The sequence below is a fragment of the Scyliorhinus canicula genome, chromosome 9 (assembly GCF_902713615.1).
Source record: "Scyliorhinus canicula chromosome 9, sScyCan1.1, whole genome shotgun sequence".
Taxonomy (NCBI): domain Eukaryota; kingdom Metazoa; phylum Chordata; class Chondrichthyes; order Carcharhiniformes; family Scyliorhinidae; genus Scyliorhinus; species Scyliorhinus canicula.
The window spans coordinates 159,234,800-159,296,469 of NC_052154.1; the positions used below are offsets into that span (position 1 = coordinate 159,234,800).

Consider the following 61,670-nt stretch of genomic DNA (forward strand, 5'->3'; position numbering starts at 1 on the left):
TATTGGAAGGATAATACTCAACCTATTGACCACATTTTGAATGCACCACCCTTGGCCATCAAGCACTGGCTGGGACTTGAACTAAGAGCTCCTGGCTCAGAAGCAAGGACACTTCCTACTGCACCACAAGGCCTTCCAGTGGTAGCATAGGTACAATGGGCCAAATGGTTTCTGTTGTGTTTGGTATTCGATCTCTAGCAAGGAATCTACCAAACGACTTGTGACTTGTCCAAACCAGGATCTTTATTAAATCACACGTGGTAAAATAACGATCTGTTGCAGAGCAAATTATCATGGAGTTTCTTTGTCGTCCTCTGGAACTACCCCAATGCTCATCTGTCCTCTTATACGTCTCATAACCATCTGATGATACCCGGATGTGCCCCCACTTATATTGGAGTGTCTTGTCACATGACCACTGTGTTGAGACCACATGGTGTGCATGTACCGCCACCTGCTAGTTGGAGGTCACACCATCAGCCATCTATGATATTGCCTACAGGCATATCACCACAGTTACCTATTATAAAGTAAGTTTATATGAGTATATTAGCTCTCATTTGATGGCACAAAATATCCTTGTGTGTAACTAACGCAGAAAAAGCACACAGAATACATAAAGGTTCCAGCTCAGTGATCCTTTAATCCACAGGCAACAAACATAGAATTTAAATTCATTTACGGGATGTGGGTGAACGCTGGTTAGTCCAACATTTATTGCCCATCCCTAGTTGTCTTTCAGAAGATGGTTGTGAGTTGACTTCTTGAACCGCTGCAGTCCTTGAAGTGTGATGTGGAGATGCCGGCGTTGGACTGGGGTGAGCGCAGTAAGAAGTCTTACAGCACCAGGTTAAAGTCCAACAGGTTTGTTTCAAACACGAGCTTTCGGAGCGCAGCTCCTTCCTCAGGTGAATGGAGAGGTATGATGGTGAGGAGAGGTGTGAGGGACTCAGAGCAAGGTGAATTATAAGGGTTGATTATCGTTCATTTAGATGCTTGTAATATATTGAGAAAATGAGAACAGTTTAAAACTGAGTTACATCAAGATACGCCTCAGCACAGTGAACCTGGCAGCAGGTCAGCTGAAATGAATTGACCAATCTAAAAGTTATAACTAAGTTTTCTTTAATTGACAAAAATTATAAATTAAGAGTGACAAAAAAAATTTAAAAAATCATACCTCTCCATTCACCTGAGGAAGGAGCTATGCTCCGAAAGCTCATGTTTGAAACAAACCTGTTGGACTTTAACCTGGTGTCGGAAGACTTCTTACTGTCCTTGAAGTGTGGGTGGATATCCACTTTGCTGTTAGGGAGGGAGTTCCAGGATTTTTCCCCAGCGATAGTGAAGGAACGGCGGTATATTTCCAAGTCAGGGTGGTGAATGACCTGGAGGGGAATCTCCAGGTGGTGGGTTCCCAGGTATCTGCTGCTCTTGTCCTTCTAGATGGTAGTGGTCGTAGGTTTGGAAGGTGTTGCTTAAGGAACCTTGGTGAGTTACTGAAGTGAATCATGTAGATTGTACACCAGCCTGCCACTGTTCGTCGGTGGTGGAGAATTTGAATGTTTGTGGGTGGAAGGGGGAGCAATCAAGTGGGCTGCTTTGTCCTGGATGGTGTCAAGCTTCTTGAGTGTTGTTGGAGCTGCACTCATCCAGGCAAGTGGAGAATATTCCATTACACTTCTGACTTCTGCCTTGTAGATGGTGGACAGGCTTTGGGGATCGGGAGGTGAGTTACTCGCCTTAAAATTCCTAGCCATTGATCTTCCCTGGTAGCCACAGTATTAATATGGTTAGTCCAGTTCAGTTTCTGATCAATGAGAAACTGAATGTTGATTGTGGGGTATTCAGCGATGGTAATGCCTTTGAATGTCAGAGGGTGTTGGTTAGATCCTCTCTTGTAGGAGAAGTAGGGTGGCATGGTGGCAGAGTGGTTAGCACTGCTGCCTCACAGCTCCAGGGTTCTGGGTTAAATTCCAGCTTCGGGTGACTGGGTTTCCTCCGGGTGCTCCGGTTTTGACCCACAGTCCAAAGGTGTGCAGGTTAGGTGGATTGGCTTTGCTAAATTGCCCTTAGTGTAGAATGAGTTGGATTGGATTGGTTTTGTTTATTGTCATGTGTACCGAGGTACAGTGAAAAGTATTTTTCTGCGTGTAGCTCAAACAGATCATTTAGTATATGAAAATAAAATATGCAATAGGGCAACACAAGGTACACAATGTAAATACATAGACACCGTCATTGGGCGAAGCATACAGGAGTGTAGTGTTAATCAGACCAGTCCATAAGAGGGTCATTTAGGAGTCTGGTAACAGCGGGGAAGAAGCTGTTTTTGAATCCGTTAGTGCGTGTTCTCAGACTTCTGTATATCCTGCCCGAAGGCAGAAGTTGGAAGAGTGAGTAAGCCGGGTGGGAGGGGTCTTTGATTATGCTGCCCACTTCCCCAGGCAGCGGGAGGTGCAGATGGAGTCAATGGATGGGAGGCAGGTTTGTGTGATGGATTGGGTGGTGTTCACGACTCTGAAGTTTTGTGCGGTCTTGGGCCGAGCAGTTGCCATACCAGGCTGTGATGCAGCCAGATAGAATACTTTCTATGGTGCACCTGTAAAAGTTGGTAAGAATCAATGCGGACATGCTGAATTTCCTTAGTTTTCTGAGGAAGTATAGGCGCTGTTGTGGTTACAGGGAAAGGCTCCTCTGTACCCTTTCCAATGCTTCCACATCCTTCCTACAATGTGGCGACCAGAACTGCATGCAATACTCCAAATGCAGCCGCAGCAGAGTTTTGTACAACTGCAACATGACCTCATGGCTCCGAAACTCAATTCCTCTACCAATAAAAGCTAACACACCGTCGCCTTCTTAACAACCTTCTCAACCTGGGTGGCAACTTTCAGGGATCTATGGACATGGACACCGAGATCTCTCTGCTCGTCCACACTACCAAGAATCTTACCATTAGCCCAGTACTCTGCCTTTCTGTTATTCCTTCCAAAATGAATCACCTCACACTTTTCTGCATTAAACTCCATTTGCCACCTGTCAGCCCAGCTCTGCAGCTTATCTATGTCCCTCTGTAACTTGTAACATCCTTCCGCACTGTCCACAACTCCACCGACTTTAGTGTCATCTGCAAATTTACTCACCCATCCTTCTACGCCCTCCTCCAGGTCATTTATAAAAATGACAAACAGCAACGGCCCCAAAACAGATCCTTGTGACACACCACTAGTAACTGGACACCAGTCAGAGCATTTCCCATCAACTTCTATCAGCTATCAATTCTATCAATGTCTTCTATCAGCTAGCCAATTTCTAATCCAAGGGCAGTCACGCTCACCTCACCTCTGCCATTCAGCTCTTTTGTCCATTTTTGAACCAAGGCTGTAATGAGGTCAGGAGCTGAGTGACCCTGGCGGAACCCAAACAGTGTGTCTGTGAACAGGTTATTGCTGAGTTAGTGCTGCTTGATAGCACTGTTGATGACTTCTTATATCACTTTGCTGATCATGGAGAGTAGACTGATAGAGCAGTAATTGGCTGGGTTGTATTTCTCCTGTTTCTTGCGTACAGGACACACCTGGGCAATTATCCCCATTGCTGGTTAGATGCCAGTGTTGTAGCTGTGCTGGAACAGCTTGGCTAGGGGTGCGGCAAGTTCTGGAGCACAAGTCTTCAGTACTATTGCCGGATATTGTCAGGGTCCATCGTCGTTGCAGTATCCAGTGCCTTCGGCCATATCTTGATACCAAATGGAGTGAATCATATTGGTTGAAGACTGACCTCTGTGATGCTGGGTAACTCTGGAAGAGACCGAGATGGATTATCCACTCGGCACTTGTGGCTGAAGATTGTTGCGAATGCCTCAGCCTTGTTTTTTGCACGTATGTGCTGGGCTCCTCCATCATTGAGGATGGGGACATCTGTGGAGCCTCCTCCTCTCCAGTAAGTTGTTTAATTGTGCACCGCCATTCACGGCTGGATATGGCAGGACTACAGAGCTTAGATCTGATGCATTCATTGTGGAATTGCTTAGCTCTGTCTATTACTTGCTGCTCATACTCTTTGGCACACAAGTAATCCTGTGTTGTAGCTTCACCAGATTGACACCTCATTTTTCGATATGCCTGATGTTGCTCCTGGCATGCTCTCCTGCACTCTTCATTGAACCAGGGTTGATCCCTGGCTTGGTGGTAGGGGATATGCCAGGCCATGAGGTTGCAGATTGTGGTTGAGTACAATTCTGCTGCTGATGAGCCACAGCACCTCATGGCTGCCCAGTCTTGAGTTGCTAGATCTGTTCGAAGTCTATCCCATTTAGCACGGTGGTAGTGCCACACAACACAATGGAGCGTATCCTCAATGTGAAGACTGGAGTTTGTCTCCACAAGGACTGTGCGGTGGTCACTTCTACCGATATTGTCACGGACAGTTGCATCTGCAGCAGGCAGATTGGTGAGGATGAGGGGAGGCGGTTGCGTAGTGGTATTGTCACTGGACTGGTAAACCAGAGACCCAGAGTAATGCTCTGGGGACCCAGGTTCAAATCCCGCCACTGCAGATGGTGAAATTTGAATTCAACGGGCTTTGAGTGGGCGAATAAAACCCCGCGGGTGAAGAGAATGTGGTTGGAGTGTAGTCGGGGGGAGGGCGGGTTGGCGCTGCCAAACCTCTGCAACTACTACTAGGCGGCTAACATCGCCATGATTTGGAAGTGAGTAATGGGGGAGGGGTCGGACTGGAGGTGGCGTCTTGTAAAGGCACCAGTCTGGGGGCATTGGTAACGGCACCCAGTACTCCACAAGTCCGGTGGTAGTGGCGGCTCTGAGGATCTGGGGGCAATGGAGGGAGCATAAGAATGTGGAAGGTGCGTCAGTCTGGACCCCGATTTGCAACAACCACAGGTTTGTACCCAGCAGGCTGGGCGGCGGGTTCCAGAGCTGGCAGAGGGCAGGAATTATAAGGATGGGGGATCTATTTATAGATGGGAGCTTTCTCAGCTTGAAGGCGCTGGAAGATAAATTTAAACTGCCACCAGGGAATGGTTTTAGATATTTGCAAGTGCGAGATTTCCTGAGCAAACTGGTGCCGGCCTTTCCATTGCTGCCGCTGCGGGGGATACAGGATAGAGTAGTGTCCGGTACCAGGGTGGGGGAGGGGAAAGTGTCGGACATCTACCAGGAGCTGTTGGAGGCGGAGGAAAGCCCAGTGGAGGAGCTTAAGGGCAAGTGGGAGGATGAGCTAGGTGGAGTTAGAGGCAGATCTATGGGCGGACGCCCTAAGCAGGGTCGATTCCTCCTCTTCATATGCCAGGCCTAGCCTAATACAATTGAAGGTGGTCCACTGGGCACATATGACGGCGGCGAGGATGAGCAAGTTTTTCGGGGTAGAAAATAGATGTGTGAGGTATGTGGGAGCCCCAGCAAACCATGTCCACATGTTCTGGGCATGCCCGAAGCTCAGAGGTTTTGGCAGGGGTTTGCAAAGGCAATGTCCATGGTGCTAGGAACCCGGGTGGTGCCGAGTCCGGAGGTAGTGATTTTTGGAGTGTCAGAAGATCCGGGAGTTCAGGGAGTGAAAGAGGCCGATGTCCTGGCCTCTGCCTCCCGAGTAGCCCGGGGACAGATCCTTTTAATGTGGAGGGACTCGAAGCCCCCGAGTGTCGAGACCTAGGTTAGTGACATGGCGGGGTTTCTCAGGCTTGAGAAGGTAAAGTTTGCCTTAAGAGGGTCAATGTTGGGGTTTTCCCGGAGGTGGCAGCCATTCGTCGATTTTCTTGGGGAAAATTAAAATGTCAGCAGAAGCAGCAATCCAATGGGGAGAGGGGGGGGGGGGGGGGGGGGGGCGCTGGATAGGTGTTAGATGGTTGTGGTGTGTGAAGATTGGGTTGGGTGGGGAAATGTTTATTCTACCATGTCAATGATAGCAGCCTCCCCGGACAGGTGCCAGAATGTGGCGACTAGGGGCTTTTCACAGTAACTTCATTGAAGCCTACTCGTGACAATAAGTGATTTTCATTTTCATTTTTCATTACATTGTTATTGTTTTTGTTATTGTTCTAAAAATTTCCAAATACTTTAATAAATATATATTTTTTTAAATGAAATTTGAATTCAATAGAAATCTGGAATTAAAAGTCTAACGATGACCATGAAACCGTCGTCGATCGGCATAAAAACCCACCTGGTTCACTAATGTTCTTTAGGGAAGGAAATCTGCCGTCCTTCTCTGGTTTGGCCTACATGTGACTCCAGATCCATAGCATTAACTTCCCTCTCAAGGGCAATTAGAGATGGGCAATAATTGCTGGCACAGCCTGCGATGCCCACCTTCCATGAACGAATAAAAAAAAGTCTGTGTTCCCCACTTGTTGGTTCCCTCACCACCTGCTGCAGTCCCAGTCTATCAGCGGCGTCCTTTAGGACCCGGCCAGCTCGGTCTGTGGTGGTAATACCGAGCCACTCTTGGTGATGAACATTGAAGTCCCTCACCCAGGGCACATTCTGCACACTTGTCACCCTCAGTGCTTCCTCCACATGGTGCTCAACATGGAGGAGTACTGACTCATCAGCTGATGGTGGCCAGTACATGGTAATCAGCAGGAAGTTTCCTTGCCCATGTTTAACCTAGGGTTGATGGGCTCCAGAAGTGATATTGAGGACTCCCAGGGAAACTGCCTCCCAAATGTATGCCATTGTACCACGACCTCTGCTGCGTCTGTCCTGCCGGTGAGACAGGACATACCCAGGAATGGTGATAGTGGTGTCTGGGACATTGTCTGTATGGTATGAACCTGTGAGTATAATTATGTCAGGCTGTTGCTTAACCAGTCTGTGAGACAGCTTTCCCAACTTTTGCACAAACTCCCAGATATTAGTAAGGAGGACTTTGGGGCAGCATGGTGGCACAGTGGTTAGCATTGCTGCCTACGGCGCTGAGGACCTGGGTTCGAATCCCGGCCCTGGGTCATTGTCTGTGAGGAGTTTGCACATTCTCCCCATGTCTGTGTGGGTTTCGCCCCCACAACCCAAAGGTGTGCAGGTTAGGTGGATTGGCCACGTTAAATTGCCCCTTAATTGGAAAAAATAATTGGTACTCTAAATTTATTTTTTAAAAAGTAAGGAGGACTTTGAAGGGTCGGCAGGATTGAGCTTGCCGTTGTCTTTTCCGGTGCTGGTTCGATGCCGGGTGCCGTCTGGTTTCATTCCTTTTTATGTTTTCATAGCAATTGAATACAACTGTGGCTTGCTAAGCCATTTCAGAGGGAATTTAAGAGTCAACCAAATTGCTGTGGGTCTGGAGTCACATGTAGGCCAGAACAGGTAAGGATATTTCCTTAAAGTGCATGAGTGAATCAGATGGGTTTTTAAGATAAAAGACAAATGATTTCATGGTCATCATGAGACTTCTAATTTCAGATATTTTATTGAGTTTAAATTCCATCACCTGCCATGGTGGGATTCGAACTCGGATCCCCAGGTCATTATCCTGGACCTCTGGTTTATGAGTCCAGTGACAATGCCACTATTCAGCCTCCTTACAAATATGAAAATTGCTTGTGGTGGATGACCATTGCTCAACACTCCAAAAACACAGAAAAAACATTGAGAGCTCAACTCTTTATCTCAAATCAGTGATTTTACAGACAAAATTGTTAAATAATGGAAGCCAGAATGAGTGGGTGGTGATTGTAAAACGTTCTCTTCTATCCCTTATCCCCTCTCTTCGCAAAATGGGATTGGGCTTAAAGCTGGACTCAAAAGCACAGCGATACAAAACAAAGTTGAGAAATTGTGGCATTTTTGTTGCAAGCTGGCTACCCTCAAATGTGAGGCATCCAGACCACAATTGGCATCTACAGCATCTTGGGGCTTAATAGAACTCGGGGGAATTGTGTGTGGTCTTCCCCTTCTTCCCATCCCCTATGGCACTTAGCTCTGCTCTTTCGGGAAGCCTGCCAAAAGCTTTGCCAAAGCCTGGAAGAACCCCGGATGCACACCCAACCCTGTGCCCTCCACAGCCACCATGGAACCAAACCAAACCTGGCTAATGGCCACATTGGTAACCACAGGGCTCAGCACTGGGGCTGATCTGCGCAACACCAGCTGCTCTAAAGTACCCCAGAGAGATCAGGAAGACAGCCCACCTGCCCCCACTACACAACTGACTCTTCAAGGTAAGTACTGTGGATGCTGGAATTCTGAAATAAAAACAGAAAATGCTGAAAACACTGAGGTTGGCTCCACCTTCTCTTTCTCGTGTTATTTTTGGTGCTGAATTCAATTTTCACATTTCACCTCCTCTTGATATTTACTTTCTTTATTTGTTCCAAAACCAGCCCCTTTAGCCTTTAATGATAATCCCTTTAGATATTTAATCCTTCCAGCCTTTGACCTCATCACCAATCTTCCATTTTGTTTGTTCCTCCTCTCCTCTTTCATTGTCTCTATACCTATCTCATAAGCCCAGATCTTCCAGTCGCTGGATAGTCAAGAGTTCAGACAAACCCCCCAAGATGCACTATGGGACCCCTCGGAGGTCCGTTGTGGAAATTGCCTGGGAAGTTTGAATTTCGGGTGGGCTATTCCCCAGGACCCTCTGAGGAAGTCTCCCAACTCTGAGTTAGAGTCTGATGTCTGAATGCTTTCCCAGAAAAAATTAGACAGGAAAATATGATTCTAACTCCTGAGTAAATAAATAGCTGACCCCCAAACTCCCCCCTCGTTTCCTTTGCCCTCCCTAGTCACTTGGATCTGACATGACCTCACCTTTCAGCACATGCTCGACATCCCCTAACCTCACCACCCTTGCCTTCTTACACTCTTACCTTCTCTCTCGGTAGCTTTTCATAGAAACATTGGGACATTTAAATTCTTTACCTACTGGAATATGGCTGCCCGTACAGTAAACAGGGAGGGGTGTCTTCTCCAGCACTTCTCTTTGCTGCTCCCTCCAAGATTTCCTCCACCATGTCTGTTTGGATGGATACTTCATCGGAGGCATTGCACAGAAATAACTGAGGAAGGTAGTTGGCATTTCTTTTACTCAATTAGGGTTGGAAAAATAGGTTCCTATCCTGATCGGAAGATTTCGGCCCACATTGCTTTTTTAAAAATAAATTTAGAATACTCAATTATTTTTGTTTCTAATTAAGGGGCAATTTTGCATGGTCAATCCACCCGACCTGCAAATCTTTGGGTTGTGGGGGTGAAACCCATGTAGACATGGGGAGAATGTACAAACTCCACACGGACAGTGACCCAGGGCTGGGATTTGAACCCGGGTCCTCAGCGTCGTAGTCCCAGTGCTAACCACTGCGCCACATGCCACCCTTGCCCACATTTCTAACTTCTTTCTGGCCTAACCAAAGGTAGTCATTCCAGGACTCTGTTCCTTGGGATTGCTGAGTTAGATATAAGGTTAGCTGGATTAGTATTCAGGGTTAGGATTGAAGCTAAAGTTAGAGGTTAAGGATTGAGGTTATGAGTTTAGGGGATGGGGTTCAGGGTTAGTGCTTTGGGTCAAGGGTTAGGATTGGAGCTAAGGTTTGAGGTAAGGTTTTGGAATTACAGCTGAGGCTCAGGATTAAGGTTGGGTTCCTGCATTGGGGATCAGGATTTAATGTTTGGGTTCAAAGGTTTTTTGTTGGGACTTGGGGTTTGGATTAAGTGTTGGGGTTCAGATTTGGTGTTAGCATTTTGAATTCAGGGCCAAGGTTTAGGGTTGAGGTTCAGAGTTCAGTTTTAATGTTTAGAGTTCAAGATTCAGGAGACAGGTTAGGGTTCAAGTCTAGAGTTGAGTTAAGTTCCAGGTTGGGTTAGGGTCATTCGGGCTAGGGTTATGGGTACGTCTGCCTGGACTGTCTGGATAATAGTTGGGGTTAGGGTTTGCAGACAGGAGATTGTACCATCCTGTTACTGATACTCCAATGGAGTTTAATAATCTGTGCAGTATACTGTTCAATCTGGTCGCCACACTACCAGAAGGATGTGGAGGCATTGGAGAGGGTGTAGAAGAGATTTACCAGGATGTTGCCTGGTATGGATGGCATTAGCTATGAAGAGAGGTTGAATAAACTTGGTTTGTTCTCACTGGAATGACGGAGTTTGAGGGGCGACCTGATAGAGGTCTACAAAATTATGAGGGGCATAGACAGAGTGGATAGTCAGTGGCTTTTTCCCAGGGTAGAGGGGTCAATTATAGGGGGCAAAGGTTTAAGGTGCGAGGGGCAAGGTTTAGAGGAGATGTACAAGGCAAATCTTTTACACAGAGGGTAGTGGGTGCCTGGAACTCGCTGCCGGAGGAGGTGGTGGAAGCAGGGACGATAGTGACATTTAAGGGGCGTCTTGACAAATACATGAATAGGATGGGAATAGAGGGATACGGACCCCGGAAGTGTAAAAGATTTTAGTTGAGACGGGCAGCATGGTCGGTGCAGGCTTGGAGGGCCGAAGGGCCTGTTCCTGTGCTGTACTTTTCTTTGTTCTTTGGAATCTGCCAGTTGTGGTTGGCTCATGTCTTCTACTATCTTTTATCCAGGATAGTTTGCCATTATCCATCTCCAGATAAGTGTTACTAAATTCTTAGACAAGTCAAAGTATGCATTTCATCTTCTGCTGAAAGGGACAGTCTGGCCTATTACACCTTTTATCCATCTTAGAATTATACTGTCATAAAAATGCTCATGTATTTAGTCCCAAATACTTAATTCTTTTAATAGGTTTTCACTTTTATTGTTTTTCTATCTAATTGCATTTCACCACCCAGCTAGAAGGATATTTGGGTTTAGGGTTAGACAGGCGCCGTGATGTGGCAACTAGGGGATTTTCACAGTAACTTCATTGCAGTGTTAATATTAGCCTACTTATGCCATTAAAGACGATGATGAGAGTTTGGGTTAGGGACACCGCATTAGGGTTACTGTTGGCTTATGGTTAAGGTTTCTTTTATTCTTTCATGGGATGTGAACATCACCAGCTAGGCCAGTATTTGACGTTCATCCCTAGTGGCCTTTGATAATAATAATCTAAATTAGTGTCACAAGTAGGCTTACATTAACACTGCAATGAAGTTACTGTGAAAACCCCCTAGTCGCCACACTCTGGCACCTGTTCAGAGACACCAAGGAACTTGTGGAAGGAAACCGGAGGAAATCCACGCAGGCAAAGGGAGAGCGTGCAGACTCCGCACAGACCGACCCAAGCCGGGAATCGAACCTGGGCCCCTGGCGCTGTGAAACAACAGTGCTAAACCACTGTACTACTGTGGAGAAGGTGGTGGTGAGCCACCTTAAAGATTGCTGCTGTGAATCTGGTGCAACTACATCCACAATGTTGTTCGGAAGACAGTTTCTAGATTTTAACCAGATTACAGTAAGGGATCAGCTTTTTAGCTACAAGTCAAGTTTGTTGTGTGGCTTGGAGGGGAACTTGTAGGTGGTGGTGTTCCCATGCATCTGCTGCCCTTGGCTAGTTGGTAAGAGGTCACAGGTTCAGAAGGTGCTGTCAAAGGAGCCTTGTGAGTTTTTGCAGTGCATCTTGTAAATGGGACACACTGCTGCTACTGTGCGCCAGTGGTAGAGCAAGTGAATAATTAAGATGGTGGGTGGGGTGCCAATCAAGCGGGCACTTTTTGCCCTGTTGAGCATCTCGAGTGTTGTTAGAGCTGCACTCACCCAGGCAAGTGGAGTAATATTTGACCACACTCTCGACTTGTAAATGGTGAGCAGGCTTTTGGGGATCAGGTGGTGAACTGCTCCAGTAGTTACAGTATTCATGTTACTGTGAGAATTTGATTAAATATTTTTATTTTCAAACTTTCATTGATAACAAACACTTAAATAAAACTGTTTTTTTAAAATCCCATCCTTAAAGTTGCAACGCCAATGCACAGAATGGACAGGGCAAATTCTGAATCCATCTCATTGCTCGCTCCAAAAACCAATTCAAATTGAAGCCAATTCATGGTCTCCACAAGAAAGACGTACAAGATCCAAGCTGACAAGAAAAGGCATTGCACCGCATTTAATGCTTGATCTCAGCCAAAAGGTTGAGAAAGGATTGATAACAAATTAACACAACATCCAACAGCCCAGAAAGCGGCTCCAACATAGTAGTGTCATAATAACTTCTATATATTTATGTATTTAAAAACCAGTAAAAAAAAACCCAACAAATCTTACAACTTCCACCAGCCCAACAAAAATTACCCAGCCCCAACAAAATAATAACCATCACCCCTCCCTCCCCCCCACCCCTTGTAACAGATGATGGTGACTAATTCTTTAAAGTAGAAAATGAATGGCCGCCACCTCAGGACTAACCCCTCCGCTGATCTCCTCAAGGTGTACTTGACCATTTCCAAATATAGAAATTCCATAAGGCCACCCAACCGGGCCGAGACCCTAGGCAAAACGGAAGATTGGCAACCCAGCAGAACCCGTCTCCGGGCCATCAGCAAGGCAGTGGCAAGAATACCCGTCCTTACGCCTGTCCTACACCCTGAAAATTGACAAAAATGGACAAGGCTCCAGATCAATGTTAAGAATCGCTGACATGGTGCAAAAGGAGGAGACCCAAAAGCTATCCATCCTTGGACACAACCAGAAGATGTGGTTGTGATTAGCGGGCCCACGAGAGCACCGCTCACGCCTGTCCTCCACTTCACCAAAGAACCCATTCATGCTAACCTTAGTTAGGTGCAACAACTTAAGCTGAACCGTGCACAGGAGGTGGAATTCACCCGATAAAGGGCCTCATTCCACACATCCTCATCCAACATGGGTCCCAGCTCCTCCCCCCCTCCCCCTCAGCTCTCCCCCCCCCCCCCCCCACACTTCACGCTCACCCGCTCCAGCGAAGCAGCTTCCATTGACATAATCCGTCCATAAATATTTGAAATGCCCCCCCCCCCCCAAGACTATGCCAACAATAGGATTCTCGCCAACAGGGAGGGTTGCAGCGCTACGGGAAATGTAGGACATGCCTTGTGGGTAAATTAGTGGAGAATTCTCACCGCACACTCAAACCATTACATTTTAAATGTGTTATGGTCCATATGGAGGTATTGTTTATGCATTCCGCCTCCTTTTTAGACATGTAAAACTGCCATCTAGAGGGTCTGAATGGTATCTATACATTTGTAGATGTAGAAAATTAAAACCTAGAAATAAAATTAAGTTTGAATACAAGTAAAAAGCCCTTCTCCGCCTAATAACAATACTGCCGTTATGCTATTGTTAAATTTTAAATGTTAATTTATTTATTGTATAATGGGAATCAGACTAGAGTTAATATTTTTTTTTACAAACATTTTATTAAGGCATTTAGAGTTTTATAACAACAAAAGATACAAATACAAATGTAAACATAATTCAGTGCATTACACCCCCCTCCATCTCTTCTCACTATTCCCGCCTAAACTAAACTAGCCTAACTCTCCCTGCCCCCCTCAATCCCTTATGGAATCTGCTAACAGTTTAGTTTTTTCCGAAGAGGTCGATAAACGGCTGCTGTCTCCGAACGAACCCCAACATTGATCCTCTCAGGGCGAACTTAATTTTCTCAAGCCATGTCGCTAACCCATACCCCCAATTTCGGGAGCTCCGAGTCCCTCCACGCTAATAAGATCCGTCTCCGGGCTACCAGGGAGACAAAAGCCAAAATGTCAGCCTCTCTCGCCCCCTGGACTCCCGGGCCTTCAAACACTCCAAAAATCGCCACCTCTGGACTCGCCGCCACTCTCATTTTTAGCACCGTGGACATGACATCGGCAAATTCCTGCCAGAATCCCCTAAGCTTCGTACATGCCCAAAACATGTGGGTATAATTCGCGGGCACCCATGCATACCTCACACACCTGTCCTCTACCCCAAAGAACCTGCTCATCTGGGCCACCGTCATCTGTGCCTGGAGAATCACCTTGAATTGTATCAGGCTGAGCCTGGCACATGATGAGGTTGTGTGGATTCTGCTCAGGGCAACTTCCGGTTGCGGCTATGCCTAGGTAGGTCGCACGATCGGCAGCTCCCGCTGATAATGGACTTTTGGGCCCTTTTACAGAGCTCCAGCAGTACTTTGACGACGATTCCCGGTGTGGGAAGGAAACAGTGAAGGTCCCCCAGCGCTGTATGGAATGGACCAGGAGTGGGGCGGTCAAAAAAGCAGCTTTGGAGAAGAGAGAACGGGTGCAAAAAAGCAAGATGGCAGCGAGCGGAGATGAGGCAGCGTGGGCCCAGTGGTCACAGGAGCAGCAAGAGTTTTTAAGAACCTGCTTTGCTGATTTAAAGGCGGAGATGCTGGCCCCTATGAAGGCATCGATTGACAGGCTGGTGGAGACCCAGAAGATGCAGGGGACGGCGATCAAGGAGGTGCAGCAGAAGGCCTCTGATAATGAGGACGAGATCCTTGGCCCAGCGGTTAGAGTGGAGGCGCACGAGGCTGCACAAAAAAATGGCAGAAGCTGGAGGACCTGGACAATAGGTCAAGGAGGCAGAACCTGCTGATTCTGGGTCACCCTGAAGGTGTGGAGGGGTCGGATGCTGGGACCACGTATGTATGTGACCACGATGTTGGGCACGCTGATGGGCGCGGGGGCCTTCCTGCCCTCCCTGAAGCTGGATGGGGCGCACAGAGTCCTGGAAAGGAGGCCGAGGGCGAATGAGCCAACGAGAGCTATGGTGGTACGGTTCCACCGCTTCACCGACAAGGAGTGTGTCCTGCGATGGGCGAAGGAGCGGAGCAGCAGGTGGGAGAATACAGAGATCCATATTTCTCAGGACTGGAGTGCAGAGCTGGCCAAGAAGCGTGCGGGATTCAACCGGACCAAGGCGGTCCTCCACGGAAAGGAGGTGAAGTTCGGACTGTTACAACCGGCGAGGCTGTGGGTTACATATCAAGACCGGCACCACTTTCGACACGCCGGACGAGCCGTGGACTTTCATTAAGAATGAGAAGCTGAACTCGAGTTAATGGACTGCAGTATGTTATGGGGGTTGCTGGAGGGGGGGGGGGATGTTATGTTGGGGTTTTCCCCTGTGTTTTTGTGGCCCCCTTTGCCCTCAAGGCTCTGGGCGAGGTCGCAGTTGGGAAGAGCTGCGTCCCAGGAGGTGGGGCCCAGACAGAGGAGCACGGTTTACCCCCGAAATGGTGGGGGTGGCACCTGAAACTGGGGGTTTGAGTGTACGGTACATTGCTCTGTTTTTCTCTGTTCACACGGGGGGTGGGGGGATCTCTCTACCCCACTTAGGTGTGGGGGGGGGGGGGTGGAGACTTGTAAGGGGAACCTATGTATGCTCCGAACTGGGACAGTGCAGGGTTCATGAAGCGGATGTTGAGTAGGATTCCAGATCTGGAGTCATGTAGTTTGGTAATGGGGGGTGGGGGGGAGAGACTTTAACACGGTCCTGGACCCAACGCTGGATCGGTCTAGGTCGAGATCGGTAAGAGGCCGGCAGCGGCCAAGGTCCTGAGGGGGTTCATGGACCAGATGGGGGGGGTGGATCAGTGGAGATTGCCAGGACAAAGAGTTTTCCTTCTTCTCCCACGTGCACAAGGCGCACTCGCAGATTGATATTTTTCGTGGTAAGTAGGTGCTAATTCAGAGAGTGGAGGGGGTGGAGAATTCAGCCATTGCCATCTCAGACCATGCCCTGCACTGGGTGGAGTTGGGGCTGAGGGAGGAGAGAGGCCAACGCCCTCTGTGGAGAATGGATGTGGGACTACTGGTGGACGAGGCGCCCAGTAATAGTTCCTAAAGTTCGGTAGGGCCAACCCTCCCCGCCCCTCGGCTCTGCTCCAGCAGCACTTTCCTTACTTGTGGGGTTTTACCCACACAAACCCAGAGCTCACCACATTAACCCGCTTAAAAAAGGGCTTTGGTATGAAAATACGAAGACATTGGAACACAAACAAAAATCTTGTGAGAACTGTCAGCTTCACGGTCAATACCCTCCCCGCCAGTAACAACGGGCATATGTCCCACCTCCAAAGGTCCTCCTTCATTTGCTCAACTAACCGGGCCAAGTTTAATTATGCCCTTGCAACCTGGATACCCAAATATCGAAAACTCCCTCCCACCACTCTGAATGGCAACTCCCCCAGTTTCGTCTCCTGCCCCCTCGCCTGAATCACAAACACCTCGCTCTTACCCATGTTCAATTTGTACCCCGAAAACTGGCCAAATTCCCCTAATATCCGCATAATCTCTCCCATCACCCCTAATGGGTTAGAAATATACAGGAGTAGGTCGTCCGCATATAACAAGACCCGGTGCTCCATCCCACCTCCCCCGGACTAACCCCTTCCAATCCTTTAACGCTCTCAGAGCCATCGCCAATGGCTTTATAGCCAAGGCAAACAACAGTGGGGAGAGGGGACATCCCTACCTTGTCTCCCGGTGCAGTCTAAAGTAGTCCGAACTCACCGGTTCGTCCGCATACTCGCCACCGGTGTCTGGTACAGCAACCGGACCCAGTCAACAAAGCCCTGCCCAAACCCGAACCGTCCCAGGACCCCCCCACAGATAATTCCACTCCACCCGGTCAAAGGCCTTCTCCGCGTCCATAGCGACCACTACTACTACCTCCAACTCCCTTCTCTAGGTGGGTATCATGATCACATTTAGGAGCCTTCTAAAGTTGGCCATTAACTGCCTGCCTTTGACAAACCTAGTCTGGTCTTCCCCCATCACCCCCGAAACACAGTCTCTATTCTCAAGGCCAAAATCTTGGCCAGCAATTTGGCATCAACATTCTGTAGGGAGATTAGTCTGCATGAACCGCATTGCTCTGGGTCCTTCTCCAGCTTCAGGATCAATGAGATCGAAGCCTGTGACATTGTTGGGAGAAGAACATCCCACTCCCTTGCCTCATTAAATGCCCTCACCAGCAGTGGGCCCAACATCACAGAAAACCTCTTGTAAAATTCCACTGGGTATCCATCCAGTCCAGGGGCCTTGCCCGACTGCGTGGCCTCCAATCCCTCTAACTACTTCTACAATCCCGATCGGGGCTCTCAATACCTCCACCAACCCTTCTTCCACCTTCGGAAGCTCCAACCCTTCGAAAAACTCCGACTCAGACTGTAAAACTTCTTGAACACGCCGTTCACCCCCGCTGGGTCCAACCGTGCTCCCCCCTCTATCCTTCATTTTTCCTATCTCCCTGGCCGCCTCCCTTTTCCTGAGCTGGTGTGCTAGCATCCTACTGGCCTTCTCGCCATACTCATATATTCCCCCCTCACCTTCCTCAACTGCCCCACCGCCTTCTCTGTAGATATCAGACCAAACTCCATCTGCAGCTTCTGCCGCTCCTTCAACAGCCACACCTGGAGTATCTCCCTAACCAACTCATCCATCTCTGCCCTCTCCACCTTCTCCCTATGAGCCCGTATCAAAATCAGCTCCAGCTAACTACTGCCTTCAGCCCTCCCACTCCGTTGCTGCTGAAACCTCCCGTGTCATTTATCTCCAAATATTTGGCACATGGGAAAAAGAAAACTCCTTCGCTATTGGCCGTCCAGACCTCCACAAACCTCTACCCCTCCCATCTGCTCCTGTAGTCATCTGGGATGGCCACTTACAACCAGGAACAGGGAAGGTTGCAAAGCATAGCGGGAAAAATGGACAATGTGAGATTCAGGCAGGCTCAGAGCCTGAATGTATATTTGCGAGTGAGGAATCCAGACGGTATCGAAACCCCAACCAATTAGCATTTGATGGCCCATCTTCGGCAGACAAAGGACTGATACTTGAGTGGCCGGTACAGTCCCAGACACTTCGGCGCCACTCCCTGTACTAGGGAAGCGTAAACAACAGGGTCAATGACCACTTGGGACACGCCCAGCCATCAAGGCACCCGCCCATTTATTGGTTCGAATCAAACATAGTGATCAGGGATCACCCAATTAGTGGGGTCCAAACTGAAAAAACGCCCAAAAGAGTGCGAAAACCCCCAAGAATAAAAGAGAGTCCACCATGTGTTTGGTCTTTTTTGGATCTGGCGCTCCGGCAACGTCCATCTCCAATCGCAGCATCACCAGAAGCAAGTTCAAGTTCAATGCTTGCTACCAGGCGGATGAGCCTAGCTGAGCAGCAGTTACTTCTACAGACCTGATAGATCCAGAATCGAACAACGGCCACTATTCCTCTACAGGTTGTCATAGTCGATAGGTGCAGTTTAACTAGTAGTGTTTATGTTGCATGACTAATTGTGTGTAAATAAAGTACTCTTGACCTTGAACTAACTAACTGGTGTTTGGCTCTTTGATCGATAGCCGGTTGAACCTTGTGGTGGTATCATTGATACCTGGTGACCTGAGCATTAGAATATAGATATCCAAAGGAGGGCAACCTCACTGACTGCCATATTTACAGTAGGTAAAAAAGGCAACCGTCCATAAACCCTTTTAGTTCCTTCGCCGTGGCTGGCACTCTCCCTGTCCTTGAACTCGACCGATCTAACCTCGGATCGATGACCCTATTAAAGATCCCCCCATGATCAGCCTATGTGAGTCCAAGTCCGGGATCTTCCCCAACACCAGCCTCATAAACTCCACGTCGTCCCAGTTTGATGCATAGATATTCACTAATGCCACTGACATCCCCTCCAGCTTCCAACTCACCATAACGTACCTCCGCACCCCCCCTCCCCCACTATGCTCCCTACCTCAAATGACACCGCCTGTTGATCAAGATCGCCACCCCCCCTAGTTTTAGAGTCTAGCCCCAAATGAAATATCTGCCCAACCCACCCATTCCTGATTTATACACAATATTTAATACATTTTTAAAACATTACTCATTTACTTACATTACTTACACATTATTACTTATATTATTTACACATTTGCAAACAGTTCGGCTTGAGACATGACAGACACCGGAATTATTATTACTTAAAGTTGTAAAGTTAAAAAAATTTGGAACAATAACAATCACATTCAATCTGAACAAAATGGCAGATAAATAGAAAATGTCATAATTGCAAAATAGCCAAGATAAAGAAGCTTCCTCACAAAGTAAAATTGTATGTAAAATTACAAAATGCCATTCTTCCACTGTCTAAAAACATACCTCCCACTAAAGAATTATTTTCATGATATATTCAGCCATTGTTATTTACCGTTAACACATGATAAAATGATTGAACTTCATTTGAGAAAATAAACTTATTTGGCTGCTTAAAAAAATGGGTGATTCGAGGGCAACACTTTTCTAAAAGAGAAAAATCATGCAGGTTTTCAGCAACACCTTAGTGCTCAGAACTTTCAAAGTGGTTTTCTGGTCAATTCAGTGCAGATCCTCTTGACCATAAGTTGTAATAGAATAGTTTGGCTCCTTCACATCATAGTCATAATTCAGGGAAGTTATCACATACCCTGGTCAGCTAGAATAGCCCTATTTGTGTTGCAACTTTATAGAATATGGCCGATTTCCAAATAGACTGGAGCCTCCAGCTCTGATGTTTACCCACCGTGTTGCTGAGAGGCTGCCACGGAGTCACAGAGGGTCCTGGCATGATGGGTACCTCATGCATAGATTGAAAATCCGGTCGGGGTGGGGAAAAAGTGCCCTTAATTAAACCCTCAAAGAGTTGAATTGGTTACCCACCAATTGTTGGCATGTGGACGATATACAGGAGTTACTGCCTCTTCCAAAATTGTCAGGAGTTGGGACTTGGTCAAATGCCAGCATGCCTGTTGCGGGTGTGAAATTGTGGCTTTGTCCACTTCCAGCCTCGACGACACAACCAAATGAAAATTCAGCTCCTCTATTACTAAAACTTTTGTAATTTTAAATGTCTTGATTGCGTCAGCCCTCAGGCTTCACTTTCCAGGTAGAGAAAAGAGACACACCCTATTCATCCTTTCCTCGATAAAAGAAGGCAATTAAAAGAATGCATGTGGCATTTGGTGCAGGAACAATGCAGATAAGGTAATAAAAGGCACCAAACCCATCATTAGCAATGAAAACATTAATTCCATAACAGAAAATGGTCCAGGATTAAATACATTCACGGGACATTTCTGGATTTACCTGCATACGAAAGAGGAAATAATCTACCAACCCACATCTCCTTAAATAATCCGTGATGATGCTCAGAAGGCCACGTTTAATATCAATTCCTATTTTCATCAACTTGCCATGCACTTCAGAAGGTATTAAATGAACCTAGGGTGATTAGAGAGACCAAAGATCTTCTGAAACCGAGAAATAAGTCACCTAATGTGGGAATGCAGCCACATGTAGGCAAGGCTGATTCCCTGGAAATGCGGCAGCTTCCATGGTGGTGGTTCCTTTGGTGCGAAACACAAATTATTAGATTTGTTTAATTTATTTCATAGCTTGCATAGTGACATTTATAGAAACCTTGTTGACTTGGGATTTCAGGGGTGCCAATCAGCACCCATGTCAAGATATTTCAAGAAAAGAGGTCATTCTTAATATGTGCACCTCAATATAAGTGCATGCAGTCCATTTCACCATAGGGAATATCTTTCAGGCTGATGTTTGTGTCGGATAGAAAATCTGAAAAAGTAAAATTGAGATGGGTTAGTTATTTTACATATATAAAACACAAGTAACTTTTCAAGTAACAAGTAACACAAGTAACGAACAACGACAAGTCAGAATACAGGAGGGAGATAGAGAACCAAGTGGAGTGGTGCAATGACAATAATCTATCCCTCAATGCCAGCAAAACTAAAGACCTGGTCATTGACGTCAGGAAGCAAAGTACTGTACACACTCCTGTCAGCATCAACGGGGCCAAGATGGAGGTGGTTGACAGCTTCAAATTCCTAGGTATGCACATCACCAACAATCTGTCCGGGTCCACCCACATCGACGCTACCACCAAGAAAGCACAACAGCACCTATACTTCCTCAGGAAACTAAGAAAATTCGGCATGTGCACACTGACTTTTACCAACTTTACAGGGGAACCATAGAAAGCATCCTATCTGGCTGCATCACAGCCTGGTATGGCAACTGCTCAGCCCATGAAGAAACTACGGAGAGTCGTGAACACAGCCCAGCCCATCACACAAACCTGCCTCCCATCCATTGACTCCATCTACACCTCTCGCTGCCTTGGGAAAGCAGGCAGCATAATCAAAGATCCCTCCCACCCGGCTTACTCACTCTTCCAACTTCTTCCATCGGGCAGGAGATTCAAAAGTCAGAGCAGGCAGAAACAGATTCAAAAACAGCTTCTTCCCCGCTGTTACCAGACTCCTAAATGACCCTCTTATGGACTGACCCGATTAATACTACTCCTGTATGCTTCACCCGATGCCTGTGTCTATATATTTACATTGTGTACCTTGTGTTGCCCTATTATGTATTTTCTTTTTATTTTATTCTCTTTTCATGTACTAAATGATCTGTTTGAGTTGCTCGCAGAAAAATACTTTTCACTGTACCTCTGTACACGTGACAATAAACAAATCCAAATCCAACTTTCATGAATAATGTTGCAATAATCAAATTTCAAAAACATATAAAGTTATGGCAAGAGACTGTCCCATGAAATTAATCCAGGAGTTTAGATTGTAACAATCCAAAATGGTATGATCAACATCATTTCTTTTTAAGGCTTTCTTATTATCAGATTGTGCGCTTCGTAAAGAAATTTAGTGCGGCATTATTTGCGATCGGCTTCAGAAGAATGTGAACGCAGCAGCCCTTTGATAGTTCTCCCTCAAAAGTGCTTAATTTTCTGTGAAAAGCAACTTGTTTTTACACAGCTACCCAATATCAGCATCTTAGTGGAGTTGGACTCAAACAGATTTTCCATACAGCATGGGTTGTACCATAATTCTATCCTCAAACTGCAATTTTTAATATATTAAACTCCATTACACAGAAATAAAAGCTGCTGCGTCTGTCAATTATGGAGACCTATAGATTGGGTGAAGACCACAGAGACAAAATCTTATGTTTATTTAGTGCTTTTAAACTTAAAAGTGTCTCAATGAGTTTCCAAGGTAAACAGTCAGCGCTGCTCTCCTACAGATGCAAAAAGTTAACTCTGTTTCTCTCTCCACAGATGCTGTCAGACCTACTGCATTTACCCAGCATTTTCTGTGTTTACTTCTGCTCTGCACCTCTATTAGTTGGGATCTATCATGTTCAACAATGGCTGGTATTAAAAGCAAATTATTAAGGTGCACTGAAATTACAGAACGTACCTAAACATTCAGAACGAACACCTTCTCTATAATATCACTGGTTTTTGGGTGCTGAACTTCGCAGGTGTACTCTGATGAACCTTCAATTGCGACAATAGGCAACTTTGTTACTGTGGAGTAAAGTCCATTGCTATCAATTTTGGGTGTTTCGATGCTTTGTTTATCCTTGTATTCCGTCCATCCCTTGCTCCAAATGATATGTATATCCGCTGGACAAAAATGATCAATCCTGCAAGTCAGAGTTGCGTTTTCACCCTTTTTGGGATGATCAGGAGAACACTTGATTTCTGATACTTTAGGAGTCACAGCTGTGAAAAATGCAGAAACAAAATCTGATTCTCAAAAATATCAACTGCAATCAGACTCCTAAAAATAAATTAATTTTTATGTTTTTTGAAGGGTTGAAAAGCTTTCTCAGTAACTATTCAAGTTGAATATTTATTTAAAGTTCCAAAGATAGGTATAACAGGATTAAAATTAATCTAGACAAACAAATTCTGTTGTTATCAGTGATATCCTGCCCCTCCCTTTGGCTGCACTGGTAGTCCTTGCCAATGGAATCGGCACAGAAATCACCATCATGGTGCAAGCTTGAGCTAAATGCCCACTATTCTCACTTTAAAAATGAATCAAAAGTTGGCTTGCTCGGTCAAGGGTAACCAAATTTTTAACAGCCTGAAAATTAACTTTGACAAATGTGGAGTCTCATTCCTTCAGAAACAACATGAACATTTTAAAAATAGTTTTATATAAGTTTTTCTGTTTTGCACAATTTATGCATTTCCACTGATCCCATGTCTTTAAAAGCAGACAGATAGCAAAATAATGTGAATATTTTTACTTCCAACTTTGCTATCTGCATGCATCAGTGATGATTCTTCAATCTTGTCTCCATACTACTTGACCTGCTCACAGATTCCCTGCTGAGCCCATTTCAGATGACGCTGGAAAAAAGGAAATCTCTACTGACAAACCCAGTAAAGGTTTGTGAGCAGCCATACACGAGGTGAACAATGAAAATGGTTCCTTCATCATTTGGCAAAATAGAGCGACCATCTTTAATGCTGTCTTTATTTTAAAACGAATTACCAACAAAACCTGCTTTTCAAAACCTACAGAAAAGTTCAGTGTATGAGATGCACTCACCTTTAAGAGGCAGTTGAATACGTCTTTTGAATACTGGTACATCAGTGTTAGAATTGTCTTTGTACTGAAAGTGTAAATCTCTTTCAAAGTCTTCTGCAGTCACTGTAAACTTCAGGTAACTGTTTATTTTGTAAGTGTTTTCACTGTGAAGCACAGGCTTTGAATTTGTGACTCCTTCAATGCGCTCTGATGCTTTATACCATTCAACCGTAATATTGTCATGGGGAATTTCACATACTGAAGTCGACACAGATAAAGGTTGGCCATACAAAGGGCTCTCTGGCTTCAATGTGAACTCTGAAAATTTTGGTGAGCCTATAAAGAGAAAATAATATATTTAATTAACACTAAAGGCCAAACAAAGCCGCATTTCATCTGCCAAGAAGTCTTCGGAATTATTTTTTTGGATAAATTTTGCTGGCAAGGTTGTCATTTGTTACTCACTGTTATTCACCCTCAAGGTGGCAGTAGACTGCAGCATGCAGGTTCCCACAGTATTATTAGGTAGAAAATTTCACCCAGGTGTACTGAAGGAATGGCATTATATAGATATAGAACAGTACAGCACAGAACAGGCCCTTCGGCCCTCGATGTTGTGCCGAGCAATGATCACCCACGTATCCCAACAACCCCCCCCCCCCAACCTTATATGTACAAGTCATGTTGAGAACTTACTTGGAGAGAAACCAGAGTGGTGTTCAATGCGCCAGCTTTGCTAGACCTTGCTGCTGGCAAAGATCATGGGTTTGAGAGGTCCAGCTGGAGCAGCTTTGGCAACTTGTCACAGTGTTCCTTGTACATAGTACACATTGCAGCCACAGTACACCAGAGGTGGAATAAGTGGGCATTTATACTAAACAAGGCGTCAACCAATTAGTCTGTCTAATTTTAGTTAACAGTGAGATTCTTCAGTGTTGCTGCAGTTCACCAAAAGAGTTACATGGATAGTATGCTATCACAGATTTTTGCCTTGTAGGTACGGAGTCGGGTGAGCCACTCGCCACAGAATACTGAGCCTCTGACCTGCTCTAGTGGCTGAGAAATATACGTGCCAGATCCAGCAGAGTTTCTGGTCATTGGTGACTCCAGGATATTGATGGCAGGGATTCAATGATAATGCCATGGAATATCAAGAGGATGTGGTTAGATTTTCCTTCCCATTGTTATGAAGATGCGTTATATACGATATTAATCTATAATGTGATTAGCTGGGCTTTTTTCTAAGCAAAGGGTACTGGCTATAGGAGCTACTAGGCTGCATTAGTGAAGGATAGCTGCTGCTTTTGCAGAGACCCAGAATCTATGTGGCTCTCAGAGAAGGGTCCAGCTTGTGTGTGAAAAAATATGCTGGGTGTAGGATAATAAGATAGTTACCCCGTCTCTCTTCTGAAACCTCTCTCATCAAAGCTGAGCTGTTTGTAATGTGGAAAACCCACTCGAAGACTTCTCTGCAACAAACCAAGAGATCTCAAAAGGAGAATTGCAAATCAAGCAGCCATGACTGCAGTGACTGCTCCAATGCGAAAAGGGACATTTTCAGCTATTAAAAAAAAGTCCTCTGGGACCATTTGTGAATATTTATTTCTGATTTGCAACTTGGGCCAATTTTTAAAGATATGACACTAGAGTTTTATTTCAATTTGTGCATGCTGGAGGGGTGTCATTATGTGTGCTGTTTTTGCTTTAGTAGTCTGTTAAACACATTTTAAACCTTTTGTTGATATCTTTTGCACCCTTACCCGATTAAGGTTTAGCAACTAAAAGCTGTTAACTTAAGTAACCTGGCTGGCTTGTTTCGTGCACTGAGCTAATACACATTAAATATATTGAATCGGCCACATTAGCCAGCTTTAAAATTCAAACTCTGTCACAACTAACTCAGGAGTGGGATAAAGAAAGGAATCCATTCACCCCTGCTAATCATACAAATTATGCAGTAAACAGACCTTTCATTGCTGTACACGTTTCCCTTAGCCTCCATAGGCCAAGATGAAGCAGAAAATGGTACTAACATTGGCAAATATAGTACAATTAGAGTGGGCCTGAGAGGCCGAGTGGCCTACTACTGCTCTCAATTCGTATGTATATTTTTCAGTAATGTTAATTAAGCAATGAACACCCGTGGTAAATCGAGCCACTCTTATTCATATCAAAGAAAATGGAAATAAAGCTATAATTGCACAATTAAGATGTTTTAGCATTTCACAATACATTTCTATTAACATCTTTGAAAAGCTGGAACTTCACCCTCATCAAATAGAAAATTTTAACTCACCTTTAAGAAATAGCTGGTAAAATTGCTTAAAAGGTTTGGTTGAAGATTTTGAATGACAAACTTCAATCCTATACTCGGCTTGATGATCATCAGCACTTGGAGTCAAGGTTACTGTGGAGATTTTGCTGTACAGACCATTTTCACATAGCGAAGTTTCCATAATTCTTCCATATTTTACATCATCACATCTCACTTCATTTCTGAACCATTCAACTTGAATATCCTCTGGATAAAAGTCAATTATCTTACAGGTTAAAGTCAATTCTCTCTCTAGTTCAGGAGTGGCGGGATCGCAGGTAATTTCAGAGACTTTAGGGAAAGACACTGAAATAAAAAGATTAAGAAAAGCTGAATTGCATCTTTCCGATCTTTGTTACAGACATACGTCCATCATTCCAAAATGCCACAGAAAAAGTGTTACTCAGTCCTTCTTTCCAACGAACAACTGGAACATTATACAGGTCAGGAAAACTGTAGCTTCAATTGAGAGAATAGATTGATCTGTCATACGGTTGCCACTAAGATTTTGGGACATTACCTGAGCTTGCAACAGAGTAATTTATTTTATAGAATTTCAAACATTGGGAATATAGACAATGCAGTAATTGCACTGCTGATGTGTCATTCCACAGCAGAAAATAATTTACTTTTATATGTAAAATTTACTAAATGAAGAACTTACTGTCTGATCAAACATTATTTCCTGAATACTGTTCACACTTTTGAGAGATAAGACATTGTAATGTCCAATGCCATTTCATCAATGCCAGATCTACTTTTCGTATGCCTAAGAACAATGCAAACCAATTTCTTGTACCCAGTTTTGTCCCTTTTCCCCTTCCCTTCACTCGGATTAATTTAAGTATGGCATTCCAATGTTTAAAATTTAAAAACATAGAGCCTGGGGAACAAAAATATCCCAACAATGCACCGATAACTTTAAAACAGAATTTCATTTTGATGGCAGAGAACTGATTTTACCAGAGCCAAAGTAACATGGCTACCAGCATAACCTTTATCTCAACTGAAATTCCCTCTGAATAACTTCTTGTAGCAGTGAAGTTCTCTTAAAAACCTATTTGGGGTACTATGACATTCACCTAACCATTCTGTACCATCAGAACTCTTTCAAATTCCAGTAACACCACCAGAAACAGCTGGCAATTGCATTCAAGCATAAAAGGCGGAGAGCACCACCATTAATTTCACCAAATTCATTTCATGAAATTAGAATTAGTATCATAAATCAAACAGCCCCATTTTTAAATTGCAGAAATGTTTTCAAACTAAGAATAGACATACCTAAACTTTCAGGAATATATTCTGCAAACCTTGGATACATAAGAGTCTCATGTAGAACCTGGCATTTATATTTACTGTGTAGGTCTGATAACATTGCAGTAATTGTGCACAAACTGGTAAATTCATACAACTCATTTTCAGAATGAACTATTTCAGGGTTTTCTGTATTCATAATGATGTCTTCATTTTTCAACCATCGAACAGAAATATTTTTAGGGTAAAATGAATGCACTTTGCAAGTTAGAGTCAATTGTTCTCCAATCACAGGGTTCCCTGGTTCACTAATGATGGCATTAAGAGAAGGATAAGCTGCAACAGAAAAAAACGAGTAGATCATTAGAACATGCATACATAAATTTACATATTTATCTCTCTCACATTGATGATGAGCTTTCTCATCTTCAATAATGGCCAGAACACTACCTTTACAATAATAGGTTCTTTAACATCCACCTTCAGAGGAATAAGACTCAGTTTAACATCTCCTTCAAAGGATGATACTGCAGCAGTGCAGCACTCATTCATAACGGTACTGAAGAGTCAGCCTTGAATATGGTTAGAACCCACAACATTCAAATGCCAACTGAGCAAAGACATTGGAACAGGAGAGAAGAAATTTGTGTAAAGTATGGAAGTATCCACAGGCTCGTGTAGAAAAAGGATTTAAAATTGATGACTGATTAAAAGTATCTTGAGCCCACATGTTTTGGGCATGCCCGGAGCTCAGTGTGTTCTGGCAAGGGTTCCCGAGGGCAATGTCCAAGGTGCTTACCACACGGGTGGTGCCGAGTCCAGAGATAGCGATCTTTGGAGTGACAGAAGACCCGGGAGTTCAGGGGGCGAAAAAGGCTGACGTCTTGGCCTTTGCCTCCCTAGTAGCCCGGAGGGGGGGGGGGGGGGGGGGGCTCATTGGGATGGTGTGGGAAGACTGGGTCACGTGGGGTAATGTCTCTTTAATTGTTATTGTATATTCTCTTTTTGCATTATGTTAATGTTCACTCTAGTTTGTTTTGTTATTATGGTTACTACTGTTTTATTATGAAAAATTCTGCAAAACCTTAATAAAAATACTTTTTTTTAAAAAGTATCTTGAGGCAATTCACAATCTGGGATCCACCTATTGGGAAGGGGACAATGCAGGGGAGGAGATTGATTATAAATCAGAATGGGAAAGGAAATATTTTTAAAAGCTCCAAAACGCTTTCCAACCGATGACTGTAATTAGGAAATATGGCAACCAATTTGTGCACAGCACGTTCTCAGAAATGTCAATGCAATAAAGGCCTGATGGAATGTTAACGGAATAAATTATGACAAAATGAAAAAGAGATGGCATATTGGAATTCAAAGTAGAAAACACTAGAAATAAACAGCAGGTCCACTAGCTTCTGTAAAAAGAGAACATGTTAATGTTTTAGATATGGACTCTTAACGATGAAGGGAACAGATTCTGCAATAATACTATTTTCCACTGTGCCCCACAAACATTAAGCAGTCTAAGTTAAGGTATAGAATCAACTCTATGCGGGATACCTTGGCAAGGATGTCTGTTCCAGCTCAATGAACTTTCTTATTGCAACAGCTTTCTATTTTTGCACAATTACTACTCTTGTATGACAAGGATAGCTTATAATTGGGATGTTTAGTTTTACTATCGATTCTATTGCTTCTGAGTGGACAAATGAAGTGCCTCCTGCAACAGATATTAGTGGGAAGGCTGTTATGACGTGGTCAGGGATTGATGGTCACAATCACACCTTGGGTTGCTCCTCATCAACCACACAGTGCAGATTGGGTTGAATGTCACCCACTGTTGTTGGTGGAGGTTGAAGTCGGTGACCTCAGTGATGGATCAGTTGGTTCTTTATGTTCCATGTGTCCACAATCTGTCCATCTGGGTAACTCAACAACAGCTGCATGGATATTAGATGCAGCATCCCAGAAAGGTCAGCATGCTTTTAACAAAATTCCTTGTGGTTTTTCAACTCCTTAAGTATGACAGGCTGAGAAATGTGAGGCAACACCAGGTGTCAGTTAGAGTGAACCCAAGTGCCCTTGGCATTGTAGGAGTGTTTTCAGGGACTGAGTTTTGAGCTGGCTTTTACGTGGGGATCCTCCCCCTTAGTTACGGTTCAGGTAAACACAAAGACCCGCAAAGACAGCAGCTCTGGTTAAGATGGCTTTATTTTCCAAGCTTGGTCAACATTCGAGGGAGAGTGATTTGTATAAACGCCAAAACCACTCTGCTTTACATTGCCTTAGGTCGAACAGTTATACAATTTCCAAAAATCAGTAGCCCACCCCAGTTTGACTCGATCCAATCCTTGTAGCTGTCCATTTTACCTTGACCAATGAATTGTACTTTAGGCAGCATGGTGACTGCGTTATTAGCTCATGATTTAACCCCATCCTGTTCCCTGACCATCTGCTGTCTTTCAGGATCCTTGCATCTGTTGCTCTCTTGCCCTCTCCTACTCCCATTTCTCTTATCTTGGTTGGTTCGTGCTTGTACCATTACCTATAGATCCTCAGACAGACAATGTAAAGGGCTGGAATAGGCTCCTGAAGCTACTGATCAGAACTGCTTATTAAGCTGGCTGTGTTATTGCTGACCACATTATTTCTGTTTGTCTTAGGAATGTGGTCAAGTTAGCTAGCTGAAATCCCATCCTACATTGCAGTCACAACTACTAGCAAGAGTTTAAATACTTGTTACTGCTTTGTTCTAAGAATACATGGTTAATGGTTAATAATGATTGGTAGGTATACTTCATACGATTAGTTTCAATCCTCAATAAACAAACTTATGTAGAGCTATTCTAGTGTTATCCTAGCTATCTAGTTTTGAGGGGTCTCATCTCAGAAACACCTCCCCCCCCTTCAGGCATGTCAAAGATCAACACGTGCAACTGCAGGCCTGTGTGGCAGAGCAGTATTCTGCAGCACTATCTTTTTCACATTCATACAGCAAAAGGCCTGCACCAAATTCTGCGATGTTCATCTATGTCCATGACTTTTCACTGACACAGACATCAGTACTGAAGGAAGCAAATAGGATGCACACCAAGACCTAGACATGTTGGAATGTCACTTTTGACCTTCACCCAAAATACTTGGGTGTCACCCTGGACAGAACTCTCACTTATTGGCTTCATTTTGTCAACATTATCCATCAAATAAAAACCTGGCTGCACCTGTTGTAATATCTCATGGGGAAACACTTCACACCACAAGAGTAACATTAGTCCGTTTCTTCAGATAATGTGCAAAAGTACTCTGGATGTTATATAGACAAGGGTAGTTCTTTATGGAATTTAGTTCATCATGTTTAATAAACTTTCTAGAAATTTATGGAAGATATAGGCAATCTGAAGGGTTGGAATAGGGTGGTACCATGACGTAGCATAAATATATTCAAATATAAATAAGATGACCATCACTCCCTTTTAATGGCCTATAAGAAGTTTAAAGGTGAAGTCAGCTCCAGCTTAATGGTCTCAGGTCATAGAATGAGTGCAGGAGGAGGCCATTTGGCCCATCGAGCCTGCACCGGAAAGAGCACTTAAGCCCACACCTCCAACCTATCCCAGTAACCCCATGTAACCTTTTTTGGACACTAAGGGCAATTTAGAATGGCCAATCCACCTAACCTGCAGATCTTTGGGCTGTGGGAGGAAGCTGGAGCACCCGGAGGAAACCCATGCAGACACAGAGAGAACGTGCAGACTCCACACAGACAGTGACCCAAGCCGGGAATCGAACCTGGGACCCTGGAGCTGTGAAGCAACAGTGCTAACCACTGTGCTACCCAGCCGCCCACCATGGAATAGTCTCACCCAGACAGGCCACAGAAAGAAATACCTTTACAAATGTTCAGATTTGCAATAGTTGGTCACATCCATACAATTAAACATTTGGAAATGCTTAATCTGACAACAGATGCCCGGAGTGGATGTCTGTTCTATTCCCTCATATTGAAATTCTTAACAGCAATGTCAGAGAAAAGAAGGCACCAACGCATTTTAAAAGAGATTGATCAAAAACTGTGTTCGTGTTACCTTTTACGTTCAGTTGAACATGCTTCACTGCTGGATTTCTCAAACTAACATGTCCAACTTCACACGAATATTGACTGTTTTCATCTTCTTGGATGGTTGCACGGAAGAGCAGCATGCTGCAGACACTGAGAGTGTGGTCGGAATAACTAAATGAAACCAGATAATGGGAATATTTGTCGGGATAGAAATTCTCTTCAGCTCCATTGTTGTGCTCCACCAAATCGAATTTCTCTCCATCTATTATTTTATACCATGTGATCTTCAGAGGATGTGGCTTAAAGAAATTTATCGGACAAGTCAGCGTAACAGAATTGTTATGATGCACAACTGGAGGTTGAATTATATTAGCCAATTTAGGAGGAACTGAAGAGGAGAAAAAAACAAAGCATTAGTTTTAATGACACACAACTTCAAGATAAATATTCTTGGTTTATCTTTTTTATAATAGAATAGAATCCCTACAATTCAGAAGGAGGCCATTCGGCCCATCGAGTCTACACCAGCTCTCTGAAAGAGCACCCTACCTAGATCCAATTCCCCACCCTAGCCACATAACCCTGCCTAGGGGCAATTTAGCATGGCCAATCCATGCACATCTTTGGACTGTGGGAGGAAACTAGAGCACCCAGAGGAAACCCACGCAGAGATGGGGAGAAAGTGCAAACTTAACAGTCACCAGAGATTGATAACCATTGTGCCGCACCTTTTTTTTTCCCTCAGATGATAACCTCACACTTACCCACGTTAAACTCCATCTGCAAACTTTGGCCCAATCTCCTAGCCGATCTACGTTTCATAAATCCTACAATGCAGAGGGAGGCCATTCGGCTCAGCAATGTCTGCACCGGCCCTCTGAAAGAGACATTATCAATATATAGAACATAGAACAGTACAGCACAGAACAGGCCCTTCGGCCCTCGATGTTGTGCCGAGCAATGATCATCCTACTGAAACCCACGTATCCACCCTATACCCGTAACCCAACAACCCCCCCCCCCCCCCCCCCCCCCCCCCAACCCTACTTTTTAGGACACTACGGGCAATTTAGCATGGCCAATCCACCTAACCCGCACATCTTTGGACTGTGGGAGGAAACCGGAGCACCCGGAGGAAACCCACGCACACACGGGGAGGACGTGCAGACTCCGCACAGACAGTGACTTTGTATTAAGTGAACAATGCTGTGTCCATTATCTTGGCCCTTTTCAGTTTTCTGTAAATCATGCAAGTGGTCTGCTCCCTGTTGAATTCGCTGCATCCTATCCCACGCTGCAGGTCTTGTCTTTCTTTCACTTGTAACAATTTCCCAACACAATATCGACAACAATACCATTCCAAATTCAGGACAAGTATAACAAAAAGATAACGTCACTCAGGGTGGAGTTGGGAACATGAGAACGGCAGTAAAAGCCCGTTCCACAATTCCATTAAGATATTGGCTTATCTCTATCTTAACTCCACATGAAATAGGAGAAGTAGACCATTCGGCCCCTCAGCCATCTATGCCGAATAACCTTCATTCGATTCCCTTGCCAGAATCTATCAGCCTCCACCTTAAAAATATTCAGTGACTCCACCCCCACTGTCGTCTGAGACAGAGAGTTCCAAAGTCGCACAACTCTTCGAGAAACAACATTTTTTAAATGTCTGTCCTAAAAAGGGGCTCATTTTAAAACAGTGCCCCTTAGTTCTGTACTCGCCCACAAGAGCAAACATCCTTTACACGTCCATCTTGTCAATACCGTTCAGGATCTTATGAACTTCAATCAGGTCACTGCTCAATCTTCTAAACACCAGTGGGAACAAGCTCAGTTGTCAAATCTTTCCTCATAAGACAACTCACTAATTTCAACAAATCGCGTAAACCTCTTTTGAACCGGATCCAATGTATTTGCATCCATGGATAAATATTTGAGATTTGGTATGCCCTCTCATAATAAAGGATATAATTCCGCCAACCTTTTTAATTTCTTGCTATACCTGCATATTAACTTTTTGTGACTCATGTGGCAGAACAGCTAGATCCCGTTGTACCTTGGGGCTCTACAGCCATTTAAAATAATACTCTGCCAAAGTGAACTTCACCTTTTCACACATTATAGTCCATCGACTTGTCTTGACTCCACAACTACAACAGGGACCATATATTTCAATTGTACTTTATTGGTTGTAAAGAGCCACTGCATGTCCTGAGATTGTAAAAGGCACTATTTAAAAATGCTTTCTTCGATACCCCTGCCCAGCAAGTATCTATCAATGTCAACTTTGAAGGGGGGGGAGAAAAAGAGAAGAAGAATTCTACAGAGTTACTTCCCAACCCGATTGCTCCAAAATTCCAGTCTCTCTCCTTCGTAAATCAAGGGGAAAAGATTGCTGCTTTTCAGTCAGAATCCCACCCCTGGCTCTATGGACGTGACAGAAAGAGACAATTGCAAGTGTGGAGAGGCAGACAAAAAAGGGGTCACTTACAATAACTCAGTTGCATTATATACAGCAGATTACAACACCCCCAGGAATCACCGTGAGCAGATTAAAACACTACAACAATCCATTTATTTCCTAGTCTACCAATGAAAAAAGCTTTTTATTTATGGTTAAAACTAAAGCCGATAATGGACAGGGAATCCAATTTGAGAAGCAGAGCCACAGAAGGAGGGCAACCTGAAGCCAAGTCTTCCAATCGCAAGTGACACCAACATCCTCGTGAAGGAGGTGAATAGGTCAGCGAGAAGAATATAATAAGTATGTTGGGGAAGAGAGAAGGAAATTAGGCTTGAGATTAGACAGGGGCAGCAGAATTAATGGGAAAATGTTAGACAAGAAGGGGGCTTTGGGATAATGAGAAGCAAAAAGATGTGTAAACGAATAAAGATACTAGGAAAAACAAAAATGGTCAATAAACCAAAAAGAAAATTGGACTCAAGATAGAACAGTATGTAGGTGAATGGACAAACCATTCAAACCAAATTTGATGCACTAGCAGCTACTGAAGATGTGATGTAGCAACTATGATCCAGAAACAATTTAAGATTCGGACAAACTGAGAAATCAACATTCCTGGTTTAACTTCTTCAGTAGAGATGCAGAAGGAACAAAGTGAGATAGAGGATGCATTAAGTATTCCATCCCAGTGTTAAAATGTAAGGATGCTTTAATGTCTCAGGTTAGAACAGAGTTCAGAAAGACAAATGGTATATTGTATTAATGTAGGACACCAAATAGTAAACATAAGAAAACAGGTGAAGTATGTCAATATCTCAGAGAGATACAAGAATAACTAGGCAATACTATGGTGTGATTTTAAGTCAATAAACTGGGCCATGGATCAGCTGAAGATTTTTTCAATGCGAGATGTATAAAATATATTTTTATTTGGCTCAAAACAATGCACCAATGGAGCAGAGGTGAAAGTGGAGATACTATCACCATTCCTGGGTATGTCCTGTCTCACTGGCAGCACAGACCCAGCAGAGGTGGCGGCACAATGGTATACAGTTGGGAGGGAGTTGCCCTGGGAGCCCTCAACATCGACTCTGGACCCCATGAATTCCCATGGCTTCAGGTTAAACATGGGCAAAGAGACCTGCTGTCTACCACGTACCGGTCACCATCTGCTGATGAATCAGCACTCCTACATGTTGAATACTACTTGAAGGAAGTATTGAGGGTGGAAAGGGTGCAGAATATTCTCTGGGTGGGGGATTTCAATACCACCACAGACCAAGCTGGCCAGGTCCTAAAGGACGTAGTTGCTAGACTGGGACTGCAGCAGGTGGTGAGGGAACCAACAAGAGGGAAAAACATACTTGACCTCATCCATCTGCCTGCTGCAGATACATCTGTCCATGACAGCATTGGTAGAAGTGACCATGCCACAGTCCTTGTGGAGACAAAGTCTCGTCTTCACATTGAGGACACTCTCCATCGTGTTGTGTGGCATGACCACCGTGCTAAATGGGATAGACTTCGAACAGACCTGTCAACTAAAGACTGGGTAACCATGAGGTACCCTGGGCCATCAGCAGCAGCAGAATTGTACTCATTGACAATCTGCAACCTCATGGCCAGGGATATACCCCACTCTACCATAGCCACCAAATCAACTCTGCTTCAATGAATAGTGCAGGAGAGCATGCCAGAAGCAACACCAGGCATACCTAAAAATAAGATGTCAACCTGCTGAAGCTACAACACAGGACTACTTGTGTGCCAAACAGCATAAGAAGCAAGTAATAGACAGAGCTATGTGATTCCACAGCAAACGCATCAGATCTTAGCTCCGCAGTCCTGCCCACATCCAGCCCTGAATGATGGTGCACAACTAAACAACTCACTGGAGGAGGAGGCTCCACAAATATCCCCATCCTCAAATGGTGGGAAGCCCAGCACATATGTGCTGAAGACAAAGCAGAGGCATTCGCAACAATCATCAACCAGAAGTACCGAGTGGATGATCCATCTCGGTCTTCTCCTCCAGTGGTCCCCAGCATCACAGATGTCAGTCTTCAGGCAATACGATTCACTCCACGTGATATCAAGAAACATCTGAAGGCACTGGATACTGCAAAGGCTATGGGCCCTGACAATATCCCAGCAATGGTACTGAAGACTTGTGCTCCAGAACTGGTCGTACCCCTAGCCAAGTTGTTCCAGTACAGCTACAACCCTGGCATCTACCCAGTAATGTGGAAAATTGAGCAGGTGCGTCTTGTACACACGAATCAGGACAAATCCAACCTAGCCAATTACCACCCTATCAGTCGATTCTCCATCATAGCAAAGTAATGGAAGGGGTGATCAACAGTGCTATAAAGCAACACTTACTCAGCAATAACCTGCTCAAGTATGCTTGGTTAGGATTCCACCAGGGTCATTCAGCTCCTGACCTCATTACAGTCTTGATTGAAACATGGACAGAGATGAATGCCAGAGGTGAAGTGAGAGTAACTGCCCTTGACATCAAAGCAGCATTTGACCGAGTACGACATTAAGGAGCCCCAGCAAAACTCGAGTCAATGGGAATCAAGGGGAAAGTCTCACTGCTGGCTGGAGGCATACCTGGCAAAAGGAAGATGGTTGTGTTGGTTGGAGGTCAATCACCACAGCTCCAGACGTCACTGCAGGAGTTCCTCAGGGTAGCGTCCTCAGCTACAGAACTGTGTTTCGGCAGGCCAAAAGGAAAAACACTGAACTATGAAGGAACCGTATTTTATATGTTGTATGTGGCAACTGTTGCCAAAAAGCTTTCCTTGAGGCTCCATTCCGTTCTCTGCCGGTTTGTTGCAATCTTCTCCCACTCTTCAATTTTCTTTCACAGCCTACAGTTTGGTTTCCAGATGTATTCTCATCTATTGATACTATATTAAACATTTCGGTGCCACTGTGCCATCCATTGTACCATCCATTGTACAACGATCTTCAGCTGCTTCATCAATGACCTCCCTTCCATTGTAAGGTCAGAAGTGGGGATATTTGCAGATGACTGCAATGTTCAGCACTATTTGTGACTCCTTAGATAATGAAGCAGTCCAAATCCAAATGCAGCAAGATCTGGACAATATCCAGGCTTGGGCTGACAAGTGGCAAGTTACATTTGTGCCACAAAAGTGCGAGGAAATGACCATCTCCAACAACAGAGGATCTGACCATCGCCCCATGACATTCAATGGCATTACCATCACTGAATCCTCCACAATCAACATCCTGGGGAGTTACCTTTGATCAGAAACTGAACTGGACTAGCCATATTAATACTGTGGCTACCAGAGCAGGTCAAAGGCTGGAAATCCTACAGCAAGTAACTCATCTCCTGAACCTACCAAAGCTTGTCCACCATCTACAAGGCACAAGTCAGGAGTGTAATGGAATACTCTCCATTTGCCTGGATGAGTGCAGCTCCAACAACACTCAAGAAGCTCGACACCATCCAGGACAAAGCAGCCTGCTTGATTGCTCCCCCTTCCTCAAATATTCACTACCACCACCACCGACGAACAGTGGCAACCATGTGCACCATCTACAAGATGCACTGCAGGAACTCGCCACAGTTCCTTAGGCAGCAACTTCCAAACCCAACGACCACTACCATCAAGAAGGACAAGAGCTGCAGACACCCGAGAACCCCACCAACTGGAGGTTTCCATCCAATTCACTCACCACCCCAACTTGGAAATATATCGCCGTTCCTTCACTGTCGATAGGTCAAATTCCTGGAACACCCTCCCTAACAGCACTGTGGGTGTACCTACACCGTAGGAACTGCAGTGATTTAAGAAGGCATCTCACCACCACCTACTGAAGGACAACTCGGGATGGACAGTAAATGCTGGCCTAACCAGCAAAGCCCACATCTCGGAAATGAATTTTAAAAATGTTCAACTAAAAATGTTCAACTTTTAAGTGAGTAGGTGAAAAGGGTGCAAGGGCCAGAAAAGCTGCAAAATGGTTACGATATAATATTGTCATCAATAGATTTCTTTTTAATAAATATTATTACAACGGTAGAACACTTCTTTCCTCATTTCTGTCATTCACAAAGAAACAATTCATAACGAAATGAAATGAAAAATGAAATGAAAATCGCTTATTGTCACGAGTAGGCTTCAATGAAGTTACTGTGAAAAGCCCCTAGTCGCCACATTCCGGCGCCTCTCCGGGGAGGCTGGCACGGGAATCGAACCGCAATTGATGGGAAAAGTTCTACAGAACTGTGTTTCGGCAGGCCAAAAGGAAAAACACTGAACTATGAAGGAACCGTATTTTATACGTTGTATGTGGCAACTGTTGCCAAAAAGCTTTCCTTGAGGCTCCATTCCGTTCACTGCTGGTTTGCTGCAATCTTCTCCCACTCTCACAATCTTCTTTCACAGCCTACATTTTTGGTTCCAAATGTATTCTCATCTATTGATACTATACTGAACATTTCAGTGCCACTGTGCCATCCATTGTACCTTTCAATTTCGCACAGCTTTGTTTCCCACTTCAGTAATCATACAATTTAACAGCACCCGGCAGAATTCTAGATGGGGGATTTTACTATAACACATGTACTTTTAACCTAGTCATCTATGACAGGAGGGCAAACTTTGCCAAGGGGCCGACTCTGACGTAACTCACTGATACGTCGTGGCAATATTCAACCAGGGAAGTGGGCATCCATAACAGGTTACTGCAATTGCCATGAAGCATTCATTTGAAAATTCAAGAGTGGCAGTTCTAGGAAACATGTCTTAGGCTTGCAACATTTAATGCGATCACAGAACAGTAGGAGACGGGAACCGTGTTCAATCTGAACACAAAGGGTCTAGATGTTCGGCCGAACGGAATAGTGGCTTTTGATTAAAAGCTTACCTCCATCGATTTGTAAGCGGATCGTCCTGCAGATGCCTTCACGTTCGGCTGGATGCATCACTTTACATGTGATTTGTGCATTACTGTCCACATCAAAGTCAGGATAGACCTCAAGAACGCTGGAAACGCTGAACGTTCCATCATTGTTTGTCTGGAAATTGGCTGCCTTGACTTTCCATTTCATGCCAGTTTCACTCATAGTTACATTCCTTTCTGTTTTATTATACATGATGAATGGGAAATGGAATCGGTTGTCTACTTGCCAGGCAGCAATCAACTTCTCTTTAGTTTCATTGCACCTCTTCCAATACCAGCTGACAGTAATAACATCAGGTCGATAACCAGACACTTGGCATACAAACTCTGCAAGTTCCTGGTGTATAACTTTTGCAGGTCTTTGAATTTCTGACACTTTTGGTGCAACTAGGAATAAAAAAAAATCAATTTCAAGTTAGATCAATCGGCCAGGCCTGCTGAGTTTTTCCAGCTTTTTTGTGTTTATTGCAAATTTCCAGCATCCATCCACGGTATTTAATAATAATCTTAATAATTGTCACAAGTAGGCTTACATTAACACTGCAATGAAGTTACTGTGAAAATCCCCTAGTCGCCACACTCGACTGTGAAGGCTTTTCATCTTGCACTCATCAAGTCTTGCACAATCTTTATGAAGGTGAAGGATTCACCATGAATGCAGGAAATTCGCTCTAGATTGGTTGGAGCAACTCACTTAGCCATTTGGCCAATTCATGTTGTGCAAAACCAATCAAGATAAGACATAAATTGACATCATCGCCATTGTTGAATACCCTGCTAACATTCTGGTGGTTACAAATGACCGGAAACTGAACTGGACTATATAAATAAGGTGCCTACAAGGGCAGGTCAGAGGCTAGGAATCCTGCGGTGAGTAACTCACCTCCTGACTCCTCAAAGCCTGTTCATCATCTACAAGGCACTGGTTAGGAATGTGATGGATTACACTCTGGATGTCTGGATGAGTGCAGCTGAAGAGGCTTGACATCGTCCAGGGCCATGATTGGTGCCTCTTCCATAAACATTCATTCCTGCCACCACCTGCAAACAGTGGCAGCTGTATGGACCATCTACAAGATGCACTGCAGGAACTTACCCAAGGTTCCTTAGGCAGCATCTTCCAAAACCTCAACTGCTACCATCTAGAAGGACAAGCCAGATGACATTTCTTTGTTAATTTACAAGATGTGTGCGGCGCTGGTTAGGCCAGGATTTACTGCCCATCCCTTGTTGCCCTTCAGAAGGTGGTGGTGAGCTCCCTTCTTAAACCGCTGCAGTACCTGATGTGTAGACACACCCACAATGCTGTTAGGGAGAGTGTTTCAGGATTTTGACCCATTGACAGTGAAGGAACGCCGATATATTTCCAAGTCTGGGAGGTGAATGACTTGGAGGGGAACCTCCAGGTGGTGGGGTTCCCAGGTATCTGCTGTTCTTGTCCTTCTAGATGGTAGTGGCCATAGGTTTGGAAGGTGCTGCCTAAGGAACCTTGGTGAGTTACAGCAGTGCATCGTGTAGATGGTACACCGCCTGGAAGTCCCCCTCCTAGTCACTCCCCATCCTTACTTGGAAATATTGCCATTCCTTCACTGTCATTTGGTCAAAATCCTGGAATTTCCTCCCTAACAGACCACAGGGGACTGCAGAAGTTGAAGAAGAGGTCATCATCATCTTCTAAAGAATATTTAGGGGTGGACAATAAATGCTAGCCTAACCAGGGAAGCCCACATCCTGTAAAGGAATAAGAGAAACTTTTTGTGCCTCTCGGGCAACCCAGATATACACACACATCGATGCAGCAAACCATGGGGATGAATCGCACCAGAAACACCATCAGGCAGCTTGTTACTCTTGCGTAACTCCAACAAGCGTTTTGTAACTTGCTTTCGAGCAGACCTGCATATTGATAGCAATGCCATATCCTTGTGCTCGTTCGACATTGCTAGCCTATTTACTAAGGTGCCACTCAAGGGAGCCATAGACATAATATAATAATCTGTATTCTCACAAGTAGGCTTACATTAACAGAGCAATTAAGTTATTGTGAAAAGGCCCTTGTCGCACTTTCCAGCGTCTGTTCGGGTACACGGAGGGAGAATTCAGAATGTCCAATTCATCTTTCAGGACTTGTGGGAGGAAACCGGAACACCCAGAGGAAACCCACAGACACAGGGAGACCATGCAGACTCCACACGGACAGTGACCCAAGCCAGGAATCGAACCTGGGACCCTGGAGCTGTGGAGCAACTGTGCTGAACACTGTGCTACCACACCACCATTTGTGACATTTGTGTCATGTCACTATATCATGGCAATCTAGACATGCTGTCATCTATATTCATTGAACTTAAGGATCTAGAACATTGCGCAGTTGAGTTCAACTTTAATAACAGCATGTATGAGTAAATAGGTGATGTTGCATGGGATCACGTCTAGGCCAAGCTCTTGCTAATATTGTCAGTTTTCAACAGAAATTAGTCTTTGACAGAATGACCCCTAACTGCACACCCATTCATATTTTTGAAATGTAGATTATGAGCGCGATCTACCAGCCCGCTGTGCCTGAAAAGCAGCTCGCCGCAGCGCAACTTTGCCAATAACTGCCAAGGGACCCGCTTCCGGGATCTACCCATTCACAAGAATTTCACAAAATGTCCCATGAAGCCCGGACATTATGGGTGGGATCACTTTTTGGCAAATCTGTATATTAGAGCGAGACAGCTAGCTTCACTCTAATATGTGGTTCCCCGAGGTAACCAAGGCGTTGGGATTTATCACCTGCGCCATAAAGACCTCAGGTGAACGCTGTTCAGAACTGGCCTACATAAACAGTGACCAGATGGAATGATATCCGTGTGGGTCCCCCAAGGGATTGGAGGCCCCAAGGTGTATGCCCTCTGGGCGGGGTGGCACCCTGACACTGATGCCACCTGGGCAGTCTGGCACTGCCATCCCACCACCCTGGCAGTGTCACCTGGGTGCCAGGCTCGCACTGCCAAGGTGCCCAGGTGGCACTGGCAGCTGGCAGGACACTGCCAGTGTGCTAGGATGGCAGTGCCAAACTGGCATCTTTGACATGGTGGTGACTGGACGGGGAGGGGCGGTGGCTGCAGAGCGGCCCTGGGATCCCCGTATAATGAGTTGGGGCTTGGGCAGAATTCGGGAGTCGTGTTGGGAGCTCGAGAGATCAGGATGCCATTTAAAAATGGAGCCCTGATCATTTGCTGCCCTGTGGAGTTCCGGCGAGTGGAGCTCCAATAGGGCTGAGTGCGGTTTCAAGCTACGTTCCCCACTGAGGCCCCATATCTGACTGGGTGGGTGTTATATAGCAGGGTAACACGTGGCTAACTGCGCTCGCAATGGGACTCTGTTCCCATTTGGTTAGATCGGGCCCTATACCCGCAGTTTCAGGTAACAATTTCCTTACCCACCTTATTGGGCTCGATCCCACACTCAAATTCACCTTTAAAATAGAACAATCTAATGAGCTCCCTTCCCTCGATTTACTAATTGAGAAATCTGCCAGGGGGTTCTCTACTACTATCCACTGCAAGCTTACCTTCACTAGTGAATATGTGCGTTGAGACTCCTATAACTGTGCACCCTATAAGGTTTGCCTTAAAGGCAACCTCATAAATAGGCCCCGAGCCATGTGCTCATGAAATCTTGGTGCCAGAATAGATCACATCAAAGCTTTCCTGCAGGAAATTGGCTGTCCCAATCAGGTCTTTATTTGCTGAACATCACACAACTCATGAATGTGCCCAAGACTAACAGTTCTGGTGCCAAAAAGTGCAGAGACTACCTCGGACTACCCTGGAAGGGCAAGATATTGCAAAAATTGGAGCAACTGGTGAAGCTAGCTGTTTCACACTGCTATCATTCAGTAGCAACACAAGTGGTATTCTCCACTAACAGGATGCTGCTGTCAAGCCAAAAAGACCTTGTGCCTACTCTATGAATGAACAACTCATGTGGTATATGAGTTTCTATGCTAGTGTGATACCAGGAATGTCGGCCTTATATTCCAATGACTGGTGGATCATATCAAACTGCACATCATTTTGGCTGTTCGCAACGGGGCAGAATGTGAACTGTACTCAACCAGCCAGTGCTTGCACAACTCAGAACACAGGATACAACATTAGCTGTGATTCCGTGATTGGTCAGCTGTTACTTAACAATCCAGAATGTGCCAAGAACTACAATAACAACCAATTCAAGGTCATAAATTGGATTGCAATGGAGTTCATTTATGCTTACTAGAAACAACACCTATTTATACACAGGGTCCTGCCCTCTGTAAACACAAATGACATGTACTGACGTTTCAACAAAAGAGAAGCTTGGGTGTGGGGATGGCAACAATTCCCTAAGGTACTCCCATGGAAACACCGCAACCAAAGTTGACTTGGCTAGTTTGAATTTAGCCAAAAGCTTGTGAACAACTGTTGCCTGGTGCATTGGCCATGGCAACAGTTGTCAACCATCAGCACTCTTTCTTCATGATAATTTGTTTACTTTGAAATGTGGTATTCTTGAGATTCTATCCTGATGAGTGCAAGACGAAAAGCTTCAACAGTTTTTTCTTCTTACAACAATACTACAATAATTATGTATTTGCATTCCAAGCCTATGGAGTAGGCCACTGTCTAGCCCACTGAGCTAAACCAGCTCAGTTGATTGAACCATTTGCTGCAATAACAGCAACGATGAAGCAATAAAAGTTTTCAATGCGCAGCCTTCCTCCCAGTTATTAACCCAAATTTCCGTTGGTGTCATCTTACTCTCAAGATTATTCCCTAAACTGTGACTTGACTTCCGGGCGGCGAGCGAGGAGGTCGCAGGGAGAGGGGCTCCCGCAAGCGGTGGACAGCAGGAGGAACAGCCCCCCCCCCCGACAGGCCGGACGGCGGAGGAGGAGCGCCGGCGGAGGAGCCGGAGCGGGAGCCGAGGAGCCGGAGCGGAGGAGCCGAGGAGCCGGAGCGGAGGAGCCGAGGAGCCGGAGCGGAGGAGCCGAGGAGCCGGAGCGGAGGAGCCGAGGAGCCGGGGCGGAGGAGCCGAGGAGCCGGAGCGGAGGAGCCGGAGCGGAGGAGCCGAGGAGCCGGAGCGGGAGCGGAGGAGCCGGAGCGGAGGAGCCGGAGCGGCGACAGGGGGGCCCAACAGCAGCAGGTCCATCCCCTCTCCCTCCCCCCCCCCCCCACGCGGGCCAGGAGCGGTGCGGCGGCGGCGGCCCCTCTTCTCTCCCCCCCCCCCCCACGCGGGCCAGGAGCGGTGCGGCGGCGGCGGCCCCTCTTCTCTCCCCCCCCCCCCCCCCCCCGCGGGCCAGGGGCGGTGCGGCGGCCCCTCTTCTCCTCCCCCCCCCCCCCCCCAGCCAGCAGCGGGGACCCCCCCCCCAGCCAGCAGCGGGGACCCCCCCCCCCCCCAGCCAGCAGCGGGGACCCCCCCCCCCCAGCCAGCAGCGGGGACCCCCCCCCCCCCAGCCAGCAGCGGGGACACAACCCCCCCCCCAGCCAGCAGCGGGGACACAACCCCCCCCCCCCCCCCCAGCCAGCAGCGGGGACACAACCCCCCCCCCCCCCAGCCAGCAGCGGGGACACAACCCCCCCCCCCCCCCCAGCCAGGACACAACCCCCCCCCCAGCCAGCAGCGGGGACACACCCCCCCCCCCCAGCCAGCAGCGGGGACACAACCCCCCCCCCCCCCCCCCAGCCAGCAGCGGGGACACAACCCCCCCCCCCCAACCAGCAGCGACCACCGGCCCACTCGCCCCTCCCCCCCCCCCCCCCCCAACTGCTGTGACCACCACGTGGCAAAGACAAAGGGACTCTCTCTCCTGGTTGAGTGGGGAAAAAAGAAAAAGAGACTTGTATTTCTGTTCTTCCCAAAAGAAAACTGGTAAAGAGAAAAGGGTAGGGGAAATAAATTTAAAAAAAAAAATATATATATATATATATATATATATATATACATATATAGATATATAATAATAAATAAAATAAAAATTGGGTGCGGAAAAGGGGGAAAAAGAAGAACAAGGAGAGAAGAAAAGATGAAGGGGAAGGGGGAGAAAAAAGTGCCAGAAAGGAGCCAAGAGAAAGGGGGCACCGGAAGTAGACTGGGCAAAGGGAAAGCCAGCTCGGGCGAACGAGTCAACACGCGAAGCGGCGGGAAGGATGCTTCGCCGCATCCAGAAGAGCTGGACGGGCGGGCAACCTCTCCCCTGGGGTTAGAGGGGGGCGTGAATTGGAAGGAAGCCTTTGCCGAGGTGGTGAGGGAGCAGCTGCAGGCATTCAAGGCAGAGTTAAAAGCAGACGCAGAGGCCGCAGCACAGGCAGCAGTGACCAGGGCCATGTCAGGGGTGCAGCAGGTTCTGACCAGATTGGAGAAGAAAGTGGATGCCCAAGGGAAGATACTGGAAGCCCAAGGGAAGATACTGGAAGCCCAGGGGGCAACCATTAAAGAGCTGGAGAAGGCAGCGACTGACGCGAGCGACCGGGTCATATCCCTGGAGAGGGGAATGGTGAAACTGAGTGCAACACAGGGGAGCCTGAAGGGCAGGGTAGACGACCAGGAGATCAGCTCGAGAAGGCAAAATATCAAGATAGTGGGCCTGCCAGAGGGGATAGAGGGTAGAAATCCCACAACATTCGTGGCTGCGATGCTGGGCTCCTTAGTGGGGCGGGAAACTTTTCCCACCCCACCGGAAATGGACAGAGCTCATCGGTCACTGCGCCCGAAGCCCAAGGAAGGGGAAAAACCGAGAGCAGTTATAGCCAGACTGCACCGGTACCGGGATAGGGAGACAATCCTGCGCTGGGCCAAGGAGAATAGAGCCTGCAATTGGGACGGGCACGCCATCCGAATCTACGAGGATTTTGGAGCGGACATAGCTAAGAGACGGGCGGAGTTCAACAGAGCGAAAGCAGCTCTCTATAAGAACAAAGTACGATTTGGTATGCTGTACCCAGCAAAACTCTGGGTCACATACCAACACAAGGAATATTTCTTTACAGCCCCTGCCGAGGCGAATAGATTCGTCGAGGAGCACGGGCTGGAAAAACGCCATGGGAAGTAGGGACGAGGGGCCCATGGCAAGGAGACACGTCATGCCGACGGGGGGGTGGGGAGGGGCAAGGCAAAGCCAGCCCCCTCCCCCCTGGCAGAAACACCCAGAACGGAAAACAACCCAATGCCCTAGGGCCCGCTCCAGGTGGGAGGACAGGCCCCGGCACGAGGGAACGGGAGTACTGGAGAGGGGAGAGGGGAAGCGGGACAGCAACCTCCGAGAGGGGAGCCACCGTGCTAGCAGGAAAGCTAGCGAAGGGGGCGCGCAACAGAGCAGGGCCGCAGCGCACCCCCAACAGGGGGGAAGGCGCCAGGCAGGGGAGGGGGGGGATCACCCATCAAAGGTGGGAGAGCAAATGGGGACAGGAATGGGGGAGAGAGGGGCAATGGAGGGGTACACAGGGGTATCCCCGAAAGGGATAGAGCGGGGGGGGGGGGCACCCGGGGGGCGAGAGACCAGGGAGGGGAAACGCAGGGACGAAGGGACAAAAGAGGCCAGTAAGGGAATAGGGCCACAAAGTGCCACAGACAAGGGCTCGAAACAGGGAACTGCTGCAAGCACCCACCCAGTACGGTCTTGTGGGTGAAGGGGCCCCCCGGAGTGCAGGGGACTACCCGCGTGGCGGACACAAAGTGGACGGCCATGGCGGGTGTCCCCGGGACAAGGGGGAACCCCGGAGCGCAGGGACCCGACCGCATGGGGAGAGCAGTGATAGTGGACATCCTGGACGGCCCCCTAACATAGGGAAACCCCAGAGGGCAGGGGCGCGTCCACCGGACAAATATGGTTAACCCCACAGGAGCAAGGGGGCAGAAGCCCCCCACCAGAATAGTCACCTGGAACGTAAGGGGACTTAACGGCCCAGTGAAGAGATCTAGAGTCCTCACCCACCTTAGAAACATGAGGGCCGACTTAGTCTTCCTCCAAGAGACGCACTTGAGGGAGCAGGACCAACTGCGGGTAAGAAAGGGCTGGGTGGGACAAACCTATCATTCCTGTTATGGGGCAAGGGCCAGGGGGGTGGCGATCCTGATTGGCAAGAGGACAATGTTTAGGGCGACAAAGACGGTTACGGACCCAGGGGGACGGTATGTCATGGTCAGCGGGGCCCTGGATGGGGCGCCGGTAGTTCTAGTTAACGTGTACGCGCCCAACTGGGACGACACGAGCTTCATCCAAAAGACCATGGCAGAAATCCCGGACATAGCGACGCACCGACTAATCATGGGGGGGGGACTTCAACTGTGTACAGGACCCAACGACGGACAGATCAAACCCCAGAACGGGGAAAACCTCAAACATGGCAAGGGAACTCAGCCACTATATGGAGCAGATGGGAGCAGTAGACCCCTGGAGATTCGCCCACCCGGGGTAGAAAGAATTCTCTTTCTTCTCCCCAGTACACAACGTGTACACCAGAATTGACTTCTTTGTGGTGGGGAAAACGGTGCTTCCAGAGATAGACAAGGTGGAATACTCCGCAATTGTGATATCAGACCACGCTCCACACTACATGGATGTGCGGCTAGAGACGGGAAGGGCCCAGCGCCCCAAATGGAGGTTGGACGGTGCCTTACTAGCTGACAAGGCCTTCAGCGAAAGGATAGCGCAGGCCATAGCGGAGTACACTGAGATCAACCAAAACGGGGAGGTCTCACCCTCCACGTTCTGGGAAGCGCTTAAGGCCGTACTAAGAGGGGAAATCATAGCCTACAAAGCGCAAAGAGATAGGGAGGAAAGGGTGGCTAGGCAGAAGCTGGTCGACTCCATACTGGAGGTAGACCATAAATACTCCGAGGCCCCGACTGTAGAACTCCTGGCGGAGAGAAAAGAATTACAAAGGAACTTTGACCTGCTCTCCACCAGGAAAGCAGTACACCAACTCCGCCAGGCACGCGGGGCCCTATACGAACACGGAGACAAAGCCAGCCGCCTGTTGGCCCACCAGCTGAGAAAGCAGGCAGCCAGCAGAGAAATTGCGCAAATCAGAGATACCAGAGGCACGTTGGAAACAGAACCAGAGAAGATTAACAAAACCTTCAAGGCCTTCTACCAAGAGCTGTACACCTCAGAGCCCCCAACGGGGAAGGCTGGGATGAACCGGTTTCTTGACGGACTGAACATACCAGTTGTGGGAGAGGGCAGAAAACGGGATCTGGAAGCACCACTAGCACTGGGAGAGATCATGGAGAGCATTAGCTCCATGCAGGCGGGGAAGGCGCCGGGACCGGACGGATTCCCGGCGGACTTCTACAAAAAATTTGCGACAGCGCTGGCCCCGCACATGCGGGAGATGTTCACAGACTCGCTAGCTAGGGGCACGTTGCCACCCACGTTAGCACAGGCCTCAATCTCGCTGATACCTAAGAAAGACAAAGACCCAACGGAATGTGGGTCATACAGACCCATATCTCTGCTGAATGCAGACGCCAAAATACTGGCCAAAATCCTAGCCAAAAGGCTAGAAGACTGTGTACCTGAGGTGGTCACAGAGGACCAGACGGGCTTTGTCAAAGGTAGACAGCTGACCGCGAACATCAGGCGCCTGCTGAACGTGATAATGACCCCCTCCGGGGAGAGAACACAAGAGGTGATCGTCTCCCTGGACGCAGAAAAGGCCTTCGACAGAGTCGAATGGATATACCTCATAGAGGTACTGGAGCGGTTCGGGCTTGGAACAGGGTTCACAGCTTGGGTAAAGCTCCTGTACAACGCTCCCATGGCGAGTGTACAGACCAACAATACCAACTCCCAATACTTCCAGCTGCACAGGGGCACCAGACAAGGATGCCCACTGTCCCCGCTGCTGTTCGCACTAGCAATCGAACCGCTAGCAATCGCGCTCAGGGCAGCAAAAAATTGGAGGGGGATCCGAAGGGGAGGTAGAGAGCACAGAGTCTCACTCTATGCGGATGATCTGCTCCTCTATATCTCGGACCCACAAAGCAGCATGGACGGAATCATCGCGCTCCTGAAAGAGTTTGGAGCCTTCTCGGGCTACAAACTCAACATGAGCAAAAGTGAGATCTTCCCATTACACCCGCAAGGGGGGGGGGGGGGGGCAGCACTAAAGGGGCTGCCGTTCAAACAAGCCCGACATAAATTCCGCTACCTGGGGATCCAAATAGCCCATGACTGGAAAGGGATCCACAAATGGAACCTCACCAGCCTGACGGAGGAAGTTAAAAAGGACCTGCAAAGATGGAACACACTCCCGCTCTCCCTCGCGGGGAGAGTTCAGACGATCAAAATGAACGTACTGCCCAGGTTCCTCTTCCTGTTTAGATCCATTCCGATCTACATCCCCAAGGCCTTTTTCAAAGCGCTGGACAAACTCATCATGGCGTTCGTATGGGGGGGTAAAAATGCTAGGATCCCAAAGAAGGTCTTACAAAAAACAAAAACCAGGGGAGGGTTAGCCCTCCCGAATCTACAATTCTACCACTGGGCAGCAACAGCCGAGCGAGTAAGGGGATGGATCCAGGAGCCAGAAGCTGAGTGGGTGCGTGCGGAGGAGGCCTCCTGCATGGGAACCTCCCTCCGGGCCCTCGCCACGGCAGCACTCCCATCCCCACCCAAAAAACACTCCAGCAGCCCAGTGGTGACAGCCACCCTCCAATCCTGGAACCAACTGCGGCAGCAACTTGGCCTGACCAAAATGTCGAACAGGGCTCCCATCTGCAACAACCATAGGTTCAAACCAGCACTGACCGACGCCACCTTCAAAAGGTGGAGGCAGGACGGGGGGACACTGACAGTCAGGGACCTATACACGGACGACAGGATCGCAACACTGGACGAACTGACAGAGAAATTTCAGCTAGCTGGGGGGAACGAGCTACGGTACCTGCAGCTCAAAAACTTCCTACGAAAGGAGACAAGGACGTACCCACAACCGCCACGACAGACACTACTGGAAGACCTACTGGACGCAAGTATCCTAGAGAAAGGGAACTGTAGTGACATGTATGACCGACTGGTAGATAGGGACGACACCGTACTGGACGCAACAAGGAGGAAATGGGAGGACGACCTGGGGATGGAGATCGGGTGGGGACTCTGGAGCGAAGCACTGCATAGGGTCAACTCCACCTCCACGTGCGCAAGGCTCAGCCTGACGCAACTAAAAGTGGTACATAGAGCCCACTTAACAAGAACCCGTATGAGTAGGTTCTTCCCGGAGGTGGAAGACAGATGTGAACGGTGCCAAAGAGGCCCGGCCAACCACGCCCACATGTTCTGGTCCTGCCCCAGACTCGTGGAGTACTGGACAGCCTTCTTCGAGGTAATGTCCAAAGTGGTGGGAGTGAGGGTGGAGCCATGCCCGATAGTGGCGGTCTTCGGGGTTTCAGAACAGCCAGATCTATTCCTGGGGAGGAGGGCGGATGCCCTTGCCTTTGCCTCCCTGATCGCCCGCCGTAGAATCCTGTTTGGCTGGCGGTCAGCAGCACCGCCCAGAGCTGCGGACTGGCTGTCCGACCTCTCGGAATCTCTCCAAATGGAGAAAATCAAATTTGCCATCCGAGGGTCGGACGACGGCTTCCACAGAACGTGGGAGCCATTCATGCAACTGTTCCGGGACCTATTTGTGGCCAATGTACAAGAGGAAGAATAGTCGGGGGAAGGTAGCGGGAGGGGGGGGGGGCTACAGGTTCGTTACGGGGGTTCGATGGCTAGCTAAGGCCCAAAACCAAGCTAAATAAACATGTTGAGGGGGGGGGGGGGGGGGGGGGGGGGGGGGGCGCAGTTACTACTACGAAGATGCTTACCTGTAAATATGTATGTTAATTTTTGCGTGTTTGTTTTTGTTTGTTTTTTTTTCTCTCTCCTAACAATTTGTAATTTGTTCAATATAAAATACGAAAACTGAATAAAAACATTTATAAAAAAAAAAAAAATTCCCTAAACTGTCCAAAGTGACACACAACACCGAGAATGCAGATTTACCTTTATAACGGAACCGCATGTAGAGGAAAATTGCGAGTGCTGTTAGGGCAATAGAAATAATAATGCTTGCAATCACGCTTCCAACTATTGACGAAGTTGACAGACGAATTTCTGCTTCTGTTAAAAAAAAAGTTACATATTTCTCACACCTAACTTTTTAATTACACCTGTGTAACTGTATAAGAGGATCAAGTAGATTAGAGAAACCTATAAAATTCTCACAGGACTAGACAGGGTAGATGCAGGAAGGATGTTCCCGATGATGGGTTCGTCCAGAACCAGGGATCACAATCTAAGGATATGGGGTAGACCATTTTAAGAAAGAGATGAGGAGTAATTTCTTCACCCAGAGAGTGGTGAGCCTGTGGAATCCGTTACCACAGGAAGTAGTTGAGGCCATAACATTGTATGTTTTCAAGAAGCAGTTACATATAGCACTTAGGGCGAAGGGAATCAAAGGATATGGAGTGAAAGCGGGATTAAGCTATTGAGTTCGATGATCGGCCTTGATCATAATGAATGGCGGAGCAGGATCGAAGGGCCAAATGGCCTTCTCCTGTTCCTGTTTTATATGTAAAAAATAATTTGTTCATGCAATGAACTGGAAAACTACAATCAATTAAACTTTCTCAAGAATCATGCAGTCATCAAGGCACATCGGAAGGTCAGAAATACATGTTTGAGGTTAAACATTCTCAAGAATCTTGCAATCAAGGCACATCTGAAGGTCAGAAATAGATGCTTGGTATGGAAACGGTGTTCAGCTTATTCGATGAAACACAAATCTCATGAATGAATTCAATAAACCTCCCACAACATACTCGTAACACAAGAATTATTCACAATATACATGCCATCTAATTTGTTCACATCAATAGAAAGAAGTTGATTGGTGTTGATATGCAACTCCATTAAAAATGTTTTGTCAAAATATATCTTAATAAGACAGTTCAAAAGTCAATAGCTGTCAGTATCAAACAAATCCATCTAAAAGTTTCTGATTTAATTGTTTCCCCAAGTTAAAACTGCAGTATATTGTAATGTGGGGAGATGGTGGCATAGTGTTATTGTCACTGAGTTAGTAATCCAGACAGCCAAGAACAAGAACAAAGAAAAGTATTGCACAGGAACAGGTCCTTCGGCCCCCCCAAGCCTGCGCCGACCATGCTGCCTGTCTAATCTAAAATCTTCTACACTTCCGGGGTCCGTATCCCTCTATTCCCATCCTATTCATGCATTTGTCAAGATGCCCCTTAAACGTCACTATCGTCCCTGCTCCCACCACCTCCTCCGGTAGCGAGTTCCAGGCACCCACTACCCTCTGTGTAAAAAAACTTGCCTCGTACATCTTCTCTAAACCTTGCCCCTCGCACCTTAAACCTATTCCCCCTAGTAATTGACCCCTCTACCCTGGGAAAAAGTCTCTGACTATCCACTCTGTCTATGCCCCTCATAGTTTTGTAGACCTCTACCAGGTCACCCCTCAACCTCCGTCGTTCCAGTGAGAACAAACCAAGTTTATTCAACCTCTCCTCATAGCTAATGCCTTCCATACCAGGCAACATCCTGGTAAATCTCATCTGCACCCTCTCTAAAGCCTCCACATCCTTCTGGTAGTGTGGCGACCAGAATTGAAAACTATACCCCAAGTGTGGCCTAACTAAGGTTCTATACAGCTGCAACATGACTTGCCAATTTTTATACGCGGCTAATGAAGGCAAGCATGGCGTATGCCATCTTGACTACCTTCTCCACCTGTGTTGCTCCTTTCAGTGACCTGTGGACCTGTACACCAAGATCTCTCTTACTGTCAATACTCTTGAGGGTTCTACCATTCACTGTATATTCCCTACCTGTATAGACCTTCCAGAATGCATTACCTCACATTTGTCCGGATTAAACTCCATCATATCAAGGTAATGCACTGGGGTCCCAGGCTCGAATCCCACCATGGCAGATGGAGAAATTTGAATTCAATAAAAATCTGGAATCAAAAGTCTAATGATGACCATTGTCGTAAAAACCCATCTGGTTCAGTAATGTCCTTCAGGTAAGGAAATCTGCCGTCCTTACCCGGTCAGGCCTACATGTGACTCCAGACCCACAAAGCGATGCAGTTGACTCTCAACTGCTCCCCACTGAAATGGCCTAGCAAGCCAGGCAATTAGGGATGGGGAACAAATGCTGGTTCAGCCAGCGACGCCCACATGCCAAGAACGAATAATACATATTGGTTCACACTGAAGTGTTTTTCAATACAAAGTTAAGGAAAGATTTGCATTGTCACCACAACTGACCTTTCAAAGTCACGGAGGCTTGAACCAAGTATGGCTCTGAAAATGTCTTGTGTGTGACACGACATTCAAAAGTGCTGCCAATGTCTTCTACATGAGGTTCCAATCTAACTTCAGTGATTACGTTGCAGGTTCCATCAGGGTTTTTGACTGTTGGGGCGATGCAAATGTCAGTTAATAATTTTCTTTCTTCTTGCGATGGAGTTGACTGAAACCATTCAGCATTGCTTTCACAAGGATAGTAGCCACTTAACTGACAACCCAAGGCCATCTCTCCACCTGTGCCAACTTCCACAACTTTTTCTGAAACCACAGTTACGATGGGACGTGCTGCCAAGATAAACAGGTTTGTTAGCGTCACTAATAATTCTGGCTATACTTCAAAAGTAACGTGGAGCATGCCAACATAAGTTAGTGAATTAGTGAAGTTAGACATTATTAGATATATATACTAAACATATAGATATTAAAAATCATTCGTAAATGGAATGGTGCCAGAGGACTAGAGGGCAACTGGTGTTGATTCCTATGCTTAAAAAGAGAATTGAACACATGGCCGAATGGATGGCCAAACAGAAAGCCTAGCTAGTGTAGAGGTTAGGGGTAACTAATCAGACTGGCAAAAGGTAGGACCGCTTTGTTCACCATTTACATTAACAGTTTGGACTCTGGAATCAAAGTACAATTCCAAACCCGCATAAGACAGCAAATTGGAGGCTGGACGTGTCCATGATTCATAAGGATGATCCAGAACTGCAAGGTTATAGTTATCAAGAAAGACTTACAAGTTGGGGGTCTTTTCTCTTGGATCGAGAAGCTGAAGGGGACCTGCTGGTTTGGCTACAACGTAACAAAAAGGTTTCATGACCAGTTGGACCAAAATGCTTTTTGCTATATCGCAGACTCAATATAACTGAATGAATGTGACATATTCCGGAGGTAAAAGGAGGTGTACAAATGCAAGTTCTTCCTTTCTTAACACAGAGTAGCATATACATTTCAGAGAAGCCTGACGATGTATGTGGGAACAATTAACCGGTTTCAGTTCCACATGCAAAAAATATATAAGCAGTTCTTATAGATAAATCATATTTAACAGCATATATTTGTGTATTATTTACTTCTCAAAATGCTGCCTTACAAGACCAACACTTTCAATTTGTACTCTTGCTATTGATTTAACTAACTAATGATGTATAATGTATTTAAGTTAAATAGTTTGATACCAACATGTTTATCTGTATTTTTGAGAACTACGACTCAGGATAAATGTGGCCAAGCTGTGAAGTTTACATTGATCTTACTCTGGGTTAGTTATAGTTAATTGCATATACCTGGACCAGACCCCAGAATTTTGAATTGGAAAAGAGAAGCTCCAGCATTCGTACAAATACACTGTATAAAACCATAATCAAGCAATTTATTTTTACATTTCCTTCGTTCCATTATTAGAATTTAGAAAACATCAAGCAAATAAGAGCTCTATTAATCTGGTTGATTCCCTGAGAGAGCTCTGCCTTCAGAGAAACAGAACATTGACTTGGTTTCTCTCTCCTCAAACTTGAATTTATCCAGCAGTTTTTGTTTTAATTTCAGACTTCCCGCATGCACAGTATTTTGCTTTTATTTTAATTGAGCTCTGCATGGCTAACTGGTCAGGATTTTTTATAAATTTTTATTGTTGTATCAAGATTACAGTGTGCCGGAAGGAACAGATCTTCATGGGTGTGGAAGTGAAGGTAAAGGAAAACTGCTCAAAAAAGCCTCCTCCTACATCTGCTGGGATGAAAGCTGTCTGAATACTTCCCAAACTTTAATTTTAATGCTGCTTTCTTGATTATAGAATTAATAGTGAGTTTCACCCACTTTATTTCCCACTAACTCATGCAACTTACCCTATTTGCTACCTTTGATTAGTCCTTTCAGTGATCAACCGTGAGACTTTACTGTGCATTACATGGATAAACTGCTTCCAACATGTAAATGAAGTCCAGAACACAGCTTCTCAACACATAACAATGGCCCAATAATGCAAGTACACAAATTAGGTCAGAAAGCACAGGGAGGCACATTGGTTAGCACTGCTGCCTCACGGCACCGAGGACCCGGGGTCGGGATCAACCCCGGGTCACTATCCGTGTGGAATTGGCACATTCTCCCCGTGTCTGCGTCGATCTCACCCCCACAACCCAAAAAGACGTGCAGCGTAGGTGGGTTGGCCACGTTAAATTGCCCCTTGATTGGAAAAAATAAATTGGGTAGTCGAAATTCATTTTAAAAAAGAGAAATTATTAAACACCAGATGCAATCTATTTATTTTATAAATTATTCTGATGAAAGGTCATCGAGCTGAAACTTTAACTCTGCTTTCTCTCCACAGATTTGCCTAACCTGAGGATTTCCAGCATCTGCAGCAGTTTGCTTTTGTAATTAAGGGCATTCCCTCTACAAGATTAAGCTTCCGAAAGTTAGAAAGACGACTGCAAGTTATAAATGACAGTAACTGCAATAAGTCAGCTTACCTAAAACCTCGAGCTTCACTGTCTGAGAGGCCTTATTATTTGGTGGAATAACAACTTCACATTTATACTGTCCAGTGTGTTTAAATGTGACATGTCTTAGCAACAGTGACATGTTTCCATTTAGAATGGAGCTTTCCAAAATATCGGCTTCCGGCCATGCCTCCTGTACATCTCCCGACGTGTAGGAATAGACTGTTGATGCTTCAGTGCCACGGGTGACAGTCCACAAAACGCCCAAATTCTTCGATTCCAATGTAGCCCCAATGAGTTCAGAGATTTCGCACAGCAGCAGACTATTTTCATTATAAATTACTTCCACTGGACTTTGACTCACTTTCAACTTCAACTTGCTTTCTGCAGATTTAATAAGAACAGATAATGTCAAAAGACCATTCCATCTTAACAGCTCTACTTCGGCCCCCTGCCACATTTCTTAATCTAACCTTCTATTCCTCCCTTCCTCGTGTATTTATCCAACCCATTCCAATGCTCTCCTGGTCAGTCTCCCATCTTCCAACCTTCCTAAACTTCAGCTCATTCTGAATTTTACTGCCCGCATCCTACACATCAAATTGCGGGGTCAGTTAGCTCAGTTGGCTGGGCGGCGGATTCATGATGCGGTGCAACAGCGCGGGTTCAATTCCCATAAGGGAAGTGGCAACATCTACATTTACTCATCAAATCCGTTTTATCTAACCTGACCCCTGTGCTTGCTGACCTACACTGGTCCCACAAGACAAAATATTCTCCTCATTATTTTCAAATCCTCCCGGGGCCTTCCTATCTCTGTAATCTTCCCAAACTCTGACAGCCTCCAAGTTTTTTTTAAAATAATTTTTATTGGAATTTTTTGAAAAATATATATCAACAAAATAATAACAACAATAATAGTAATAAACACCCCCCCCCCCCCCCCCGGCACCCGTAACAACGCATATAACAAACCCCCCCACCCGCCCCAACCCCAATAAACAGCAAGATAAATTAACAATAAGCAAATTAACTTAAACACTATCCCCCTAAACCCCCCCTCCCTCCCTTTCCCCCCTCCCTCTCTTTCCCCCCTCCCTCTCTTTCCCCCCCCTCCCTCTCTTTCCCCCCCCCCCTCCCTCTCTTTCCCCCACCCTCCCTCTCTCTCCCCCCTCCGGACTCCCTCCCTCTCTCCCTTTCTTCCCCCCTCCCTCCCTTCCCCCCCCTCCCTTTTCCCCCTCCCTCCCTCCCTTTCCCCCCCTCCCTTCCCCCCCTCTCTCCCTTTCCCCCCTCCCTTCCCTCCTCCCCCCTCTCCTCCTCTCCCCCCCTCCTCCCCTCCCCTCCCTCTCCCCCTCCCCTCTCTTCCCCCTCTCTTCCCCCCTCCCCCTACCCCCCTCTTCCCCTCCCCCCTCCCTCCCCTCTTTCCCTCCTCCCCTCCCCCCTCTTCCCCCTCCCCTCCCTCCCTTCTTCCACCCTCCCCTCTTCCCCCCTCCCCTCTTCCCCCTCCCTCCCCCCTTCCCCTCCCCCTTCCCCCCTCCCCCTCCCCCTTCCCCCCCTCCCCCTTCCCCTCCCCTCTTCCCCCCCCCTCCCCCTTCCCCCCTCCCCTCCCCAAATTTTGAGGGTAGCCGTTACCACCGGGCTCGTAGTGTACCTCGTTGGAGGGAGCCGCAGCAGCACCGTTACCAGTGCCTTCAGGCTCGTGCCTCCACAGGACGCCATCTCCATCCGTTTCCATGCTGCCCCCTCCCCATCCATTACCCACTTACGTACCAGCGAGACATTAGCCGCCCAATAGTACCCAGAGAGGTTGGGCAGCGCCAGCCCCCTCTATCCCTGCCCCGCTCCAAAAAGACCCTCCTTACCCTCGGAGTCCCGTGCGCCCAAACAAATCCCAGAATGCTGCTGTTCATCCTCCTAAAAAGCCCCTCGGAACAAAAATGGGGAGGCACTGAAACAAAAAAAACCTAGGGAGCACCGTCATTTTAACGGACTGTACTCTACCCGCCAACGACAACATGTCCCACCATTTAAATTCCTCCTCCATCTGCTCCACCAACCTAATAAAATTGAGCTTGTGCAGAGTCCCCCAGCTCCTAGCCACCTGAACCCCCAGGTACCTAAAATTCCTCACTGCCCTCTTTGGCGGGAGCCTACCAATCCCCTCCTCCTGATCTCCCGGGTGTACGACAAACAGCTCACTCTTGCCCAGGTTCACTTTATATCCCGAGAAACTCCCGAACTCAGCAAGAATCTCCATCACCTCCGGCATTCCCCCCCCACGGGGTCTGCTACATACAACAGCAAGTCGTCCGAATACAGCGACACTCGGTGTTCCTCCCCACCTCGCACCAAAACCCTCCAACTCCTCGACTCCCTGAGAGCCATAGCAAGAGGCTCAATTGCCAGCGCAAAAAGCAAGGGGGACAGGGGGCACCCCTGCCTCGTCCCACGGTGGAGCCTGTAGTACTCGGACCTCTTCCCATTTGTCGCTACACTCGCCATCGGGGCCACGTACAGCAACCTCACCCATTTAATAAACCCCACCCCAAACCCGAACCTCTCCAATACCTCCCACAAGTACCCCCACTCAACCCTGTCAGTCAAAGGCCTTCTCCGCATCCAATGCCACCACAATCTCCGCCTCTCCTTCTGCTGCCGGCATCGTTATCACATTTAGCAGCCTTCGCACGTTAGCGTTCAGCTGCCTCCCCTTCACAAAACCCATCTGATCTTCATGTACCACCCCCGGCACCCAGTCCTCTATTCTAGTGGCCAAGATCTTCGCCAGCAACTTGGCGTCTACATTCAGCAGTGAAATCGACCTGTATGATCCGCACTGCAAGGGGTCCTTATCACACTTCAGGATCAGGGAGATTAGCGCCCGAGACATCGTCGGGGGCAGAACACCCCCCCTCCCATGTCTCGTTGAAGGTCCTAACCAAAAGGGGGCCCAGCAGGTCGGCATATTTCTTATAAATTTCAACCGGGAACCCATCCGGTCCCGGTGCCTTCCCCGACTGCATGTGGCCAATCCCACTGACCAGCTCCTCCAACTCGATCGGCGCCCCCGGTCCCTCCACCTGCTATGCCTGCACCCTTGGAAGTCGGAGCCTGTCCAAAAAACTCTCCATTCCCCCTCCCACCACCGGCAGCTCCGACCGGCACAGTTCCCTATAAAAGTCCCTAAAGAACTCATTGACCTCTGCCCCCTGCCGCACCACATTTCCAACTCTATCCTTCACTCCACCAATCTCCCTAGCCGTGTCCCGCTTACGAAGCTGATGCGCCAGCATCCTGCTCGCCTTCTCTCCATACTCATAGACCGCTCCCTGCGCCTTCCTCCACTGAGTCTCCGCCTTTCTGGTGGTCAATAAATCAAACATGGCCTGCAAGCTACGCCGCTCCCCCAGCAATCCCTCCTCCGGGGCCTCCGCGTACCTCCTATCCACACTCAACAGCTCCTCCACCAGTCTCTCCCTCCTCTCCCTATGGGCTCGGATGGAGATCAGCTCCTCCCTAATCACTGCCTTCAGAGCCTCCTACACCATCCCCACCTGGACCTCCCCAGTATCATTGACCTCAAGGTACCTCTCAATACATCCCCGAATCCTCCTACACACCTCCTCATCAGCCAACAACCCCACGTCCAGACGCCAAAGCGGGCGCTGGTCCCGCACCTCTCCCATCTCCAGATCCACCCAATGCGGAGCGGCAACATGCCGAACTTCACCTGCTTTCCATGGTCCGAAATCGCAATAGCCGCATACTCGGCCTCCTCCAACTTCGGGACCAGTCCCCTACTCAAAACAAAGAAATCAATTCGGGAATAAACCCTGTGCACATGGGAGAAAAAGGAGTACTCCCGAGCCCTCGGCCTCCCGAACCTCCAGGGATCCACGCCTCCCATCTGGTCCATAAACCCCCTCAACACCTTGGCCGCCGCCGGCCTCCTGTCTGTCCTTGAACTAGGACGATCCAGTAGGGGATCCAGCACCGTATTGAAGTCCCCCCCCCCCCACCTCCAGGCCAGGAATGCGGCCCAACATACGCCTCATGAAACCAGCATCATCCCAATTTGGGGCGTACACAATAACCAATGAAAAGAGAAAAGTGTTGCCAAAGCATTTTGTCTTGCACTCATCAGAACAAACACTGCAGCAACACCAATCAGCGTTCAGTGCAATAGACAACTTCAACTTTAACTCCCAGTGCTCAAGCTATAAGTGCCATCTCATTGGCTCTCCTCTTGACATAAATTAATGATGCTGACAGATGACCTACACTGGGACCCTCCAGCTCTGCATGGCCGACTCAGTCACTGATGAAACCACTGGAGGCAGCGATACATCATTACGGAGGTCACATTAGCTCAAAACCATTCACTGCAGACTCATTGTTTTTTGACTGAGTTACAAACAAAATTTAATGTGTAATAATTTATTTACATTCATCCATGCGCTTTTACTATTTCCACAGCTGATCTAATTAGGTTGAGGGAACTCTTGGCTGATTTCCTCCTCAAACTCCGACATAAATGTAATAGCCTAATCGCCAACTCCGCAATAAATGCTGACTTGACAATGATGCTCATATATCATTAATTAGCTTGAAACAATGTAGCCAGCTGTCACCATAAGAACATAAGAAACAGGAAGCAGCACTCATCCACTGGTTTTTGAGACCAAGTCTGGCCCCTCGAGCCTGCTTCGCCATTCAATAAGATCATGGACTGTCTGACTGTGACTTCAATTCCAATTTTCTGCCTGCCCAACCCTCTACCAACAACGCCCTCAATAACCTTTCCACTCCCTGGTAGATCAAAAGTCCACCTTGCATTCAATGATCCAGCCTCAGTATCATGTGGCAGTGTGCCACTTGTCCCTCTAAGACATTGGACACAGACCGCTGGGGGGGGTCACATAACATTTAGCATATGGGAGTCTCATTCCTGGAGGAATTAAATTAACAACCCCTTTTGAGAGGGAAAAAAACCCCTCCTCATCTTGGGTCTCTGGGGAAACCTCTTACTTTGAAACCATAAAGGGCATTAAAGTTGACTTTTCCAAAGGAAGTTTCTCGAAGTGGGGGTGGGAGGAGAACTCTGTTGGGAGATGGGGGGGGTGAGTGGGTGGGTCGCCGGGGGGGGGGGGGGGGGGGGACTGGAGAGCGCTAGCAGGAGGGTGGGCCGAACGGCCGCGTCTGTTGGCAGAGGCCGGGAACAGGGGTTTGTGACCTTGCCCTTTAGCCCGCCCGGCTTCGGCACGGCCGCTGTCACCAATCTCCAGGCCCAGGGATCATCGCCAAGCGTCCGGGTGCAAACCCCACCCTGGGCGAGCGCCACTCCCGCCTCCCCCGACCCTCAAAATCCGGCGGGACGAGCGCCGCTCCCGCCGCCCGTCCTTTACCTGAAAACCGTGCCAGAGTCACCAGCGCCACCAGAAGCGGCCACAAGTTCCCGGTCCGGCCCATGGCGCCCCCCTCTCCCGGCTTTCTCTCGCTCGGGTCCAGAATCAGGAATCGCCTCCGCCTCGCTCACGTTTCACTTTCGCCGGGCGGGTTCCGGCCGCTGGGGAGCTGCGCGCGCACCCTGTGCTTGCAGGCCGCCGCCTCTCCCGCTGGAGGGCGCTGCGTATCACTTGGCAAAGGCAGGAAGAGGAGAGGATGAAAGTCCATGGAAAACAAACACAGGCACGCTGACTCATCAAATAAACATTTAATAAATTAGATATATAGCTGACATCAATGTTTGATTTATCTGATTTTATAGCTTTTCCTCTCAGATCACAAAGCTACACGTTTAGAAGGAAACAGTTTGCTATTTATTTTGTTCATTAGTGAAGGCCCACACAAAGGAGAAAAGATCACTTAATATTGATCAGGAAATTCTGTACCTGTTGTATGTATAGATTTTTGAAAGGCATTAAAAAGGCGCCGCAAAGGGCAGCATGGCGGCGCAGTAGCTGGCACTGCTGCCTCAGAGCACCAGGGGCACAGGATCAATACCAGCCTTTGGTGACAGTCCGTATGGAGTCTGCACGTTCTCCCCGTGTCTGCGTGGGTTTCCTCCGGGTCCTCTGGTTTCCTCCCACAGTCCAAAGATGTGCAGGTTAGCTCGATTGGCCAAGCTAAAATGCCCCTTAGTGTCCAAACATAAAATGTGGTTTTGTGTATAGGGTGTGGGGAGTGGACCTAGGTAAGGTGCTCTTCCAGAGGGTTGGTGCCGACATGAAGGGCTGAATGGCCTCCTTCTGCATTGTAGGGACTTTGTGATTTGGTGTAGAAAGTTGTGGATTCCATAAATCACCTAACCACCAGGAGTTCCAACCAAGGTAGTTTATTCCTGAGCTCAACAACTATGTACACTTGTGCTCTGCCTACGCTCCCAGGATTAACTGTTGCTCTCCCACCATGTGACCAATTGTAGCCACGGCATCATATCTCAGATGATCACAGACTACATCCTCCACATTTAGTTGGAAAGGCCGCTGGCATGAGATGTAACAGTGTGTGC

General features: G+C 47.0%; 1 protein-coding gene across 1 annotated transcript; it reads right to left on the reverse strand.

Moving 5' to 3' along the window:
- Window positions 1-19,787: 19,787 nt before the first annotated feature.
- LOC119971841 lies at window positions 19,788-60,727 on the reverse strand. Its single transcript, XM_038808050.1, has 11 exons — window positions 60,565-60,727; window positions 55,190-55,543; window positions 52,671-52,997; window positions 50,374-50,490; window positions 38,322-38,744; window positions 30,972-31,334; window positions 26,914-27,222; window positions 25,612-25,935; window positions 23,337-23,651; window positions 22,191-22,498; window positions 19,788-20,526 (listed from the first exon to the last, which is right to left on the reverse strand). The coding sequence occupies exons 1-10, from the start codon at window positions 60,626-60,628 to the stop codon at window positions 22,191-22,193; spliced, it is 2,904 nt and encodes a 967-aa protein (XP_038663978.1). The 5' UTR covers window positions 60,629-60,727; the 3' UTR covers window positions 19,788-20,526.
- Between the last annotated feature and the right edge of the window lie 943 nt (window positions 60,728-61,670).

Bases quoted from the DNA above. Each gene is read 5' to 3' on its own strand.
- LOC119971841 (XM_038808050.1), bottom strand. From the start codon at position 60,628: ATGGGCCGGACCGGGAACTTGTGGCCGCTTCTGGTGGCGCTGGTGACT. The intron at 52,998-55,189 runs GTAAGCTGACTT...TTATCTTGGCAG, and splicing joins AGTGAAGCTCGAGGTTTTAG to CACGTCCCATCGTAACTGTG. The intron at 50,491-52,670 runs GTCAGTTGTGGT...TTTTTTTAACAG, and splicing joins AGCCTCCGTGACTTTGAAAG to AAGCAGAAATTCGTCTGTCA.